The following is a 72,089-nucleotide window of genomic DNA, read 5'->3' as shown; positions in this document are numbered from 1 at the left end:
CCAACTTTGACATTAAAAGGTGTTCAAATAAGTACAAGATATTTACAATAAGCAGACCTCAGTGCAAGAAAGAGTCTTTCCAACACTGATGAGCACAGACGCCAACTTTGACATTAAAAGGTGTAAAATCAAGTACAAGATATTTACAATAAGCAGACCTCAGTGCAAGAAAGAGTCTTTCCAACACTGATAAGCACAGAGGCCAACTTTGACATGAAAAGGTGTTCAAACAAGTACAAGATATTTACAATAAGCAGACCTCAGTGCAAGAAAGAGTCTTTCCAACACTGATAAGCACAGAGGCCAACTTTGACATGAAAAGGTGTAAAAACAAGTACAAGATATTTACAATAAGCAGACCTCAGTGCAAGAAAGAGTCTTTCCAACACTGATAAGCACAGAGGCCAACTTTGACATGAAAAGGTGTTCAAACAAGTACAAGATATTTACAATAAGCAGACCTCAGTGCAAAAACGTGTCTTTCCAACACTGACAAGCACAGAGGCCAACTTTGACATGAAAAGGTGTTCAAACAAGTACAAGATATTTACAATAAGCAGACCTCAGTGCAAGAAAGAGTCTTTCCAACACGGAAAAAGCACAGAGGCCAACTTTGACATGAAAAGGTGTTCAAACAAGTACAAGATATTTACAATAAGCAGACCTCAGTGCAAGAAAGAGTCTTTCCAACACTGAAAAGCACAGAGGCCAACTTTGACATTAAAAGGTGTTCAAACAAGTACAAGATATTTACAATAAGCAGACCTCAGTGCAAGAAAGAGTCTTTCCAACACTGAAAAAGCACAGAGGCCAACTTTGACATGAAAAGGTGTAAAAACAAGTACAAGATATTTACAATAAGCAGACCTCAGTGCAAGAAAGAGTCTTTCTAACACTGATAAGCACAGAGGCCAACTTTGACATTAAAAGGTGTTCAAACAAGTACAAGATATTTACAATAAGCAGACCTCAGTGCAAGAAAGAGTCTTTCCATCACTGATAAGCTCAGAGGCCAACTTTGACATGAAAAGGTGTTCAAACAAGTACAAGATATTTACAATAAGCAGACCTCAGTGCAAGAAAGAGTCTTTCCAACACTGATAAGCACAGAGGCCAACTTTGACATGAAAAGGTGTAAAAACAAGTACAAGATATTTACAATAAGCAGACCTCAGTGCAAAAACGTGTCTTTCCAACACTGACAAGCACAGAGGCCAACTTTGACATGAAAAGGTGTTCAAACAAGTACAAGATATTTACAATAAGCAGACCTCAGTGCAAAAACGTGTCTTTCCAACACTGACAAGCACAGAGGCCAACTTTGACATGAAAAGGTGTTCAAACAAGTACAAGATATTTACAATAAGCAGACCTCAGTGCAAAAACGTGTCTTTCCAACACTGACAAGCACAGAGGCCAACTTTGACATGAAAAGGTGTTCAAACAAGTACAAGATATTTACAATAAGCAGACCTCAGTGCAAGAAAGAGTCTTTCCAACACTGAAAAAGCACAGAGGCCAACTTTGACATTAAAAGGTGTTCAAACAAGTACAAGATATTTACAATAAGCAGACCTCAGTGCAAGAAAGAGTCTTTCCAACACTGATAAGCTCAGAGGCCAACTTTGACATGAAAAGGTGTAAAAACAAGTACAAGATATTTACAATAAGCAGACCTCAGTGCAAGAAAGAGTCTTTCCAACACTGATAAGCACAGAGGCCAACTTTGACATTAAAAGGTATAAAAACAAGTACAATATATTAACAATAAGCAGACCTCAGTGCAAGAAAGAGTCTTTCCAACACTGATAAGCACAGAGGCCAACTTTGACATTAAAAGGTGTAAAAACAAGTACAAGATATTTACAATAAGCAGACCTCAGTGCAAGAAAGAGTCTTTCTAACACTGAAAAAGCACAGAGGCCAACTTTGACATGAAAAGGTGTTCAAACAAGTACAAGATATTTACAATAAGCAGACCTCAGTGCAAGAAAGAGTCTTTCCAACACGGAAAAAGCAAAGAGGCCAACTTTAACATTAAAAGGTCTTCAAACAAGTACAAGATATTTACAATAAGCAGCCCTCAGTGCAAGAAAGAGTCTTTCTAACACTGCAGAAGCACAGAGGCCAACTTTGACATGAAAAGGTGTTCAAACAAGTACAAGATATTTACAATAAGCAGACCTCAGTGCAAGAAAGAGTCTTTCCAACACTGATAAGCACAGAGGCCAACTTTGACATGAAAAGGTGTAAAAACAAGTACAAGATATTTACAATAAGCAGACCTCAGTGCAAGAAAGAGTCTTTCCAACACGGAAAAAGCACAGAGGCCAACTTTGACATGAAAAGGTGTTCAAACAAGTACAAGATATTTACAATAAGCAGACCTCAGTGCAAGAAAGAGTCTTTCCAACACTGATAAGCACAGAGGCCAACTTTGACATGAAAAGGTGTAAAAATCAAGTACAAGATATTTACAATAAGCAGACCTCAGTGCAAGAAAGAGTCTTTCCAACACGGAAAAAGCAAAGAGGCCAACTTTGACATTAAAAGGTGTTCAAACAAGTACAAGATATTTACAATAAGCAGCCCTCAGTGCAAGAAAGAGTCTTTCTAACACGGAAAAAGCACAGAGGCCAACTTTGACATGAAAAGGTGTTCAAACAAGTACAAGATATTTACAATAAGCAGACCTCAGTGCAAGAAAGAGTCTTTCCAACACGGAAAAAGCTCAGAGGCCAACTTTGACATGAAAAGGTGTAAAAACAAGTACAAGATATTTACAATAAGCAGACCTCGGTGCAAGAAAGAGTCTTTCCAACACTGATAAGCTCAGAGGCCAACTTTGACATGAAAAGGTGTAAAAACAAGTACAAGATATTTACAATAAGCAGACCTCGGTGCAAGAAAGAGTCTTTCCATCACTGATAAGCACAGAGGCCAACTTTGACATGAAAAGGTGTAAAAACAAGTACAAGATATTTACAATAAGCAGACCTCAGTGCAAGAAAGAGTCTTTCCATCACTGATAAGCTCAGAGGCCAACTTTGACATGAAAAGGTGTAAAAACAAGTACAAGATATTTACAATAAGCAGACCTCGGTGCAAGAAAGAGTCTTTCCATCACTGATAAGCACAGAGGCCAACTTTGACATGAAAAGGTGTAAAAACAAGTACAAGATATTTACAATAAGCAGACCTCAGTGCAAGAAAGAGTCTTTCCATCACTGATAAGCTCAGAGGCCAACTTTGACATGAAAAGGTGTTCAAACAAGTACAAGATATTTACAATAAGCAGACCTCAGTGCAAGAAAGAGTCTTTCCAACACTGATAAGCACAGAGGCCAACTTTGACATGAAAAGGTGTAAAAACAAGTACAAGATATTTACAATAAGCAGACCTCGGTGCAAGAAAGAGTCTTTCTAACACTGCAGAAGCACAGAGGCCAACTTTGACATGAAAAGGTGTTCAAACAAGTACAAGATATTTACAATAAGCAGACCTCAGTGCAAGAAAGAGTCTTTCCAACACTGATAAGCACAGAGGCCAACTTTGACATTAAAAGGTGTTCAAACAAGTACAAGATATTTACAATAAGCAGACCTCAGTGCAAGAAAGAGTCTTTCCAACACTGAAAAAGCACAGAGGCCAACTTTGACATTAAAAGGTGTTCAAATAAGTACAAGATATTCACAATAAGCAGACCTCAGTGCAAGAAAGAGTCTTTCCAACACTGATAAGCACAGAGGCCAACTTTGACATGAAAAGGTGTAAAAATCAAGTACAAGATATTTACAATAAGCAGACCTCATTGCAAGAAAGAGTCTTTCCAACACTGATAAGCACAGAGGCCAACTTTGACATTAAAAGGTGTTCAAACAAGTACAAGATATTTACAATAAGCAGCCCTCAGTGCAAGAAAGAGTCTTTCTAACACTGCAGAAGCACAGAGGCCAACTTTGACATGAAAAGGTGTTCAAACAAGTACAAGATATTTACAATAAGCAGACCTCATTGCAAGAAAGAGTCTTTCCAACACTGATAAGCACAGAGGCCAACTTTAACATTAAAAGGTGTTCAAACAAGTACAAGATATTTACAATAAGCAGACCTCAGTGCAAGAAAGAGTCTTTCCAACACTGATAAGCACAGAGGCCAACTTTGACATTAAAAGGTGTTCAAATAAGTACAAGATATTTACAATAAGCAGACCTCAGTGCAAGAAAGAGTCTTTCCAACACGGAAAAAGCACAGAGGCCAACTTTGACATGAAAAGGTGTAAAAATCAAGTACAAGATATTTACAATAAGCAGACCTCAGTGCAAGAAAGAGTCTTTCTAACACTGCAGAAGCACAGAGGCCAACTTTGACATTAAAAGGTGTTCAAACAAGTACAAGATATTTACAATAAGCAGACCTCAGTGCAAAAACGTGTCTTTCCAACACTGACAAGCACAGAGGCCAACTTTGACATGAAAAGGTGTTCAAACAAGTATAAGATATTTACAATAAGCAGACCTCAGTGCAAAAACGTGTCTTTCCAACACTGACAAGCACAGAGGCCAACTTTGACATTAAAAGGTATAAAAACAAGTACAATATATTCACAATAAGCAGACCTCAGTGCAAGAAAGAGTCTTTCTAACACTGATAAGCACAGAGGCCAACTTTGACATTAAAAGGTGTTCAAACAAGTACAAGATATTCACAATAAGCAGACCTCAGTGCAAGAAAGAGTCTTTCCAACACTGAAAAAGCACAGAGGCCAACTTTGACATGAAAAGGTGTTCAAACAAGTACAAGATATTTACAATAAGCAGACCTCAGTGCAAGAAAGAGTCTTTCCAACACGGAAAAAGCAAAGAGGCCAACTTTAACATTAAAAGGTCTTCAAACAAGTACAAGATATTTACAATAAGCAGCCCTCAGTGCAAGAAAGAGTCTTTCCAACACTGAAAAAGCACAGAGGCCAACTTTGACATGAAAAGGTGTAAAAATCAAGTACAAGATATTTACAATAAGCAGACCTCAGTGCAAGAAAGAGTCTTTCCAACACGGAAAAAGCAAAGAGGCCAACTTTAACATTAAAAGGTCTTCAAACAAGTACAAGATATTTACAATAAGCAGCCCTCAGTGCAAGAAAGAGTCTTTCTAACACTGCAGAAGCACAGAGGCCAACTTTGACATGAAAAGGTGTAAAAACAAGTACAAGATATTTACAATAAGCAGACCTCAGTGCAAGAAAGAGTCTTTCCATCACTGATAAGCACAGAGGCCAACTTTGACATGAAAAGGTGTTCAAACAAGTACAAGATATTTACAATAAGCAGACCTCAGTGCAAGAAAGAGTCTTTTCAACACTGAAAAAGCACAGAGGCCAACTTTGACATGAAAAGGTGTTCAAACAAGTACAAGATATTTACAATAAGCAGACCTCAGTGCAAGAAAGAGTCTTTCCAACACTGAAAAAGCACAGAGGCCAACTTTGACATGAAAAGGTGTTCAAACAAGTACAAGATATTTACAATAAGCAGACCTCAGTGCAAGAAAGAGTCTTTCCATCACTGATAAGCTCAGAGGCCAACTTTGACATGAAAAGGTGTTCAAACAAGTACAAGATATTTACAATAAGCAGACCTCAGTGCAAGAAAGAGTCTTTCCATCACTGATAAGCTCAGAGGCCAACTTTGACATGAAAAGGTGTAAAAACAAGTACAAGATATTTACAATAAGCAGACCTCAGTGCAAGAAAGAGTCTTTCCATCACTGATAAGCTCAGAGGCCAACTTTGACATGAAAAGGTGTAAAAACAAGTACAAGATATTTACAATAAGCAGACCTCAGTGCAAGAAAGAGTCTTTCCAACACTGAAAAGCACAGAGGCCAACTTTGACATTAAAAGGTGTAAAAACAAGTACAAGATATTTACAATAAGCAGACCTCAGTGCAAGAAAGAGTCTTTCCAACACTGAAAAAGCACAGAGGCCAACTTTGACATGAAAAGGTGTAAAAACAAGTACAAGATATTTACAATAAGCAGACCTCAGTGCAAGAAAGAGTCTTTCCAACACTGAAAAAGCACAGAGGCCAACTTTGACATTAAAAGGTGTTCAAACAAGTACAAGATATTTACAATAAGCAGACCTCAGTGCAAAAACGTGTCTTTCCAACACTGACAAGCACAGAGGCCAACTTTGACATTAAAAGGTGTAAAAACAAGTACAAGATATTTACAATAAGCAGACCTCAGTGCAAGAAAGAGTCTTTCCAACACTGAAAAAGCACAGAGGCCAACTTTGACATGAAAAGGTGTTCAAACAAGTACAAGATATTTACAATAAGCAGACCTCAGTGCAAAAACGTGTCTTTCCAACACTGACAAGCACAGAGGCCAACTTTGACATTAAAAGGTGTAAAAACAAGTACAAGATATTTACAATAAGCAGACCTCAGTGCAAGAAAGAGTCTTTCTAACACTGATAAGCACAGAGGCCAACTTTGACATTAAAAGGTGTTCAAACAAGTACAAGATATTCACAATAAGCAGACCTCAGTGCAAGAAAGAGTCTTTCCAACACTGAAAAAGCACAGAGGCCAACTTTGACATGAAAAGGTGTTCAAACAAGTACAAGATATTTACAATAAGCAGACCTCAGTGCAAGAAAGAGTCTTTCCATCACTGATAAGCTCAGAGGCCAACTTTGACATGAAAAGGTGTAAAAACAAGTACAAGATATTTACAATAAGCAGACCTCAGTGCAAGAAAGAGTCTTTCCATCACTGATAAGGTCAGAGGCCAACTTTGACATAAAAGGTGTAAAAACAAGTACAAGATATTTACAATAAGCAGACCTCAGTGCAAGAAAGAGTCTTTCCAACACTGAAAAGCACAGAGGCCAACTTTGACATTAAAAGGTGTAAAAACAAGTACAAGATATTTACAATAAGCAGACCTCAGTGCAAGAAAGAGTCTTTCCAACACTGATAAGGTCAGAGGCCAACTTTGACATAAAAGGTGTAAAAACAAGTACAAGATATTTACAATAAGCAGACCTCGGTGCAAGAAAGAGTCTTTCCAACACGGAAAAAGCACAGAGGCCAACTTTGACATTAAAAGGTGTTCAAACAAGTACAAGATATTTACAATAAGCAGACCTCAGTGCAAAAACGTGTCTTTCCAACACTGACAAGCACAGAGGCCAACTTTGACATGAAAAGGTGTTCAAACAAGTACAAGATATTTACAATAAGCAGGCCTCAGTGCAAAAACGTGTCTTTCCAACACTGACAAGCACAGAGGCCAACTTTGACATTAAAAGGTGTAAAAACAAGTACAAGATATTTACAATAAGCAGACCTCAGTGCAAGAAAGAGTCTTTCTAACACTGATAAGCACAGAGGCCAACTTTGACATTAAAAGGTGTTCAAACAAGTACAAGATATTCACAATAAGCAGACCTCAGTGCAAGAAAGAGTCTTTCCAACACGGAAAAAGCAAAGAGGCCAACTTTAACATTAAAAGGTCTTCAAACAAGTACAAGATATTTACAATAAGCAGACCTCAGTGCAAGAAAGAGTCTTTCCAACACGGAAAAAGCACAGAGGCCAACTTTGACATGAAAAGGTGTAAAAACAAGTACAAGATATTTACAATAAGCAGACCTCAGTGCAAGAAAGAGTCTTTCCAACACTGAAAAAGCACAGAGGCCAACTTTGACATTAAAAGGTCTTCAAACAAGTACAAGATATTTACAATAAGCAGACCTCAGTGCAAAAACGTGTCTTTCCAACACTGATAAGCACAGAGGCCAACTTTGACATGAAAAGGTGTAAAAACAAGTACAATATATTCACAATAAGCAGACCTCAGTGCAAGAAAGAGTCTTTCCAACACTGAAAAAGCAAAGAGGCCAACTTTAACATTAAAAGGTCTTCAAACAAGTACAAGATATTTACAATAAGCAGACCTCAGTGCGAGAAAGAGTCTTTCCAACACTGATAAGCACAGAGGCCAACTTTGACATTAAAAGGTGTAAAAACAAGTACAAGATATTTACAATAAGCAGACCTCAGTGCAAGAAAGAGTCTTTCTAACACTGATAAGCACAGAGGCCAACTTTGACATGAAAAGGTGTTCAAACAAGTACAAGATATTTACAATAAGCAGACCTCAGTGCAAGAAAGAGTCTTTCCATCACTGATAAGCTCAGAGGCCAACTTTGACATGAAAAGGTGTAAAAACAAGTACAAGGTATTTACAGTAAGCAGACCTCGGTGCAAGAAAGAGTCTTTCCAACACGGAAAAAGCACAGAGGCCAACTTTGACATTAAAAGGTGTAAAAACAAGTACAAGATATTTACAATAAGCAGACCTCAGTGCAAGAAAGAGTCTTTCTAACACTGCAGAAGCGCAGAGGCCAACTTTGACATGAAAAGGTGTTCAAACAAGTACAAGATATTTACAATAAGCAGACCTCAGTGCAAGAAAGAGTCTTTTCAACACTGAAAAAGCACAGAGGCCAACTTTGACATTAAAAGGTGTTCAAACAAGTACAAGATATTTACAATAAGCAGACCTCAGTGCAAGAAAGAGTCTTTTCAACACTGAAAAAGCACAGAGGCCAACTTTGACATTAAAAGGTGTTCAAACAAGTACAAGATATTTACAATAAGCAGACCTCAGTGCAAGAAAGAGTCTTTCCAACACTGAAAAAGCACAGAGGCCAACTTTGACATGAAAAGGTGTAAAAACAAGTACAAGATATTAACAATAAGCAGACCTCGGTGCAAGAAAGAGTCTTTCCAACACGGAAAAAGCACAGAGGCCAACTTTGACATGAAAAGGTGTAAAATAAAGTACAAGATATTTACAATAAGTAGACCTCAGTGCAAGAAAGAGTCTTTCCAACACGGAAAAAGCACAGAGGCCAACTTTGACATGAAAAGGTGTAAAATAAAGTACAAGATATTTACAATAAGCAGACCTCAGTGCAAGAAAGAGTCTTTTCAACACTGAAAAAGCACAGAGGCCAACTTTGACATGAAAAGGTGTTCAAACAAGTACAAGATATTTACAATAAGCAGACCTCAGTGCAAGAAAGAGTCTTTTCAACACTGAAAAAGCACAGAGGCCAACTTTGACATTAAAAGGTGTTCAAACAAGTACAAGATATTTACAATAAGCAGACCTCAGTGCAAGAAAGAGTCTTTTCAACACTGAAAAAGCACAGAGGCCAACTTTGACATTAAAAGGTGTTCAAACAAGTACAAGATATTTACAATAAGCAGACCTCAGTGCAAGAAAGAGTCTTTCCAACACTGACAAGCACAGAGGCCAACTTTGACATGAAAAGGTGTAAAAACAAGTACAAGATATTTACAATAAGCAGACCTCAGTGCAAGAAAGAGTCTTTCCAACACTGAAAAGCACAGAGGCCAACTTTGACATGAAAAGGTGTAAAAACAAGTACAAGATATTTACAATAAGCAGACCTCAGTGCAAGAAAGAGTCTTTCCAACACTGATAAGCACAGAGGCCAACTTTGACATTAAAAGGTGTTCAAACAAGTACAAGATATTTACAATAAGCAGGCCTCAGTGCAAGAAAGAGTCTTTCCAACACTGAAAAAGCACAGAGGCCAACTTTGACATGAAAAGGTGTTCAAACAAGTACAAGATATTTACAATAAGCAGACCTCAGTGCAAGAAAGAGTCTTTCCAACACTGAAAAAGCACAGAGGCCAACTTTGACATTAAAAGGTGTAAAAACAAGTACAAGATATTTACAATAAGCAGACCTCAGTGCAAGAAAGAGTCTTTCTAACACTGAAAAAGCACAGAGGCCAACTTTGACATTAAAAGGTGTAAAATCAAGTACAAGATATTTACAATAAGCAGACCTCAGTGCAAGAAAGAGTCTTTCCAACACTGAAAAGCACAGAGGCCAACTTTGACATGAAAAGGTGTAAAAACAAGTACAAGATATTTACAATAAGCAGACCTCAGTGCAAGAAAGAGTCTTTCCAACACTGATAAGCACAGAGGCCAACTTTGACATGAAAAGGTGTTCAAACAAGTACAAGATATTTACAATAAGCAGACCTCAGTGCAAGAAAGAGTCTTTTCAACACTGAAAAAGCACAGAGGCCAACTTTGACATGAAAAGGTGTTCAAACAAGTACAAGATATTTACAATAAGCAGACCTCAGTGCAAGAAAGAGTCTTTTCAACACTGAAAAAGCACAGAGGCCAACTTTGACATTAAAAGGTGTTCAAACAAGTACAAGATATTTACAATAAGCAGACCTCAGTGCAAGAAAGAGTCTTTTCAACACTGAAAAAGCACAGAGGCCAACTTTGACATTAAAAGGTGTTCAAACAAGTACAAGATATTTACAATAAGCAGACCTCAGTGCAAGAAAGAGTCTTTCCAACACTGACAAGCACAGAGGCCAACTTTGACATTAAAAGGTGTTCAAACAAGTACAAGATATTTACAATAAGCAGACCTCAGTGCAAGAAAGAGTCTTTCCAACACTGACAAGCACAGAGGCCAACTTTGACATTAAAAGGTGTTCAAACAAGTACAAGATATTTACAATAAGCAGACCTCAGTGCAAGAAAGAGTCTTTTCAACACTGAAAAAGCACAGAGGCCAACTTTGACATTAAAAGGTGTTCAAACAAGTACAAGATATTTACAATAAGCAGACCTCAGTGCAAGAAAGAGTCTTTCCAACACTGACAAGCACAGAGGCCAACTTTGACATTAAAAGGTGTTCAAACAAGTACAAGATATTTACAATAAGCAGACCTCAGTGCAAGAAAGAGTCTTTCCAACACTGACAAGCACAGAGGCCAACTTTGACATTAAAAGGTGTTCAAACAAGTACAAGATATTTACAATAAGCAGACCTCAGTGCAAAAACGTGTCTTTCCAACACTGACAAGCACAGAGGCCAACTTTGACATGAAAAGGTGTTCAAACAAGTACAAGATATTTACAATAAGCAGACCTCAGTGCAAGAAAGAGTCTTTCCAACACTGAAAAGCACAGAGGCCAACTTTGACATGAAAAGGTGTAAAAACAAGTACAAGATATTTACAATAAGCAGACCTCAGTGCAAGAAAGAGTCTTTCCAACACTGATAAGCACAGAGGCCAACTTTGACATTAAAAGGTGTTCAAACAAGTACAAGATATTTACAATAAGCAGGCCTCAGTGCAAGAAAGAGTCTTTCCAACACTGAAAAAGCACAGAGGCCAACTTTGACATGAAAAGGTGTTCAAACAAGTACAAGATATTTACAATAAGCAGACCTCAGTGCAAGAAAGAGTCTTTCCAACACTGAAAAAGCACAGAGGCCAACTTTGACATTAAAAGGTGTAAAAACAAGTACAAGATATTTACAATAAGCAGACCTCAGTGCAAGAAAGAGTCTTTCTAACACTGCAGAAGCGCAGAGGCCAACTTTGACATTAAAAGGTGTAAAATCAAGTACAAGATATTTACAATAAGCAGACCTCAGTGCAAGAAAGAGTCTTTCCATCACTGAAAAGCACAGAGGCCAACTTTGACATGAAAAGGTGTAAAAACAAGTACAAGATATTTACAATAAGCAGACCTCAGTGCAAGAAAGAGTCTTTCCAACACTGAAAAGCACAGAGGCCAACTTTGACATGAAAAGGTGTAAAAACAAGTACAAGATATTTACAATAAGCAGACCTCAGTGCAAGAAAGAGTCTTTTCAACACTGATAAGCACAGAGGCCAACTTTGACATTAAAAGGTGTTCAAACAAGTACAAGATATTTACAATAAGCAGGCCTCAGTGCAAGAAAGAGTCTTTCCAACACTGATAAGCACAGAGGCCAACTTTGACATTAAAAGGTGTTCAAACAAGTACAAGATATTTACAATAAGCAGACCTCAGTGCAAGAAAGAGTCTTTTCAACACTGAAAAAGCACAGAGGCCAACTTTGACATTAAAAGGTGTTCAAACAAGTACAAGATATTTACAATAAGCAGACCTCAGTGCAAGAAAGAGTCTTTTCAACACTGAAAAAGCACAGAGGCCAACTTTGACATGAAAAGGTGTTCAAACAAGTACAAGATATTTACAATAAGCAGACCTCAGTGCAAGAAAGAGTCTTTTCAACACTGAAAAACCACAGAGGCCAACTTTGACATTAAAAGGTGTTCAAACAAGTACAAGATATTTACAATAAGCAGACCTCAGTGCAAGAAAGAGTCTTTCCAACACTGATAAGCACAGAGGCCAACTTTGACATTAAAAGGTGTTCAAACAAGTACAAGATATTTACAATAAGCAGACCTCAGTGCAAGAAAGAGTCTTTTCAACACTGAAAAAGCACAGAGGCCAACTTTGACATTAAAAGGTGTTCAAACAAGTACAAGATATTTACAATAAGCAGACCTCAGTGCAAGAAAGAGTCTTTCCATCACTGATAAGCTCAGAGGCCAACTTTGACATGAAAAGGTGTTCAAACAAGTACAAGATATTTACAATAAGCAGACCTCAGTGCAAGAAAGAGTCTTTCCAACACTGATAAGGTCAGAGGCCAACTTTGACATAAAAGGTGTAAAAACAAGTACAAGATATTTACAATAAGCAGACCTCAGTGCAAGAAAGAGTCTTTCCAACACTGAAAAAGCACAGAGGCCAACTTTGACATGAAAAGGTGTAAAAACAAGTACAAGATATTAACAATAAGCAGACCTCGGTGCAAGAAAGAGTCTTTTCAACACTGAAAAAGCACAGAGGCCAACTTTGACATTAAAAGGTGTTCAAACAAGTACAAGATATTTACAATAAGCAGACCTCAGTGCAAGAAAGAGTCTTTTCAACACTGAAAAAGCACAGAGGCCAACTTTGACATTAAAAGGTGTTCAAACAAGTACAAGATATTTACAATAAGCAGACCTCAGTGCAAAAACGTGTCTTTCCAACACTGACAAGCACAGAGGCCAACTTTGACATGAAAAGGTGTAAAAACAAGTACAAGATATTTACAATAAGCAGACCTCAGTGCAAGAAAGAGTCTTTCCAACACTGATAAGCACAGAGGCCAACTTTGACATTAAAAGGTGTTCAAACAAGTACAAGATATTTACAATAAGCAGGCCTCAGTGCAAGAAAGAGTCTTTCCAACACTGATAAGCACAGAGGCCAACTTTGACATTAAAAGGTGTTCAAACAAGTACAAGATATTTACAATAAGCAGACCTCAGTGCAAGAAAGAGTCTTTTCAACACTGAAAAAGCACAGAGGCCAACTTTGACATTAAAAGGTGTTCAAACAAGTACAAGATATTTACAATAAGCAGACCTCAGTGCAAGAAAGAGTCTTTTCAACACTGAAAAAGCACAGAGGCCAACTTTGACATTAAAAGGTGTTCAAACAAGTACAAGATATTTACAATAAGCAGACCTCAGTGCAAGAAAGAGTCTTTCCAACACTGACAAGCACAGAGGCCAACTTTGACATTAAAAGGTGTAAAAACAAGTACAAGGTATTTACAATAAGCAGACCTCAGTGCAAAAACGTGTCTTTCCAACACTGACAAGCACAGAGGCCAACTTTGACATGAAAAGGTGTTCAAACAAGTACAAGATATTTACAATAAGCAGACCTCAGTGCAAGAAAGAGTCTTTCCAACACTGAAAAGCGCAGAGGCCAACTTTGACATGAAAAGGTGTAAAAACAAGTACAAGATATTTACAATAAGCAGACCTCAGTGCAAGAAAGAGTCTTTTCAACACTGAAAAAGCACAGAGGCCAACTTTGACATTAAAAGGTGTTCAAACAAGTACAAGATATTTACAATAAGCAGACCTCAGTGCAAGAAAGAGTCTTTCCATCACTGACAAGCACAGAGGCCAACTTTGACATTAAAAGGTGTTCAAACAAGTACAAGATATTTACAATAAGCAGACCTCAGTGCAAAAACGTGTCTTTCCAACACTGACAAGCACAGAGGCCAACTTTGACATGAAAAGGTGTTCAAACAAGTACAAGATATTTACAATAAGCAGACCTCAGTGCAAGAAAGAGTCTTTCCAACACTGAAAAGCACAGAGGCCAACTTTGACATGAAAAGGTGTAAAAACAAGTACAAGATATTTACAATAAGCAGACCTCAGTGCAAGAAAGAGTCTTTCCAACACGGAAAAAGCAAAGAGGCCAACTTTAACATTAAAAGGTCTTCAAACAAGTACAAGATATTTACAATAAGCAGACCTCAGTGCAAGAAAGAGTCTTTCCAACACTGAAAAAGCACAGAGGCCAACTTTGACATTAAAAGGTGTAAAATCAAGTACAAGATATTTACAATAAGCAGACCTCAGTGCAAGAAAGAGTCTTTCCAACACTGAAAAGCACAGAGGCCAACTTTGACATGAAAAGGTGTAAAAACAAGTACAAGATATTTACAATAAGCAGACCTCAGTGCAAGAAAGAGTCTTTCCAACACTGATAAGCACAGAGGCCAACTTTGACATTAAAAGGTGTTCAAACAAGTACAAGATATTTACAATAAGCAGACCTCAGTGCAAGAAAGAGTCTTTCCATCACTGATAAGCTCAGAGGCCAACTTTGACATGAAAAGGTGTTCAAACAAGTACAAGATATTTACAATAAGCAGACCTCAGTGCAAGAAAGAGTCTTTCCAACACTGAAAAGCACAGAGGCCAACTTTGACATTAAAAGGTGTTCAAACAAGTACAAGATATTTACAATAAGCAGACCTCAGTGCAAGAAAGAGTCTTTCCAACACTGAAAAAGCACAGAGGCCAACTTTGACATTAAAAGGTGTTCAAACAAGTACAAGATATTTACAATAAGCAGACCTCAGTGCAAAAACGTGTCTTTCCAACACTGACAAGCACAGAGGCCAACTTTGACATTAAAAGGTGTTCAAACAAGTACAAGATATTTACAATAAGCAGACCTCAGTGCGAGAAAGAGTCTGTCCAACACTGATAAGCACAGAGGCCAACTTTGACATTAAAAGGTCTTCAAACAAGTACAAGATATTTACAATAAGCAGACCTCAGTGCAAGAAAGAGTCTTTCTAACACTGATAAGCACAGAGGCCAACTTTGACATGAAAAGGTGTTCAAACAAGTACAAGATATTTACAATAAGCAGACCTCAGTGCAAGAAAGAGTCTTTCCATCACTGATAAGCTCAGAGGCCAACTTTGACATGAAAAGGTGTAAAAACAAGTACAAGATATTTACAATAAGCAGACCTCAGTGCAAGAAAGAGTCTTTCTAACACTGCAGAAGCGCAGAGGCCAACTTTGACATGAAAAGGTGTTCAAACAAGTACAAGATATTTACAATAAGCAGACCTCAGTGCAAGAAAGAGTCTTTTCAACACTGAAAAAGCACAGAGGCCAACTTTGACATTAAAAGGTGTTCAAACAAGTACAAGATATTTACAATAAGCAGACCTCAGTGCAAGAAAGAGTCTTTTCAACACTGAAAAAGCACAGAGGCCAACTTTGACATTAAAAGGTGTTCAAACAAGTACAAGATATTTACAATAAGCAGACCTCAGTGCAAGAAAGAGTCTTTCCAACACTGAAAAAGCACAGAGGCCAACTTTGACATGAAAAGGTGTAAAAACAAGTACAAGATATTAACAATAAGCAGACCTCGGTGCAAGAAAGAGTCTTTCCAACACTGATAAGCACAGAGGCCAACTTTGACATTAAAAGGTGTAAAAACAAGTACAAGATATTTACAATAAGCAGGCCTCAGTGCAAGAAAGAGTCTTTCCAACACTGATAAGCACAGAGGCCAACTTTGACATTAAAAGGTGTTCAAACAAGTACAAGATATTTACAATAAGCAGACCTCAGTGCAAGAAAGAGTCTTTTCAACACTGAAAAAGCACAGAGGCCAACTTTGACATTAAAAGGTGTTCAAACAAGTACAAGATATTTACAATAAGCAGACCTCAGTGCAAGAAAGAGTCTTTTCAACACTGAAAAAGCACAGAGGCCAACTTTGACATTAAAAGGTGTTCAAACAAGTACAAGATATTTACAATAAGCAGACCTCAGTGCAAGAAAGAGTCTTTCCAACACTGACAAGCACAGAGGCCAACTTTGACATTAAAAGGTGTAAAAACAAGTACAAGGTATTTACAATAAGCAGACCTCAGTGCAAAAACGTGTCTTTCCAACACTGACAAGCACAGAGGCCAACTTTGACATGAAAAGGTGTTCAAACAAGTACAAGATATTTACAATAAGCAGACCTCAGTGCAAGAAAGAGTCTTTCCAACACTGAAAAGCGCAGAGGCCAACTTTGACATGAAAAGGTGTAAAAACAAGTACAAGATATTTACAATAAGCAGACCTCAGTGCAAGAAAGAGTCTTTTCAACACTGAAAAAGCACAGAGGCCAACTTTGACATTAAAAGGTGTTCAAACAAGTACAAGATATTTACAATAAGCAGACCTCAGTGCAAGAAAGAGTCTTTCCATCACTGACAAGCACAGAGGCCAACTTTGACATTAAAAGGTGTTCAAACAAGTACAAGATATTTACAATAAGCAGACCTCAGTGCAAAAACGTGTCTTTCCAACACTGACAAGCACAGAGGCCAACTTTGACATGAAAAGGTGTTCAAACAAGTACAAGATATTTACAATAAGCAGACCTCAGTGCAAGAAAGAGTCTTTCCAACACTGAAAAGCACAGAGGCCAACTTTGACATGAAAAGGTGTAAAAACAAGTACAAGATATTTACAATAAGCAGACCTCAGTGCAAGAAAGAGTCTTTCCAACACGGAAAAAGCAAAGAGGCCAACTTTAACATTAAAAGGTCTTCAAACAAGTACAAGATATTTACAATAAGCAGACCTCAGTGCAAGAAAGAGTCTTTCCAACACTGAAAAAGCACAGAGGCCAACTTTGACATTAAAAGGTGTAAAATCAAGTACAAGATATTTACAATAAGCAGACCTCAGTGCAAGAAAGAGTCTTTCCAACACTGAAAAGCACAGAGGCCAACTTTGACATGAAAAGGTGTAAAAACAAGTACAAGATATTTACAATAAGCAGACCTCAGTGCAAGAAAGAGTCTTTCCAACACTGATAAGCACAGAGGCCAACTTTGACATTAAAAGGTGTTCAAACAAGTACAAGATATTTACAATAAGCAGACCTCAGTGCAAGAAAGAGTCTTTCCATCACTGATAAGCTCAGAGGCCAACTTTGACATGAAAAGGTGTTCAAACAAGTACAAGATATTTACAATAAGCAGACCTCAGTGCAAGAAAGAGTCTTTCCAACACTGAAAAGCACAGAGGCCAACTTTGACATTAAAAGGTGTTCAAACAAGTACAAGATATTTACAATAAGCAGACCTCAGTGCAAGAAAGAGTCTTTCCAACACTGAAAAAGCACAGAGGCCAACTTTGACATTAAAAGGTGTTCAAACAAGTACAAGATATTTACAATAAGCAGACCTCAGTGCAAAATCGTGTCTTTCCAACACTGACAAGCACAGAGGCCAACTTTGACATTAAAAGGTGTTCAAACAAGTACAAGATATTTACAATAAGCAGACCTCAGTGCGAGAAAGAGTCTGTCCAACACTGATAAGCACAGAGGCCAACTTTGACATTAAAAGGTCTTCAAACAAGTACAAGATATTTACAATAAGCAGACCTCAGTGCAAGAAAGAGTCTTTCTAACACTGATAAGCACAGAGGCCAACTTTGACATGAAAAGGTGTTCAAACAAGTACAAGATATTTACAATAAGCAGACCTCAGTGCAAGAAAGAGTCTTTCCATCACTGATAAGCTCAGAGGCCAACTTTGACATGAAAAGGTGTAAAAACAAGTACAAGATATTTACAATAAGCAGACCTCAGTGCAAGAAAGAGTCTTTCTAACACTGCAGAAGCGCAGAGGCCAACTTTGACATGAAAAGGTGTTCAAACAAGTACAAGATATTTACAATAAGCAGACCTCAGTGCAAGAAAGAGTCTTTTCAACACTGAAAAAGCACAGAGGCCAACTTTGACATTAAAAGGTGTTCAAACAAGTACAAGATATTTACAATAAGCAGACCTCAGTGCAAGAAAGAGTCTTTTCAACACTGAAAAAGCACAGAGGCCAACTTTGACATTAAAAGGTGTTCAAACAAGTACAAGATATTTACAATAAGCAGACCTCAGTGCAAGAAAGAGTCTTTCCAACACTGAAAAAGCACAGAGGCCAACTTTGACATGAAAAGGTGTAAAAACAAGTACAAGATATTAACAATAAGCAGACCTCGGTGCAAGAAAGAGTCTTTCCAACACGGAAAAAGCACAGAGGCCAACTTTGACATGAAAAGGTGTAAAATAAAGTACAAGATATTTACAATAAGCAGACCTCAGTGCAAGAAAGAGTCTTTTCAACACTGAAAAAGCACAGAGGCCAACTTTGACATGAAAAGGTGTTCAAACAAGTACAAGATATTTACAATAAGCAGACCTCAGTGCAAGAAAGAGTCTTTTCAACACTGAAAAAGCACAGAGGCCAACTTTGACATGAAAAGGTGTTCAAACAAGTACAAGATATTTACAATAAGCAGACCTCAGTGCAAGAAAGAGTCTTTCCAACACTGACAAGCACAGAGGCCAACTTTGACATTAAAAGGTGTTCAAACAAGTACAAGATATTTACAATAAGCAGACCTCAGTGCAAGAAAGAGTCTTTCCAACACTGACAAGCACAGAGGCCAACTTTGACATTAAAAGGTGTTCAAACAAGTACAAGATATTTACAATAAGCAGACCTCAGTGCAAAAACGTGTCTTTCCAACACTGACAAGCACAGAGGCCAACTTTGACATGAAAAGGTGTTCAAACAAGTACAAGATATTTACAATAAGCAGACCTCAGTGCGAGAAAGAGTCTGTCCAACACTGATAAGCACAGAGGCCAACTTTGACATTAAAAGGTCTTCAAACAAGTACAAGATATTTACAATAAGCAGACCTCAGTGCAAGAAAGAGTCTTTCTAACACTGATAAGCACAGAGGCCAACTTTGACATGAAAAGGTGTTCAAACAAGTACAAGATATTTACAATAAGCAGACCTCAGTGCAAGAAAGAGTCTTTCCATCACTGATAAGCTCAGAGGCCAACTTTGACATGAAAAGGTGTAAAAACAAGTACAAGATATTTACAATAAGCAGACCTCAGTGCAAGAAAGAGTCTTTCTAACACTGCAGAAGCGCAGAGGCCAACTTTGACATGAAAAGGTGTTCAAACAAGTACAAGATATTTACAATAAGCAGACCTCAGTGCAAGAAAGAGTCTTTTCAACACTGAAAAAGCACAGAGGCCAACTTTGACATTAAAAGGTGTTCAAACAAGTACAAGATATTTACAATAAGCAGACCTCAGTGCAAGAAAGAGTCTTTTCAACACTGAAAAAGCACAGAGGCCAACTTTGACATTAAAAGGTGTTCAAACAAGTACAAGATATTTACAATAAGCAGACCTCAGTGCAAGAAAGAGTCTTTCCAACACTGAAAAAGCACAGAGGCCAACTTTGACATGAAAAGGTGTAAAATAAAGTACAAGATATTTACAATAAGCAGACCTCAGTGCAAGAAAGAGTCTTTTCAACACTGAAAAAGCACAGAGGCCAACTTTGACATGAAAAGGTGTTCAAACAAGTACAAGATATTTACAATAAGCAGACCTCAGTGCAAGAAAGAGTCTTTTCAACACTGAAAAAGCACAGAGGCCAACTTTGACATGAAAAGGTGTTCAAACAAGTACAAGATATTTACAATAAGCAGACCTCAGTGCAAGAAAGAGTCTTTCCAACACTGACAAGCACAGAGGCCAACTTTGACATTAAAAGGTGTTCAAACAAGTACAAGATATTTACAATAAGCAGACCTCAGTGCAAGAAAGAGTCTTTCCAACACTGACAAGCACAGAGGCCAACTTTGACATTAAAAGGTGTTCAAACAAGTACAAGATATTTACAATAAGCAGACCTCAGTGCAAAAACGTGTCTTTCCAACACTGACAAGCACAGAGGCCAACTTTGACATGAAAAGGTGTTCAAACAAGTACAAGATATTTACAATAAGCAGACCTCAGTGCAAGAAAGAGTCTTTCCAACACTGAAAAGCACAGAGGCCAACTTTGACATGAAAAGGTGTAAAAACAAGTACAAGATATTTACAATAAGCAGACCTCAGTGCAAGAAAGAGTCTTTCCAACACTGATAAGCACAGAGGCCAACTTTGACATTAAAAGGTGTTCAAACAAGTACAAGATATTTACAATAAGCAGGCCTCAGTGCAAGAAAGAGTCTTTCCAACACTGAAAAAGCACAGAGGCCAACTTTGACATGAAAAGGTGTTCAAACAAGTACAAGATATTTACAATAAGCAGACCTCAGTGCAAGAAAGAGTCTTTCCAACACTGAAAAAGCACAGAGGCCAACTTTGACATTAAAAGGTGTAAAAACAAGTACAAGATATTTACAATAAGCAGACCTCAGTGCAAGAAAGAGTCTTTCTAACACTGCAGAAGCGCAGAGGCCAACTTTGACATTAAAAGGTGTTCAAACAAGTACAAGATATTTACAATAAGCAGGCCTCAGTGCAAGAAAGAGTCTTTCCAACACTGATAAGCACAGAGGCCAACTTTGACATTAAAAGGTGTTCAAACAAGTACAAGATATTTACAATAAGCAGACCTCAGTGCAAGAAAGAGTCTTTTCAACACTGAAAAAGCACAGAGGCCAACTTTGACATTAAAAGGTGTTCAAACAAGTACAAGATATTTACAATAAGCAGACCTCAGTGCAAGAAAGAGTCTTTTCAACACTGAAAAAGCACAGAGGCCAACTTTGACATTAAAAGGTGTTCAAACAAGTACAAGATATTTACAATAAGCAGACCTCAGTGCAAGAAAGAGTCTTTCCAACACTGACAAGCACAGAGGCCAACTTTGACATTAAAAGGTGTAAAAACAAGTACAAGGTATTTACAATAAGCAGACCTCAGTGCAAAAACGTGTCTTTCCAACACTGACAAGCACAGAGGCCAACTTTGACATGAAAAGGTGTTCAAACAAGTACAAGATATTTACAATAAGCAGACCTCAGTGCAAGAAAGAGTCTTTCCAACACTGAAAAGCACAGAGGCCAACTTTGACATGAAAAGGTGTAAAAACAAGTACAAGATATTTACAATAAGCAGACCTCAGTGCAAGAAAGAGTCTTTCCAACACTGATAAGCACAGAGGCCAACTTTGACATTAAAAGGTGTTCAAACAAGTACAAGATATTTACAATAAGCAGGCCTCAGTGCAAGAAAGAGTCTTTCCAACACTGAAAAAGCACAGAGGCCAACTTTGACATGAAAAGGTGTTCAAACAAGTACAAGATATTTACAATAAGCAGACCTCAGTGCAAGAAAGAGTCTTTCCAACACTGAAAAAGCACAGAGGCCAACTTTGACATTAAAAGGTGTTCAAACAAGTACAAGATATTTACAATAAGCAGACCTCAGTGCAAGAAAGAGTCTTTCCAACACTGAAAAGCGCAGAGGCCAACTTTGACATTAAAAGGTGTAAAAACAAGTACAAGATATTTACAATAAGCAGACCTCAGTGCAAGAAAGAGTCTTTCCATCACTGATAAGCACAGAGGCCAACTTTGACATTAAAAGGTGTTCAAACAAGTACAAGATATTTACAATAAGCAGACCTCAGTGCAAGAAAGAGTCTTTCCAACACTGAAAAGCACAGAGGCCAACTTTGACATGAAAAGGTGTAAAAACAAGTACAAGATATTTACAATAAGCAGACCTCAGTGCAAGAAAGAGTCTTTCCAACACTGAAAAGCACAGAGGCCAACTTTGACATGAAAAGGTGTAAAAACAAGTACAAGATATTTACAATAAGCAGACCTCAGTGCAAGAAAGAGTCTTTCCAACACTGATAAGCACAGAGGCCAACTTTGACATTAAAAGGTGTTCAAACAAGTACAAGATATTTACAATAAGCAGACCTCAGTGCAAGAAAGAGTCTTTCCATCACTGATAAGCTCAGAGGCCAACTTTGACATGAAAAGGTGTTCAAACAAGTACAAGATATTTACAATAAGCAGACCTCAGTGCAAGAAAGAGTCTTTTCAACACTGAAAAAGCACAGAGGCCAACTTTGACATTAAAAGGTGTTCAAACAAGTACAAGATATTTACAATAAGCAGACCTCAGTGCAAGAAAGAGTCTTTCCAACACTGATAAGCACAGAGGCCAACTTTGACATTAAAAGGTGTTCAAACAAGTACAAGATATTTACAATAAGCAGACCTCAGTGCAAGAAAGAGTCTTTTCAACACTGAAAAAGCACAGAGGCCAACTTTGACATTAAAAGGTGTTCAAACAAGTACAAGATATTTACAATAAGCAGACCTCAGTGCAAGAAAGAGTCTTTCCATCACTGATAAGCTCAGAGGCCAACTTTGACATGAAAAGGTGTTCAAACAAGTACAAGATATTTACAATAAGCAGAACTCAGTGCAAGAAAGAGTCTTTCCAACACTGATAAGGTCAGAGGCCAACTTTGACATAAAAGGTGTAAAAACAAGTACAAGATATTTACAATAAGCAGACCTCAGTGCAAGAAAGAGTCTTTCCAACACTGAAAAAGCACAGAGGCCAACTTTGACATTAAAAGGTGTTCAAACAAGTACAAGATATTTACAATAAGCAGACCTCAGTGCAAGAAAGAGTCTTTTCAACACTGAAAAAGCACAGAGGCCAACTTTGACATTAAAAGGTGTTCAAACAAGTACAAGATATTTACAATAAGCAGACCTCAGTGCAAAAACGTGTCTTTCCAACACTGACAAGCACAGAGGCCAACTTTGACATGAAAAGGTGTTCAAACAAGTACAAGATATTTACAATAAGCAGACCTCAGTGCAAGAAAGAGTCTTTCCAACACTGAAAAGCACAGAGGCCAACTTTGACATGAAAAGGTGTAAAAACAAGTACAAGATATTTACAATAAGCAGACCTCAGTGCAAGAAAGAGTCTTTCCAACACTGATAAGCACAGAGGCCAACTTTGACATTAAAAGGTGTTCAAACAAGTACAAGATATTTACAATAAGCAGGCCTCAGTGCAAGAAAGAGTCTTTCCAACACTGATAAGCACAGAGGCCAACTTTGACATTAAAAGGTGTTCAAACAAGTACAAGATATTTACAATAAGCAGACCTCAGTGCAAGAAAGAGTCTTTTCAACACTGAAAAAGCACAGAGGCCAACTTTGACATTAAAAGGTGTTCAAACAAGTACAAGATATTTACAATAAGCAGACCTCAGTGCAAGAAAGAGTCTTTTCAACACTGAAAAAGCACAGAGGCCAACTTTGACATTAAAAGGTGTAAAAACAAGTACAAGGTATTTACAATAAGCAGACCTCAGTGCAAAAACGTGTCTTTCCAACACTGACAAGCACAGAGGCCAACTTTGACATGAAAAGGTGTTCAAACAAGTACAAGATATTTACAATAAGCAGACCTCAGTGCAAGAAAGAGTCTTTCCAACACTGAAAAGCACAGAGGCCAACTTTGACATGAAAAGGTGTAAAAACAAGTACAAGATATTTACAATAAGCAGACCTCAGTGCAAGAAAGAGTCTTTCCAACACTGATAAGCACAGAGGCCAACTTTGACATTAAAAGGTGTTCAAACAAGTACAAGATATTTACAATAAGCAGGCCTCAGTGCAAGAAAGAGTCTTTCCAACACTGAAAAAGCACAGAGGCCAACTTTGACATGAAAAGGTGTTCAAACAAGTACAAGATATTTACAATAAGCAGACCTCAGTGCAAGAAAGAGTCTTTCCAACACTGAAAAAGCACAGAGGCCAACTTTGACATTAAAAGGTGTTCAAACAAGTACAAGATATTTACAATAAGCAGACCTCAGTGCAAGAAAGAGTCTTTCCAACACTGAAAAGCGCAGAGGCCAACTTTGACATTAAAAGGTGTAAAAACAAGTACAAGATATTTACAATAAGCAGACCTCAGTGCAAGAAAGAGTCTTTTCAACACTGAAAAAGCACAGAGGCCAACTTTGACATGAAAAGGTGTTCAAACAAGTACAAGATATTTACAATAAGCAGACCTCAGTGCAAGAAAGAGTCTTTCCATCACTGATAAGCTCAGAGGCCAACTTTGACATGAAAAGGTGTTCAAACAAGTACAAGATATTTACAATAAGCAGACCTCAGTGCAAGAAAGAGTCTTTCCAACACTGATAAGGTCAGAGGCCAACTTTGACATAAAAGGTGTAAAAACAAGTACAAGATATTTACAATAAGCAGACCTCAGTGCAAGAAAGAGTCTTTCCAACACTGAAAAAGCACAGAGGCCAACTTTGACATGAAAAGGTGTAAAAACAAGTACAAGATATTAACAATAAGCAGACCTCGGTGCAAGAAAGAGTCTTTCCAACACGGAAAAAGCACAGAGGCCAACTTTGACATGAAAAGGTGTAAAATCAAGTACAAGATATTTACAATAAGCAGACCTCAGTGCAAGAAAGAGTCTTTTCAACACTGAAAAAGCACAGAGGCCAACTTTGACATGAAAAGGTGTTCAAACAAGTACAAGATATTTACAATAAGCAGACCTCAGTGCAAGAAAGAGTCTTTTCAACACTGAAAAAGCACAGAGGCCAACTTTGACATTAAAAGGTGTTCAAACAAGTACAAGATATTTACAATAAGCAGACCTCAGTGCAAGAAAGAGTCTTTCCAACACTGACAAGCACAGAGGCCAACTTTGACATTAAAAGGTGTTCAAACAAGTACAAGATATTTACAATAAGCAGACCTCAGTGCAAAAACGTGTCTTTCCAACACTGACAAGCACAGAGGCCAACTTTGACATGAAAAGGTGTTCAAACAAGTACAAGATATTTACAATAAGCAGACCTCAGTGCAAGAAAGAGTCTTTCCAACACTGAAAAGCACAGAGGCCAACTTTGACATGAAAAGGTGTAAAAACAAGTACAAGATATTTACAATAAGCAGACCTCAGTGCAAGAAAGAGTCTTTCCAACACTGAAAAAGCACAGAGGCCAACTTTGACATTAAAAGGTGTTCAAACAAGTACAAGATATTTACAATAAGCAGACCTCAGTGCAAGAAAGAGTCTTTCCAACACTGATAAGCACAGAGGCCAACTTTGACATTAAAAGGTGTTCAAACAAGTACAAGATATTTACAATAAGCAGACCTCAGTGCAAGAAAGAGTCTTTTCAACACTGAAAAAGCACAGAGGCCAACTTTGACATTAAAAGGTGTTCAAACAAGTACAAGATATTTACAATAAGCAGACCTCAGTGCAAGAAAGAGTCTTTTCAACACTGAAAAAGCACAGAGGCCAACTTTGACATTAAAAGGTGTAAAAACAAGTACAAGATATTTACAATAAGCAGACCTCAGTGCAAGAAAGAGTCTTTCCAACACTGACAAGCACAGAGGCCAACTTTGACATTAAAAGGTGTAAAAACAAGTACAAGGTATTTACAATAAGCAGACCTCAGTGCAAAAACGTGTCTTTCCAACACTGACAAGCACAGAGGCCAACTTTGACATTAAAAGGTGTAAAAACAAGTACAAGATATTTACAATAAGCAGACCTCAGTGCAAGAAAGAGTCTTTCCAACACTGAAAAAGCACAGAGGCCAACTTTGACATTAAAAGGTGTAAAAACAAGTACAAGATATTTACAATAAGCAGACCTCAGTGCAAGAAAGAGTCTTTCCAACACTGAAAAAGCACAGAGGCCAACTTTGACATTAAAAGGTGTTCAAACAAGTACAAGATATTTACAATAAGCAGACCTCAGTGCAAGAAAGAGTCTTTCCAACACTGAAAAGCGCAGAGGCCAACTTTGACATTAAAAGGTGTAAAAACAAGTACAAGATATTTACAATAAGCAGACCTCAGTGCAAGAAAGAGTCTTTCTAACACTGCAGAAGCGCAGAGGCCAACTTTGACATTAAAAGGTGTAAAATCAAGTACAAGATATTTACAATAAGCAGACCTCAGTGCAAGAAAGAGTCTTTCCAACACTGAAAAAGCACAGAGGCCAACTTTGACATGAAAAGGTGTTCAAACAAGTACAAGATATTTACAATAAGCAGACCTCAGTGCAAGAAAGAGTCTTTCCAACACTGATAAGCACAGAGGCCAACTTTGACATTAAAAGGTGTAAAAACAAGTACAAGATATTTACAATAAGCAGACCTCAGTGCAAGAAAGAGTCTTTCCAACACTGAAAAAGCACAGAGGCCAACTTTGACATGAAAAGGTGTAAAAACAAGTACAAGATATTAACAATAAGCAGACCTCGGTGCAAGAAAGAGTCTTTCCAACACGGAAAAAGCACAGAGGCCAACTTTGACATGAAAAGGTGTAAAATCAAGTACAAGATATTAACAATAAGCAGACCTCAGTGCAAGAAAGAGTCTTTTCAACACTGAAAAAGCACAGAGGCCAACTTTGACATGAAAAGGTGTTCAAACAAGTACAAGATATTTACAATAAGCAGACCTCAGTGCAAGAAAGAGTCTTTTCAACACTGAAAAAGCACAGAGGCCAACTTTGACATTAAAAGGTGTTCAAACAAGTACAAGATATTTACAATAAGCAGACCTCAGTGCAAGAAAGAGTCTTTCCAACACTGACAAGCACAGAGGCCAACTTTGACATTAAAAGGTGTAAAAACAAGTACAAGGTATTTACAATAAGCAGACCTCAGTGCAAAAACGTGTCTTTCCAACACTGACAAGCACAGAGGCCAACTTTGACATGAAAAGGTGTTCAAACAAGTACAAGATATTTACAATAAGCAGACCTCAGTGCAAGAAAGAGTCTTTCCAACACTGACAAGCACAGAGGCCAACTTTGACATGAAAAGGTGTAAAAACAAGTACAAGATATTTACAATAAGCAGACCTCAGTGCAAGAAAGAGTCTTTCCAACACTGATAAGCACAGAGGCCAACTTTGACATTAAAAGGTGTTCAAACAAGTACAAGATATTTACAATAAGCAGACCTCAGTGCAAGAAAGAGTCTTTCCAACACTGATAAGCACAGAGGCCAACTTTGACATTAAAAGGTGTTCAAACAAGTACAAGATATTTACAATAAGCAGACCTCAGTGCAAGAAAGAGTCTTTTCAACACTGAAAAAGCACAGAGGCCAACTTTGACATTAAAAGGTGTTCAAACAAGAACAAGATATTTACAATAAGCAGACCTCAGTGCAAGAAAGAGTCTTTTCAACACTGAAAAAGCACAGAGGCCAACTTTGACATTAAAAGGTGTAAAAACAAGTACAAGATATTTACAATAAGCAGACCTCAGTGCAAGAAAGAGTCTTTCCAACACTGACAAGCACAGAGGCCAACTTTGACATTAAAAGGTGTAAAAACAAGTACAAGGTATTTACAATAAGCAGACCTCAGTGCAAAAACGTGTCTTTCCAACACTGACAAGCACAGAGGCCAACTTTGACATTAAAAGGTGTAAAAACAAGTACAAGATATTTACAATAAGCAGACCTCAGTGCAAGAAAGAGTCTTTCCAACACTGAAAAAGCACAGAGGCCAACTTTGACATTAAAAGGTGTAAAAACAAGTACAAGATATTTACAATAAGCAGACCTCAGTGCAAGAAAGAGTCTTTCCAACACTGAAAAGCGCAGAGGCCAACTTTGACATTAAAAGGTGTTCAAACAAGTACAAGATATTTACAATAAGCAGACCTCAGTGCAAGAAAGAGTCTTTCCAACACTGAAAAGCGCAGAGGCCAACTTTGACATTAAAAGGTGTAAAAACAAGTACAAGATATTTACAATAAGCAGACCTCAGTGCAAGAAAGAGTCTTTCTAACACTGCAGAAGCGCAGAGGCCAACTTTGACATTAAAAGGTGTAAAATCAAGTACAAGATATTTACAATAAGCAGACCTCAGTGCAAGAAAGAGTCTTTCCAACACTGAAAAAGCACAGAGGCCAACTTTGACATGAAAAGGTGTTCAAACAAGTACAAGATATTTACAATAAGCAGACCTCAGTGCAAGAAAGAGTCTTTCCAACACTGATAAGCACAGAGGCCAACTTTGACATTAAAAGGTGTTCAAACAAGTACAAGATATTTACAATAAGCAGACCTCAGTGCAAGAAAGAGTCTTTTCAACACTGAAAAAGCACAGAGGCCAACTTTGACATTAAAAGGTGTTCAAACAAGTACAAGATATTTACAATAAGCAGACCTCAGTGCAAGAAAGAGTCTTTCCAACACTGAAAAAGCACAGAGGCCAACTTTGACATGAAAAGGTGTAAAATCAAGTACAAGATATTTACAATAAGCAGACCTCAGTGCAAGAAAGAGTCTTTTCAACACTGAAAAAGCACAGAGGCCAACTTTGACATGAAAAGGTGTAAAATCAAGTACAAGATATTTACAATAAGCAGACCTCAGTGCAAAAACGTGTCTTTCCAACACTGACAATCACAGAGGCCAACTTTGACATGAAAAGGTGTTCAAACAAGTACAAGATATTTACAATAAGCAGACCTCAGTGCAAGAAAGAGTCTTTCCAACAATGAAAAGCACAGAGGCCAACTTTGACATGAAAAGGTGTAAAAACAAGTACAAGATATTTACAATAAGCAGACCTCAGTGCAAGAAAGAGTCTTTCCAACACTGATAAGCACAGAGGCCAACTTTGACATGAAAAGGTGTTCAAACAAGTACAAGATATTTACAATAAGCAGGCCTCAGTGCAAGAAAGAGTCTTTCCAACACTGATAAGCACAGAGGCCAACTTTGACATTAAAAGGTGTTCAAACAAGTACAAGATATTTACAATAAGCAGGCCTCAGTGCAAGAAAGAGTCTTTCCAACACTGAAAAAGCACAGAGGCCAACTTTGACATGAAAAGGTGTTCAAACAAGTACAAGATATTAACAATAAGCAAACCTCATTGCAAGAAAGAGTCTTTCCAACAATGAAAAAGCACAGAGGCCAACTTTGACATTAAAAGGTGTTCAAACAAGTACAAGATATTTACAATAAGCAGACCTCATTGCAAGAAAGAGTCTTTCCAACACTGAAAAATCACAGAGACCAACTTTGACATTAAAAGGTGTAAAAACAAGTACAAGATATTTGCAATAAGCAGACCTCAGTGCAAGAAAGAGTCTTTCTAACACTGATAAGCACAAAGGCCAACTTTGACATTAAAAGGTGTAAAAACAAGTACAAGATATTTACAATAAGCAGACCTCAGTGCAAGAAAGAGTCTTTCTAACACTGCAGAAGCGCAGAGGCCAACTTTGACATTAAAAGGTGTAAAATCAAGTACAAGATATTTACAATAAGCAGACCTCAGTGCAAGAAAGAGTCTTTCCAACACTGAAAAAGCACAGAGGCCAACTTTGACATGAAAAGGTGTTCAAACAAGTACAAGATATTTACAATAAGCAGACCTCAGTGCAAGAAAGAGTCTTTCCAACACTGATAAGCACAGAGGCCAACTTTGACATTAAAAGGTGTAAAAACAAGTACAAGATATTTACAATAAGCAGACCTCAGTGCAAGAAAGAGTCTTTCCAACACTGAAAAAGCACAGAGGCCAACTTTGACATGAAAAGGTGTAAAAACAAGTACAAGATATTAACAATAAGCAGACCTCGGTGCAAGAAAGAGTCTTTCCAACACGGAAAAAGCACAGAGGCCAACTTTGACATGAAAAGGTGTAAAATCAAGTACAAGATATTAACAATAAGCAGACCTCAGTGCAAGAAAGAGTCTTTTCAACACTGAAAAAGCACAGAGGCCAACTTTGACATGAAAAGGTGTTCAAACAAGTACAAGATATTTACAATAAGCAGACCTCAGTGCAAGAAAGAGTCTTTTCAACACTGAAAAAGCACAGAGGCCAACTTTGACATTAAAAGGTGTTCAAACAAGTACAAGATATTTACAATAAGCAGACCTCAGTGCAAGAAAGAGTCTTTCCAACACTGACAAGCACAGAGGCCAACTTTGACATTAAAAGGTGTAAAAACAAGTACAAGGTATTTACAATAAGCAGACCTCAGTGCAAAAACGTGTCTTTCCAACACTGACAAGCACAGAGGCCAACTTTGACATGAAAAGGTGTTCAAACAAGTACAAGATATTTACAATAAGCAGACCTCAGTGCAAGAAAGAGTCTTTCCAACACTGACAAGCACAGAGGCCAACTTTGACATGAAAAGGTGTAAAAACAAGTACAAGATATTTACAATAAGCAGACCTCAGTGCAAGAAAGAGTCTTTCCAACACTGATAAGCACAGAGGCCAACTTTGACATTAAAAGGTGTTCAAACAAGTACAAGATATTTACAATAAGCAGACCTCAGTGCAAGAAAGAGTCTTTTCAACACTGAAAAAGCACAGAGGCCAACTTTGACATTAAAAGGTGTTCAAACAAGTACAAGATATTTACAATAAGCAGACCTCAGTGCAAGAAAGAGTCTTTTCAACACTGAAAAAGCACAGAGGCCAACTTTGACATTAAAAGGTGTAAAAACAAGTACAAGATATTTACAATAAGCAGACCTCAGTGCAAGAAAGAGTCTTTCCAACACTGACAAGCACAGAGGCCAACTTTGACATTAAAAGGTGTAAAAACAAGTACAAGATATTTACAATAAGCAGACCTCAGTGCAAGAAAGAGTCTTTCCAACACTGAAAAAGCACAGAGGCCAACTTTGACATTAAAAGGTGTAAAAACAAGTACAAGATATTTACAATAAGCAGACCTCAGTGCAAGAAAGAGTCTTTCCAACACTGAAAAGCGCAGAGGCCAACTTTGACATTAAAAGGTGTTCAAACAAGTACAAGATATTTACAATAAGCAGACCTCAGTGCAAGAAAGAGTCTTTCCAACACTGAAAAGCGCAGAGGCCAACTTTGACATTAAAAGGTGTAAAAACAAGTACAAGATATTTACAATAAGCAGACCTCAGTGCAAGAAAGAGTCTTTCTAACACTGCAGAAGCGCAGAGGCCAACTTTGACATTAAAAGGTGTAAAATCAAGTACAAGATATTTACAATAAGCAGACCTCAGTGCAAGAAAGAGTCTTTCCAACACTGAAAAAGCACAGAGGCCAACTTTGACATGAAAAGGTGTTCAAACAAGTACAAGATATTTACAATAAGCAGACCTCAGTGCAAGAAAGAGTCTTTCCAACACTGATAAGCACAGAGGCCAACTTTGACATTAAAAGGTGTTCAAACAAGTACAAGATATTTACAATAAGCAGACCTCAGTGCAAGAAAGAGTCTTTTCAACACTGAAAAAGCACAGAGGCCAACTTTGACATTAAAAGGTGTTCAAACAAGTACAAGATATTTACAATAAGCAGACCTCAGTGCAAGAAAGAGTCTTTCCAACACTGAAAAAGCACAGAGGCCAACTTTGACATGAAAAGGTGTAAAATCAAGTACAAGATATTTACAATAAGCAGACCTCAGTGCAAGAAAGAGTCTTTTCAACACTGAAAAAGCACAGAGGCCAACTTTGACATGAAAAGGTGTAAAATCAAGTACAAGATATTTACAATAAGCAGACCTCAGTGCAAAAACGTGTCTTTCCAACACTGACAATCACAGAGGCCAACTTTGACATGAAAAGGTGTTCAAACAAGTACAAGATATTTACAATAAGCAGACCTCAGTGCAAGAAAGAGTCTTTCCAACAATGAAAAGCACAGAGGCCAACTTTGACATGAAAAGGTGTAAAAACAAGTACAAGATATTTACAATAAGCAGACCTCAGTGCAAGAAAGAGTCTTTCCAACACTGATAAGCACAGAGGCCAACTTTGACATGAAAAGGTGTTCAAACAAGTACAAGATATTTACAATAAGCAGGCCTCAGTGCAAGAAAGAGTCTTTCCAACACTGATAAGCACAGAGGCCAACTTTGACATTAAAAGGTGTTCAAACAAGTACAAGATATTTACAATAAGCAGGCCTCAGTGCAAGAAAGAGTCTTTCCAACACTGAAAAAGCACAGAGGCCAACTTTGACATGAAAAGGTGTTCAAACAAGTACAAGATATTAACAATAAGCAAACCTCATTGCAAGAAAGAGTCTTTCCAACAATGAAAAAGCACAGAGGCCAACTTTGACATTAAAAGGTGTTCAAACAAGTACAAGATATTTACAATAAGCAGACCTCATTGCAAGAAAGAGTCTTTCCAACACTGAAAAATCACAGAGACCAACTTTGACATTAAAAGGTGTAAAAACAAGTACAAGATATTTGCAATAAGCAGACCTCAGTGCAAGAAAGAGTCTTTCTAACACTGATAAGCACAAAGGCCAACTTTGAAATTAAAAGGTGTAAAAACAAGTACAAGATATTTGCAATAAGCAGACCTCAGTGCAAGAAAGAGTCTTTCCAAAACTGAAAAAGCACAAAGGCCAACTTTGACATGAAAAGGTGTTCAAACAAGTACAAGATATTTACAATAAGCAGACCTCAGTGCAAGAAAGAGTCTTTCCAAAACTGAAAAAGCACAAAGGCCAACTTTGACATGAAAAGGTGTTCAAACAAGTACAAGATATTTACAATAAGCAGACCTCAGTGCAAGAAAGAGTCTTTCAAACACTGATAAGCACAGAGGTGAACTTTGACATGAAAAGGTGTAAAAACAAGTACAAGATATTTACAATAAGCAGACCTCAGTGCAAGAAAGCAAGGTGGGGAGGGGGTACTCACCTTCCACTTCACTGACACGCATCAGCATCCAGTTCTTCATGAGAAGAGGGGGAGGATGAGAGGGCGATGTACTCACCTTTACTGACACGCACGGTATCAGTGTCCCACGCTTCATCAGAAGAGATGGCGCTCAGGAGACTGTCATCAAGGATCCTGATGACTTCAGAAAGGTCTCGTTCTTGGGACGTTCAACAATGTAGTCAAGACAGCCTGTAAGGAAACAAAGTTTAAAATAACAGTAGGAATGTAGTAAGCACCCAGTGCTAAAGCTACAGGCTACATTCATATCAGACTGAATGACACTTTACTTGTTCATGTGAGAAGAAAACAAGATTTCAACTATGTCCACAATCATTAAGTGAAGCATCCAAATCTCTGCCAAGGCAGCTCACTCTGTGCACACTACACTTTTAAGGTAACAGTATTGTATTTTGTATACATTCATTTTGTTTATTTGTTCTTTTTAAACCTTTATGCAAACACTACGTTGGACTAGGTCATGGATAATAGGTACTGATTTGTAAAGAACTGGACATGAATAGCATACTGCAGAAAATCCATAAATAATTTAGCAGCTCATTCTCATATTTTTTTTAATTCTTTCATTAACGATGTAAAATATAACGAAACATTTAATCTCCCCATGTACCAATTCCATGTCCTAAATATTGCTAATGCAAAAAAGGCAGTAGAACTCCACACACAATTTTAAAAATAAAACACATTTTTGTAACAGTTTGACTTTATGATTATTTTTGACTATGATTGATGTTTTAATATTCTTTTTTATATTATTTCATTTTATTTTATTTATCATCGCATATGTAGCTGGGAAAAAGTTATAGTTTATTCAAATGAAGCCTTTGAGAAGAAAATGATGTCAGGACCTACAGGGGACCTGGTGTGTTTACTCCTATATGTCCTAACATTGTGAGGAGATGCTGTTACCATAGAAACCGATATACACATATACATATGTATATTTGGGGAGGGGGGCATTTTACGAATTTTAAGCTAATTTTAACCATTTCATTGGAAAAAAGTGTCAAATTTGAAGGCTTCAAATCAAAGTAAAACCTTTTTTCACATTCATACACCAGTCGGTAATAAATTCTACACCTCTCCTGGAAAATTTAAAGCATAAAAGCGATTTGCCAGGAAAAGTCTTAGAACACACTTATTTTGATCACATTAAAACGTGATATTCACACTGGAACCTGTAAAATTACTATAGTCATCTAGTGATTCTTGAAATAATTGAAGAAATTTTGAAATGTACCTGGTGGCTGTCGACGAGTCGGGGTCCACGATCTTCAAGCTTTGCTGTTATGATGAAACACAAGTACAAAAGATCCAAAGATGCAGTAGTTGTTGTCGCTTTGTAGTAAAATCCGCTTTCTGTAGAAATATTCTCCAAAAGTTATCTTTCCACAAGCTGAGCTTGGAGCAGGTCAAGACAAATCCAAGAGCAAGTGTAAAGGAACAGCTGGAACCTTGCGCAGCATTCATATACCAACAGCCTGCATGGTTACGGTTGCTAACATGCGTGTGCACGTGATATAACTATATGAACTGAGCCCATCAGTGTAATTTACAGTAAAGTTATGGTCATTTATAGTTACTGCCTTTGTCACCCTTTATGTGGGATGTCTAATAACCATGTAGGTATATCCAGAAATAAACACAGATATTAGAAAGCAGTAAGTCAGTACCTGAGATGTTTGTTTCAGTGAATAACATTAGCATAGCTCATGCTAATATTATAGCTTCACATTTTTCTTTTCAAAGGTAACAAAAACTTTGCGTTCTCGCTACTTACCATGCTGTAATACAGGTATATGCTAGCAATGACAACATTTAACAGATGTTTTTTAAATGCTAGCCGTGCTAATTAGCCTTAGGATCGCTTGAGGTCTTGTTTCCAGCTCTAGTTGTCATAAGGGAACTTAGGCCTGTGCGAGCCTTTGGCACGAAAATGAGTCTCGTAAAGCTCACTATTAAACTGACAAAAAGCCTTAGAACCTAGAAACTATTATTCTTACAACTGTGCTGTGTTTATGTTATAACATATAGCAAGAACCTATAACGATAATTGACATTTGACCTCACTGTATGATTATAGCAGCTGTGTGTTATGTCATGGCATGTTTTTAAAATGCCACCTGAAATTTAGGAGGGGGGTTCTTGAGAGTTTTGTACTTTCATCTGATAACACATACTGTTTATGTATATTTAACACAACAGGCAAGGGATTGTGGTATAATTAGAATTAACACAGATTGTGTAGTCTTTAAATAGACGAGCATTTTTAAAAGCACACATATTATTTGAACACTTCCGTAACTTATTTTTAGTTTTGCTGCACATAAGTTGAATGCAATTAAATCTCATTACCTTTTATTATCCTTGAACTTATTTCATTACACGTAATATAAACACTGCTTATTTAGAAAATAATAATTAAAACACTCCTTGTAATGCGTTAAAATCAGCCCAACTTTTATTTTCAAATTTAAAGCATTTCAGCCAACATACTGGACACTGTTCTGCTGAACAACACACATATTTCCAATATTGTAGCTGGTGTTACTTAATAATTTATTATTTTATTTGTCACACACTTTAAAACTTTAATAACTTTTCAATGAAACAAAGTCTCAGATTTAATTATTCTGAAACTAAGTTTAAGCTTCCCATAACTTTTTATTGCAAGTTACATTACTAATATAATAAATATAAAATGTTTTTATTGTTCATCCACAAGTGCAGTCTCTGGCTCAAACAACACAGAAGCTTGGTATGTTCGTTTGTCAGTCGAGGCATTACTGCTTGAGTGCCTGTCATGAATTTAGCTCATCCAAATGCAATTGTCTGAAGAAAGTCTTTAACATTGTCCCAACTTCCCTTAAGTACAGTGGCAGTAGATGTGGGCTGGAGATGCAATGACCTTGAACCTGCAGGTGACCACACCATCTGTGATGGAGGGCTCATCTCTCCTGGTGTCCTGCAAGGAAACAACAATATTCTTTAGAACACCAAGTTATATTTGATCTACTTATTTCACTTATCTGTGGCCGGGTTGTGGGGGCAGCAGCCTAAGCAGAGAACTCCAGACCTCCTTTTCCACACCCACCTCCTCCAGCTTATCTAGGGGAACTCCATCATGTCTTGGGTCTGATTCAGGGCCTCCTCCTGGTGGGAGCTCGTCCAGTACACCTCACCTGGGAGACGTCCAGGAGGAATCCTTGTCAGATGCCAGAACCACTTTAACCTGCTCCTTTTGATGTGGATCTTTGAAAAATACAGAAAAAACCCAATAATCATATGATTTCTGATGAGCATGCGCTTTGACAACAGTGGGAAGGAAAAACTCCATTTTAAAAGAAAGAATCCTCCAGTAGCACCAGGCTGAGGAAGGGACAGCCATCTGCCACAACCTGTTGGGATGAGCAGAGGAAGACAGGACAAAAGATAAAACTGAAGGCTCTGCCTCCCATTCTACTTTTAACAGGGAGCCATAGTCTGTCCCCCAGTGCATGTAGCAGGCATGGAGGAAATCCAGGCCCCAGACACCCAGAGGCCCCCAGAATGTGAGAGCCCAAGGAGGACCATCGGAGTTGCAGCCATGCCACCCTCCTGGGAAGCGCTGAGGAGAGCCCCAGATTAGAGGTCACCCAGCAGCCACGGAGCAGAAGCCACAGGGGGCCCGTGATGTGGCTTTGGGCTCTGCCGGCAGACAGCTGTGGCAGAGTGACCTGAGCCACAGGCCCAGAGGCCAGAGGACTGAGAGCCCCCCACCCCCCGGAAGTGGCCTGACGGAGCCACGGGTGCCAGACCTCGCCAAGCAGTCACTGGGAGTGAGCCGGTACATACCTGAGCGCCCAGCCCCGGACACCAGAACCACCAACACACCGACGCCTGAGGGCATCAACTAACGGCAAGGAGTGTGGTGAATCGAGATAGGCCTCCATACCTTGGAGGGCCTGAGATGTTCCCAGAGACGTGGAGTGTAACCGACCTGACATACAGACACAGTCGAACAGGCGCACGCAGCCACCAACGGGCATTCCCACCCTCATGCACACATATTCAAATACTCCACAATCACCCAACGTGGAGACAGACACAAATGGACACTGTACACAGTCCTCTTTTAAGGAAGAAAAATCATTGCAGATTCATGCATTACTCACTTTGAAACAGTTACAACAACATATCTAATAAAATGGACATTCTCAGTCACCCACACATGAAGTCCTACCCCACCACCCTCGGGAAAAAACATACGTTACTTATGTTGTTTCTTTTTATGTGTTTTACAACTGTGAAAGATTCACTGACTCTTACTAAATGACCTCACACAGTGCCTAATTTCTAAAAAGGATTTCACACTAATAGAAACACATCGACGTCTCTTTTTCTCAGAGAGAAACATGTAAACCTGCACTCACACTGTATTCTTTTTGGTAAACCGTCACTGGCTCCTTCACTGGCCTCCTCATGTTTGGGTGACACTTAACAGCTAATTACTGAAATGTTCTCATTGCATGTTTGTATATCAACTAACGCACGGTTGGATCACCCAGAGAACTTTCTACTCACACGAAACATTTTTGCAAATGCATCCTGACGCTAATTTGACCTGCAGGCTTTCAATTGCTCCTCTGTTGTAAACCCCACAGTAGCTTTTTCAGGCCAAAAGAAGGTTTTGCACTAGCACAGAATCTGACCCTGAATATCACCATGATAGCTCTGACCACTTGATTTCTCGTTATTAACTTTATCAAATGAAACACTCTGAAGATGACAGCTGAATTCCAATCAATTAAACTAACTCTGCATATTGTATTCCTGTCTTGGGATCAAAGTGCTGGAGAGGTGATCCGGTGAGTTCCTGCAGGACAACATGATGTGAAAAATTCTTGTTTGGTTTGAACAACAAAACTGATGAGTTGCTGACTGTGAGCTGCAGCTAGTGTAAATCATGCTTTTGATGGATATTTCTCACTGACACACTTTTTGACCTCCTCTAATAACAAATGTTACCTGAGTTCAGTGTGCACTGCTTTCGTGTCAAGTAGATATGTGTCATATGTCATATGTGTTCTTGATTGAACCTCCTGCTCTGGTTGTTTCATGCAGGCTATACTTATGTTCTTGATCAAAACCGACCTCAAAAATAAATGATGTTTATCTTAAGATAGACACTCAGTGATGCTGCAATAGCAGGAACTGACCTTCAAACCCTCATCCTGCCCTGCACCAGTGGTCACAGTGGGAGATTGAAGTAGTTTAAGCAGTTTTGTCCTGTTGAAATCATCTTTAGTGAGCCCCTCTGATAAATATTTAGACTTTCACACATTTCAGGTTGTAGGAGTGGGCTGATTAAAGTGTCTACTTTCTTCACTTTACAAGCAGCTTAAATATTGTACAAGGACATTGCTCAAAATTTTATAACACATCTGTTCTGCTATCCCTCCTGTCAGCTAAGCACAGAAAGCTGAGGCTACAGTTCATATGGGTTTGGAAAATTGGGAAACAATGCTGAGTTTCAATTTCAATCTTGTTGTAACACAGATTATATTTTTCATGAATAGAGTCAGCCAGGACACAGCCTTCCCCTGCACCCGTACCTACTCCTAATACCTAATACACAGAAGAGTAAACACAGTCAGTAAGCTTGTCACTTACGGAACTCATCAGGAATCAGAAGACTGCAAATCCTGTAAAAGAGTTAAAGATGCAGCGTTAAGAGCATATGAGCTGGCATTATGGTTAGTTTATTGAAATTTAATTTTACACTTTTTTATTTAACAAGCAGACCTCAGTGCAAGAAAGAGTCTTTCCAACACTGAAAAATCACAGAGACCAACTTTGACATTAAAAGGTGTAAAAACAAGTACAAGATAAAAATGTAGGAGACTCTCACCCACGCTTGACTGCAAAAGGTAGAGATAACTTAAACAACCAGAGGAGAAGTAGGGCAAGGTCGTAGCCTTGCTGGAGCTGAGTAAAGACGTTTAGCAGCTAATAGACAACAACCTATGAGTACGCTATGCAACGTGCCTACCGAATGCTTGTGTAACACTGTTGTTTAGACTAGAGTGGGAAAACTGTTAAGCACACACCGTCATTTCGAGATTGGCAGCAGAGTGCCATGCAGGACACATCTCCCTTTTGTAAGAAATAAAAGTGTAAAATAAAAGTGTAAAATGGTCTACTGAGTGGCTCAGTAGACCATGTGCTGTCTTCCATCAGATGCCTATGAGGAATTAAACGAAACACAAAGTGTTGATACTTAACAATATTTATGGCTGAATCTTATAGAATTCAACATCCCCATGTTGTGCAAATGTTTTTTGCAGCTGTTTGATTTAAGATTTTCAAGTTACTCACAAAATAAAAAACTATAATTTGTTTTGTTTGAGAATGCCAAATGCATGTAACAGTAAGCATTACATGCAATAAAGCGTTTTTCTACAACTTCATATAAATAGCTGTAACTTTTGATAGAAGACTCAGACACACATATTTATGGCTTTATCTTAAATAATTCAAAATCCACGTGTTGGGAAAACAGGTTTTGCAGCTGTTTGAGCTAAGATTTTCAAGTTATTCACAAGATGAAAACCTATACTTTGTTTCGGTCGAGAACTCCATTCAAATGCATGTAATAGTCAGAAACGCACTGTCTTGGCGAAATAAAGCCTTTTTGTACAACTTCATGAAGTTAACTGTACCTTTTGATCAAAAGACTCAGATATACGCATTCATGGTTTTATCTTATAGACTTCAATATTGGTGACCTGGTGCAGCCACAACAACCTGGTGCTGAATGCCCAGAAGACAGTGGAGATTATTGTGGACTTCAGGAAGCACACAGCCCCACTCCCCCCCATCATCCTGACTGACACCCCCATCACCTCTGTGGACTCATTCCGCTTCCTGGGTACCACCATCACCCAGGACCTGAAGTGGGAGCCCACCATCACCTCCGTCATCAAGAAAGCCCAGCAGAGGATGTACTTCCTGAGGCAGCTGAAGAAATTCAACCTGCCAACACGGACGATGATGCAATTCTACACTGCAATCATCGAGTCCATCCTCACCTCCTCCATCACCGTGTGGTACGCTGGAGCCACTATCAGGGACAAACAGAGACTGCAGCGTGTTGTGCGCTCTGCTGAGAAGGTGATTGGCTGCAGACTCCCATCTCTGCAGGACCTGTACACCTCCAGGACACTGCGGCGTGCAGCCCGGATCTCAGCTGACCCTTCTCACCCTGGACACAGTCTGTTTGACCTGCTCCCCTCAGGCAGGAGGCTCCGGTCCATTCGCACCAGAACCTCTCGCCACAAGAACAGTTTCTTCCCCTCTGCTGTTGGACACATGAACAATAACCACATGACTGCCCCCGCCACTCACACATGACCCTACGCTGTGTCACTGCATCATTTCATGTCTGGCACTGATCACCACCTGCACTCATGTATATATCCTTCTACGTAGCACTCTTAATTCTTATTCTCATGTATATATCTCATGTATATCTCATGCACATATCTTTCTTTCTACATAGCACTTTAACTCTTATTGTTTGCACTGAAGCACCGCAGCAAATTCCTAATGTTGTAAACCTCAACATCTGGCAATAAACCCATTCTGATTCTGATTCTGATTCTGATTCTGATTCTGATATCCCCGTGCTGAGCAAACAGGTTTTGCAGCTGTTTGAGCTAAGATGTTAAAGTTATTCACATAATGAAAAACTTTTTTTTGTGCGAGAAAAGCACTGGCCACGGTGTAATGTTGATGGAATCAGCCAGCAACACAGGCCCTGGTGAAATGTGAATGGTATCAGCGAGCAGCACAGGCCCTGGTGTGGTGAATATGGCCTCACAGAGACCAGTGGCCCTGGTGCAATGTGAATGTCCTCAGCCAGCAACACTGGCCCTTGTGTATTGTGGATGGCAACAGCCACCAACACAGGCCCTTGTGAAATGTAGTTGGCCTCAGCCAGTAGCACAGGCCCTGTTGTAATGTCTCATCTAACAACACTGGCCCTGGTGAAATATGGATGGTATTGGTCAGCACCACGCACCCTGGTGTAATGTGGATGGCCTTAGCTAACACCACTGGCCCTGGTGAAATGTGCATGATATCGGTCAGCACCACAGGCCCTAATTTGGATGGCATCAACAAGCAGCAGAGGCCCCGGTGGGGTGAAGATGGCCTCACAGGAAGCACTGTCCCTGGTGTAGTGCGGATGGTAGAAGCCGGCATCACAGGCCCTGTTGTAATGTGGATGGTATTAGCCAGAACCATAGAACCTGGTGTAATGCGGATGGCCTCAGCCAACAGCACAGGCCCTGGTGTGGTGAAGATGGCCTCACAGGAATCACAGGCCCTGGTGTAATGTGAATGTCCTCAGCCAACAACACTGGCCCCAAGATGAAAACCTATACTTTGTGTCTGGCGAGAACTCCATTCAAATGCATGTAACAGTGAGAAACGCACTATCTTGGCGAAATAAAGCGTTTTTCATCAATTTCATAGAGATAGCTGTAACTTTTGATAGAAGACACATATTTATGGCTTTATCTTATAGAATTCAGCATCATGGTGTTGGGCAAACAGGTTTTGCAGCTGTTTGAGCTAAGATTTTCAAGTTATTCACAAGATGAAAACCTACACTTTGTGTCTGGCGAGAAGTCCATTCAAATGCATGTTACAGTGAGAAACGCACTGTCGTTGCCTGTTACCCACCAGCTTACCGCATTTTTATGTTTGTTTGTTTTTGTAATGGTATAAACAATGAAAGGAGGTGGATTAGCCAATTTGTCATGATCAACTCTGGGCTGGACCAATTACAATACACAGTAGCGGTTATAGATACGGGCGACACTGGCGGTTGCCCGGGGCGGCATCGTGGTGGGGGGCGGCATCACGGGCATCGGCAAAAAAATTTTTTAAAAAAATGCTCGTACTCGTGCTGCCCTGACGTCAGCCAGCGCATATTGGGAATGGCATAGGCACCGATCGGTTTTCTATCGCCCATTTCCTGGGAGTATAGGGCGCCCTTCGTTTGCGAGGTGCGCCTGCTGCTTGCGGCGCAGAGAGGAGAGGGCGGGGCGGCGGGGGATTCTCTGACCGGCTGGAGCAGCATCTAATAACCAACTCGCAAAATAAAACAAAATAAAAACAAAACAACAAACACGAAAACACCAGACATTATAATACAGACTTATAATTTGCACCGGTGTTTTTTCGAAATTCTATACATGAAAAGTGAGCGCGAGAGCCCTCGGTGCACCTGCTTGCTGCTGAAGTCAAAGTAAACTTTATTGTCATCTCCGCTACAGTCCAGTATATAGAGAGACGAGACGACGAGGCTCCAGTTACAGCAGTGCAAGTAAACAAACAATATATATAAGAAGAGTAAGAAAATAAAAATACACTTTAGGACTAGGGATAAAGGGATCAATAACAATTTAAAATTTACAGTTTGATGATTTAAAGTCTCACACACAAGCCGTCGAAAGGGGAGGGGGGTTTCCAAATAGAGCGCATTTCATTTATAATGTTGTAAATCCAAGCCTCACAGGGAGAAAATCTCAAATCTCAGAAATGCACCCTAGACAAAGTGAATCTGTGAACTAAGATGTAGGTGTGTTAGATCATGTTGGGTTGAGGGATGGGTGTTCATACTGGAGTGCAAAATTAAAACCAATGGAAGATGGACAAGAAAAGTTCAAAGCCATCAGGTCCTCAGTTTAGAAAAAAGAGAAAAGAAGAGGAAGAGAAACGAGCAAAAGATACAGGGAGGGAGTGTTCGCCCAGGGCGCCAAACAGGCTAGGACCGCCACTGAGAAGAACAGTACCAAAAAAGATGTGTCACAGTTTATGGATGATCCCTACATAAAATGCTGTTAGTATTTATGTCTCTTTTAATCATGTTACTCACGAAGCCGTGCTAAGTTTGCCCGTCACTATGGCAGTGGGTGGGCCTGGACTCCGCAGTGGATCTGCCCATTATCCCATTTCTTATTAAATAAACACTCTTTTCTACAGTCATGGGCGCTTCATTACTCCCCATAATTCTTTAGAATGTAACTGTGTTGATTTGACACATGGATGCAATGAACAAGAGGAGAGGTGATTAGAGATCTGTAAAGTTTAGGGCCAGGGAAGAACAGAAGGAGACTCTTTTCGAGAATAATTAATTAGCATAGAGTTGAACCGATTGTAATTAACTAGTGAACCTGAAGGAGGCAGTAATGCAACACTTAGGATGCTGATTGTCGTTAAACTGGAGAGAAGAAGAGAAGCTCACGCTGCAGCCAGCTGATGTGCGCTGTGAGCGGAAGTAGAAAGTGACAGGCTGACTGGGCTTTAGGTTTGGTAAGCCTAGCTGCTCATCCGTGTCTCCAAAGCAGAAACACAGAACTCAGCTTGCAATGATGCTTTGGTTTCAGGGTTCAATTCCCGATGCCATTAAATCGGCTAAACAACGGAGTTTGGTCTTTGTCGTTGTCATCACAGGTAACAGTGGAAAACATGCGAAAACTCTACATGGTGCTAGCCAGTTAGCGTTGGAAGCCATTGTAGCCATTAGCTAATTAGCATAGTCAGTGTGGTATGAAAGAAGTCGTCATATGTATTTGATGAATACCCATCGACAGCAAGAATACAGAAGTCTAGTAACGTATCTATGGTGTACACGGTGTGTCGGTGTAACGTCCTGTGCAACAGCACCTGCTGTCCTCACAGCTGAACCGGGCTGACGTAACGCTAGCGTTAGTTGTTTGCATTCCGCAGGCCAGTCCGAGGATTTCATAAATGACGGACCGTCCGTCCACTTCCAGAACAGTAGCCGAGTACACTCGTGTGGCCAGCCGCGGCGCCTTCGTCGTTACATCACAGTATGACAGGGCACTCTGGAGCAAAAGGAGCTCCACATAGTCAGCATGGTTCACGATATGCCGCATATATCTCTGTGTTTTGTAATTAATCAGAAAGCGAAATGTAAAAAGAAACACATTTATGGAAAGGCCTACGATCATATGTATAATAAATAACGAATTATAAAGAACTAGACCCATGGCATGGTCTCCTTTAAACAGCTCTCTACAATAAGTCTCAGCATCACACTGGACCAGGTATATAAACAGCCTGTGTTAGTAGTATACAACAGTTTATTGATTTTAATGTGACTTTTGATCTGAACAGATGTTGTCAAGCACAAAGCTGACACAAAGTGAAAAGCAGCTTCTGTTTTCTGTGGGGTAAAAAAAGGTTTTGTGTCTCCGTCCTGGCACAGTTGTGTTTCTGTAATACATCAGTGCATCACAGAAACACTGAGAACAGAAGAGAGAAAAGTGGATCCCAGATTACGCAGAGGGACGTTACTGTAAGAGTTGGAAAAGATGAGACTTGCACTCTTCTGCAGTTCCATCTGTGAAGCTGGACCCATAGTTTTGACCACATGTCTCATCAGTTTTCTGTCACTCTGTCCTTAGGAGAAGATGAACAGTCAGCACAGCTGATGTCCAGCTGGGAGGATGACAGGGTCTCAGAGGCAGCCCAGAAATGTTGCGTGGCCATCAAAGTGGAGGCCAAGAGGTAAAGAGTCATTTTAGTTGAAAGTAAACTGCTAAATGATGAACCAGGATTTAAAGTTACCTGTGTGGAATTAACTGTACATAAAATCAACAATAGATTGAGGTGTACTAGCAAAACTTGCTGTGGCGACTTTAAAATCATATGACAGGGTGCTTCATGGATGTTTGTAGATATGATCTGTTACACATCATTTTGTTTCAGCTTCTCAATATTGAATCAGTTGAACATGACCTAAGTCTGTGTGTACCCTGTCTCCTACTCACCGTGTCGGCCAATCTGAATGAAACTCTGCATAAACATTGTCATAGGTACGGCGATTATGAATATTGATTGACATCGCATGTCACAGCATGATTTATTGACATAAAAAAGTTATTGTATTTGGCGATTAGACCCCGATGATCCATCATAGCAGGATGAATCACAGCAGTGATGGGATTTGAGACAGGACGCCCTGGAGTCTAGACTCTGGTGGCGATGAAGATGAAGACTGAGGCTTGGATGGAGCTATGACTGAGGTGTCTGAGGTGGAGATGGGGAGGAGGTTGGTTGCATGGACGAGAGTCTTTTTAAACCAGAGGCTAATTGGCTCAAAGAAGGTGGACAGGAAGATGATTGGACTAGAGTAATGATGCAAGTATTGAGCTTGACAGTGTGAGAAAGTAGAAGAACAGAAAACCAGACCTTATTAAACTTATGCATAAACTTATTGTTTTTAAAAAGATGTGTTATAAAGTCTTCTGTTACCTGTTCGTAGCTTAACAGTCACCAAAAATTGTATGTGCTGTGGAATTTTGTGTGAGTCACCACTAAATGGAGAATGAAGAATTTAGAAAAGTATTGATCATTGTGGGTTTTTGCCTTTTGATGTAGATCTCGATCACTCTGTCAGTCTAACAAGCATTTGATGTAATACCTCTAAACAGATGTTAATGTACATGGAGTTAAACCATGAAATGTTTCAATTTTTTCTTCTTTCCCCACAGTGACACGTGTGCACAGTTCTCCCAGATTTGTATCCTTCTGTTGTGCGAGGTTTGAACTTATTAACTAAACTTATTACTGACTTGTCTTTGGGAACTGGGTGTCTTGCCGGAGCCTCACAGTAAGAAAGTTCTGACTTGATCTGATTTTAGAGCTTTCTGTGAGCACGTTTTGCTTGTGTGGCTTTTCTCCAGGCTGCTGTGGCTTATCCTCACAGTTCAACAAAGGAGTTTTTAGAATTGTTGCTCAAGACAACTTAAAAACTTTACACAGAAGTCTGCCTTCATAGAAGCAAAATCCAAGGAAATGAAGGCAGGCTTGAGATGCTTGCAAAGTACTGTAAATTGAGACAACAGATGCTGATGTTAGCCCATATTTCTTAGCTTGAAACTGAGGTCACAGTACATGTTGCCTCTGTTTAGATATTTTTCTTAACTTTTAACTCTTAGCATTGTTATATTTATACTATTATTTCTAAGTTCTCGTCTCTTTTTAATTTCTCAGCCTCTGCTGATGATAATGTTGGGCACCTAGTAAACTCTTTTAATGAACATTGCCTTGCCATTATGATCAGGTTGCTCCTTACAAATATATAAAGTAATTGCTTTAATTTTACCTAATAGGCTGAAGGCTTTGGCTGGTGTTTCTGTCTCAGCACTTGACTGATTTTCCCCCTGTTTATCTGGAAGGACGTTCTCCTTTAGGGCAGCTTCTCCTTCTACACTGCTTGTTTGACCTGCGGTGTCTCTCAGGGTTCCATCCTGGGTCTGTTGTTATTCTCCTTTTACATGCTTGCTTTAGCCGGTATCATTCAATCTTTCTCTGGTGTTTTGTTTTTTACCATTTTTAAGCCAATGACATTCGATTGTAAGTAGAGCAGGGCGATATGATCAAAAATATTTATCACGATATACATTTGAAAATTTGGGATAACGATATAACTGACGATATAATTGACACTAGACAAAATACTTTACAACTCCACAACTTTATTAGTGCAAAAAACCCCATTAATGTATTTTCACTTAAACAAGCAGCTGTCTTTTAAGTGCATTAAAGTTATATAAAAATGTAACAGTGCAAAGGCAAATTCCTTGCTGACAGTTTAACCAAAAGGCATTTCCAGTGGAAATTGGCCGACATATCCTCAGCATAACCATGTATAATATCCACAAAACTTAAAAAGAGCTTATACACACACAAGATGTTGAAGCACATTACGTATCACTCCGCGAGGCTCCTGCCTACGATAGCCTTAATGCTCCGACAATCCATCAAGCGGTGCGGGTTCGTAGCTTAGCAAAGTCGTACTGAAACATTTGAGAGATTTTCGAGCGCCGTGTACATAAACTCGTTTCGAGGTCAGTAAACACAACCAGAGTTCATACATAAGGCACACGGGATTATAAGAGGCACTGTCGACTTTCAGAAAAATCAAAGGATTGATTTTAAGTGTGCCGTATTTTCCAAGCAACACGGTAATAACGACGGCCCGCTAGCATGCGCTACCAAAAATAGTGCTTTGTTGTGTATCTGAGGGACGAAAGCTAAACCACTTCCACACCACTGAAGCTGCAGCATTTTTACAAACCAGTTCTGGTTCATCCGTTTCATTTAACGATCTGCTTTCGCTCTTCTCATTCTGCGTCGCCGCCATGTGCGTATGTAAATATAGGCACTGCGCATGCGCGTTTTACCCATATTTTATCGCGATATTTCATTTTCCTATCGTTGCCCAAAATTACACCGGTATTACCGTGAACGGTATGATATGGCCCAGCCCTAATTGTAAGTGTCTTTTAAGCCTCACCAGCTGGATTGGCTGTCCACCCTAGTTGACTGTTAATCCCGCATTAGTGACCGGCTCACCGATAATTCCCTCATTTTAAACTCCAACAAGACTGAAGCCGTGATTATCCTCCTCCTCAGATACACTCAAGAATCAGTCAGACAATTGAAGTGTTAATGACGTGTGTGATATGAACTGAGATGGTAAGGTTTAAAGCCTTCAAAGAAAATAATGAGAGTAATGATGAGAACCTGCTACCAAGATCCATCTGCTTGTAACTAATGACTGGAATAAGTAACGTCGGGCTTGAATGAATGAGCACATTTTTTTTGCAGTTCTTAATGTCAGTTATCGTATTGTCATTTTTAGAAGGAAATGCAGTAAAGATTGTGCACATTCATGCTACCCTCACAAAGTCTCGTAGGTCAGCAGGCGTACTCAAATGTTTGGTGTTGTTTTGGTGTATTGTGTTTATTGGCAACCCTTTCTGCTCTGTATGCCTGTGGACTAGAATCCACTAGAAACCCTTTTAATGTAAATGATGTGTGCTATTTAAAGACTCAGTCAGTTCACATCACTCATGTGAGTTGCTTGAAACTTGGGCCTTAACAAAACCACCCTTAAGATCCAGTGGTGTGCGTACCATCGAGCTTCTTCATTGGAGAGAACGGGATTCCTTTGGAGGTCATCGCTGGAAGTGTGTCTGCTGAAGAACTGATAAAGAGAATCAACAGAGTTGATCAGGTACTGATGCAATGTGTGAATTATGTACAGTTACTTTTACAGCTACGGGCAACCCTACTGTTAATTATTTTTTTGAAATAACTGTTCCTGGAGTCGTGATTCTATTTTGCAGCTCAGCAATGTGATGTTTGTGTGTGTCTGTGTGCACATGACAAATTCTTTTAAATGAAGATGGCAGCAGAAATCAACCATACTTTGTCAGTACTTGGTATCCCGTTGGTAGAGAGATTGTGCCAGAGACCCTTTAAAGACTCACACTCTGGCCTTTGTAATGAGGTGACAGGTCATTTTTGTTTGCACAGTCATGCTGCACACTGTATCAGTGCAACATTATATTGATGTTAGTTAAAACTTGCTGCTTTTGCAGTGGAATTGAGGTTCTTTTATCTGCTCATGACGTTAAAGTTCCATATGTTGTGAGGTTGAGCACGTATGATTTTATAGCCCTTCCAGTAGTGAGTTTCATAATATACAGTGCTCATCAAATGTATTAGACCACCACCCAATGTTACACATGAATTATACTTCTGTGTCAGATCTACGTCGTAATTTACACCACAAGGAGAGCCCCACCAAACGCAGCAGCCTTGTACATAACCTGGTGTGTACCTCCTGAGAAATGTAACTACACGTAGCGTTGACAGATAGCACAACGACTTGGAAGGTTGTGCTGTAAGGATACCAGTTACTATGTAAGCTGGGACATGAATTTCCTGAAGAATGCCACAGCTGCTCTAAATTATCAGTATTGGTAATAACCAAATACATGTAATGTTTCTTGGTTAACACGAGATATTTAATTCAAATTATTTTTTTGTGTTATGATTTTTCTCCCTGCTTTCTGGTAGATGCACACTCAGGAGAGTGGAAGTGGGACAGTGTCATCAGAGGCAGATGATCCTGTAGCGACCAGCTCAGCCACAGAACCTGCCTCAGCTTCAGCAGTGCCTCTATCATCTACAGAAACCACAGAGCCTGTAGCAGAAGCAGCAGGAGGTGATTGAGCCTGCGCCACATACTTAAAAAAAAAAAAAAAAAAAAACATGTCAGAAAAAAAAGTCCACCCTAGATTTGGGGATCATGTGTGATCGCTGTTCAGATAGCAATACCTGCTGTTAATGAAGCTATACAGCAAACAATCGTTGTTAACTGAAGATCTGAAACGGTCACTTGTTCAGACCACTAGCTGTGGAGATTTTGATCCATTTCCATTTTTTGATGGATCAGGAATTTAACGAGGTTGTGTGGATGTAGGGAAAAGATTATGCTCAGACTGTGTTCATGCTGACAAGGTCTTAACTCTGTGCTTTTCTTCTGCGTCCCTGTTCTACATAGTGTCTCCCTCAAGTCCAGAGAATGCATCTTTAGATCATCCGACTCAGGGTGAAGAAAACTTGGATGCTAAGGTGGAACGGTGGGTACACAAATGCATGTCAGGCTGAGTGTGATCTAAACAGAGGATGTTCTTTGTGTTAAATTGCAAAAAATGGCAACTTTTACAGCAGAATAACAATCAAGTCTAATGTTTCACTGCAGTATTAATAAAAATGTGAGAGTAGCTTTGTGAAGCTGTGCTTTGATCTTTGTGTTTGTAAGCTTAACGTCTGAGACGCTGCTTTTTTGACCCCTCAGCTATAAAAGGCTGATATTGCCAAAACCCTACTGGGCGGGTGGGCAACGTGGACAGTTTGGAAATACGATAACTCGTGAACAAGGCAACATGTGATTTTTTTTTTTATTTTTTTATTTTTTTTTTTTTATTAAATTGATAGCAAAGGTGGAGCTACTAAAAATCTCTGATGAGTTTGCCTTCCAGTGACCTTAACCTCAAAGTCAGGTCGACTTTTCTGTAAATGTTCACATTTTCATCATAGATGGGTCTATTGGGAGGCCCAGGGGTAGCACTGGTGGCTGCCAGTATTCTCCAGGGTTCTAAGACACAAGCTTAGAACCCTGGAGAAATATTGGCAGCGTATTAAGGTGTGGCGTGATGGATGTCAACCAAACCTTCTGTGCCATAGCTCGATTAAAACATTACACGTAACCAGCAAAGAACAACAAAGACTCAGACTGCCAAGTTTAATCATAATTAATTTTGGCATTTCGGGACTGGGTTACGATTGACATGAGACTGGAAAGATAAAATACCAGCTCGATGTGTGATTGGATCATTTTCTTACTTTGTCAGATTGACCAAGAAGCTGGAGGAGAGACGAGAGCAAAGAAAGAAAGGAGAAGAAGAGGTAAGACATTTTGAACACTGAAAACTGTTTAACCAGAAAGAGCACAGTGTTTGTAGGCCCTGGTTTTTTGCAATGATGCTTACATAAAGTGAAAAGTGTAATATCAGAGAAACATAACAAATCCGATGCCTGGCCATAGCATAGCCCATTTATCTTTGTTTACGCTAAGGGAACAGTCAGACCACACTTGAAGGATTTTCACCATGTGATTCACTGGGGCATCTACAACAGCAATGTGTTGTTTCAACAGATATGAGTTAATTACTTTTGAGCTGAGGTCACACGAGGGCAAAGTGGGCTCTTCTGTGAAGGTGGCGTGGTGTTTTGATGCGCTCTGTTTATTCGTAAACTCTGCTTTGCATTCAACCAGAACTTCTTACACCAGAGATAAGCTGATAAACATAAGGGCTGCAACCCATTAAGACTTATTTCTATCATTCATCACCTCAACTGCCAACATTTGGACCGTTCTTATTCACAACGTGAGACACCGTAGGAGAGGAAAGCCAGACAGTGTGCTCGTGTGTCTCTTTCCTCTCCAGTGTGTCCTCACCAGTGTTGGTCAAGTTACTTGAAAAAAGTAATCAGTAACTAATTACTGATTACTTCCCCCAAAAAGTAATCCCATTACTTTACTGATTACTTATTTTCAAAAGTAATTAATTACTTAGTTACTTTTTTAAAACACGATTTACAACCTGAATAGGTGATAAAGTGATAGATCTTTCAGCCCAATTCTACTTTTTCTACATAATCCATCATACAAAATGTAATCAAATGGAAAAGTCCCTTTTTAAAACTTGTTTTATTAGTTTTAATCTTTTAACTTTATGCATCAAGCAAAAATTTAATTACATGCAACATTCTCTGACTGGAAGAAATTTGTTTAATATTTAAACCTATTTTCTGCACATTCCAGCACATAAAATAAAAATTTTTTTGGTGTGTTTACACTCACTAGATGCAAGTAAAACACAGCAGAAAATAAATAAAATCAAAGACTAGCGGTCCTTTTGCTCTATTTTCACCTGTAAAGCAGGAGTAGGGAAGGCGGAGGTTTACCCTGGTGCAGGTGTGCCGCAGCGGGCAGTGGAAGAATCCGCGAGTTTCTCTGTGAATTTCCCATTACGTCGTAGCGCACTCGGTGCTTGCTTGGAAGTTTAGGGGTTTTTTTCGCTGTAAAAAGAAGTTTTCTTCCCACGCGCAATGGACGCTAATGTTTTTGTCACTTTTTATGTAATCAAACTCAAAGTAAGATCAGTACTTCCACACTTTAAACGCTGCACGCTCATACTCTCTCCCGCACTCGATATATGATCCATTGTTGATCTGCACACAGCTGTTGTCACGAACCTCGCACTCACTTACGTCACTGTCATGAGACAGTCTCGCCAAAAAATCACGGTTTTAGTAGCGCAGTAACGCAGCGTTCCTACGGGAAAGTAACGGTAATCTTATTACCGTTTTTGCAATAGTAATCCCTTACTTTACTCGTTACTTGAAAAAAGTAATCGGATTACAGTAACGCGTTACTGCCCATCTCTGGTCCTCACAATAAAACAGATGAACTCCAGCGATTGAGAGGGAAAAACAGAGACCCCTCTTCATCGGCTGTTTTGTGGAAATGTAGCTGTGCGGATCAATATTGGGCTCTGCGATGCAGCTGGCAGGATTCCACTTCTTCAGAGCAGATTGGCACACGGAGATCTGCAGCAAGACAAAAGCTGGAGGAATCTGTGTTTATATAGGCAGTGGTTGGTTTAACCATGTGACTGTTATTTAATAACATCGCTATCCTTACCTAGAAACTTGTTTCATCCACTGCAAACCTTTTTCCCCGTTTTGAGTATACTTCAATTATTTTGCTCAGCGTGATTATTCTTCCAAAGGCCAGCGTACAGGAGGCCCAGTGTGTGGAGTGAACAAACCCAGAATCCTCAGGTATTGTTCTTGGTGATTTTAACAAAGCAAACCTCAGACAGGAACTCCCCAAATACAGACAAGTTATTAAATGTCTGACCAGAGAAGACAACATTTTGTTACGTCATAGTAAACAATGCCTACAGCTGTATACCATCATGCACCAGGGTGAGTTATAATGATAAGTCCTGGTTCCCAGCTAAGGAGGCCAAAGCAAGAAAAGAGGAAGTGTTTCAGAGTTGAGACAGCGACTGTTTCAAGTCATCAAAGTAAAGGTTTAGCAAGGCAGTATGAGAGGCTAAACAGACAGAAGAAAATACAGTGGCCGTCAGCTTATGACTCTCCTTCTGTCTGGAAAGGGCTCGAGAAGTTAACCAATTACAAACCTAATGCCACCCAGTCCACCAACAGATCACCAACAACCTGAACAGCTTTTTCTGTCACTGACAAACAGTGAAAGAGTTACCTGCCCACCCCCCGACTCCAATACAGGAAATGGATTACTTATTACTAGGGGCAAGAATCTGGCGATGTGATATATATCACAGTACAGGGGAGACGATACGATATATTGTGATACTAAAAACCAGACTATATTTGTGATATTTTAAGACTGAATTTAATTGTAGGAACTAACAGTAAACAGTCCAAACTGTTAAATGCTTAACATCTCAACCAAAATAAATTTCACTAGAGGAAACAAAAACACTTGCTCTTTAAGTTCAAAAGAAATGGAGAAATTAACATCTTTATCAAAGTCATTTCAAATAAATAAAAAAGGCAGTCACTGTAGTGTTACGTTCCCCTAAAAGGGTCCAGGCGATGAGAGAAAGTAACAAAAAAAGGAGACAGAGAAGCAAAATGGTTAAATTAAAGAGTTTTATTAAAGGTTCTATTAATAACTCAACTAACAGAGACTGACAAGCCGCTATCACCATTTAAAGAAACAAAACAAAACTGAAGCGTCGGTCAGTAAACTGAAAAGTAAGTCAGAAAAGGGTTAGTAACTAAGCCAAGCCACCAAGCAGGACCAAACAACCAGCTGCAGCCACTCACATGGCACTCTGGCACTGGAGCTCACCTTTCTCTTGGCTGAAATACTTTTACTTGCTGATGGAAGGCAGCTGTACAAAAGAAAAAGGTGGCACCTAAGGCAGGAGAGCTGGTAGGACCACACAGGCAACTTCAGGAGGAGGCCCCGATAGGGCCGTAACAGTAGCAACACAAACACAACTACTTTCATCAAATATCAACTCTTTTGAATAACATGAAAAAATATGTGAACAAGGTAACATTGAGGTCTTTCTTATTAAGTACTTTGATTTTAAAATACTAACCCAAAAAATGCTCTCAGCAACATCAAAACAAAGCACTTTTATGTTACTTTAAGATACACGAATATAAACTGCCTGAAAAATTAACCAAGTAAATACTGACAAACAATATGTGCTATTACAATAAAGTACAGCCCTGCAATGTCCATCAGTAGAACACTTTTTGTGCAACCTGAAAAAGGAAATTTACTCGTCTTCCAATGTAAATAAGTGCCTATGAGACGGATGAGACCAAAATATCAAACTCAAACCTGACATTTTACATGTTCTAACTGATGCTCACGAGCGTTTGGTACCACAGTGTGTTCAAACACTGCAGACAGAGGGGGCTGTAAGTGACCCGGAAAAGTTTGAACACCTGTAGGAATTAGTAACACAAGCTTTCAAAGCTCGATCAACCCCCATTGGTGCAGAACAGCTTTAAACTGTGTTTAATCCTTGTTTTTATAGACAGCGGCACTTTTCATATCATGGGTATTGTCAGTAGTGCTTTGTTTTCATTTGGTGACTAATTTGTTTTGTAGTGTTCCTCTTAAACATGTTGTTACAGCTCTGACCTGTTAGTAGTGTGTTGGATGATGTCTTTTTAGAATATGAGCCACTCCACGCTTAACCTACCTGTGTTTTGTCTCTGATTCAGAATGAAATCAGAAAGGAAATGGAGAGACGGAAAGTGGGGAAAGACATGCAGGACTTCAAGAGGAAACAAGAAGAGGAGAAAACCAAGCGACTCTTAGAGGAAAGGAATAGAGAGAAGGCAGAGGAGAAGGCTGCCAGGGAACGGGTCAAACAGCAAATTGCTATGGTAACCTTATCTGCTCTGTTTGGAAGGAATACCAAAAACAATCATGTCCCCCTCAGAGAAATCTGTCCTTTGTGTTTTACATCATCAGACCTTTAGATAGTTGTTAAGTTATATATTAACTTATGCTCTATTTAGCATGTGTTGAGCTACTGTTGCGAAATCAGTTTTACCCCGGTTCTTTTATTCGTCGAGGCATCCAGAGACAGCACCGGAACTCAGTAGTTATTTCACAAAACCTTTATTCATCTTTATTCATCTTCATTTAAGCATGCATCTTCTAGAAGGGAAGCCTTGCCAGGCCGGTGCCCCCCTGCAAAATCTTCCCCCCTTTGTCTGTGAAACACAGTTTTGTAGGGGCGACCCTATCATAAAACCCCCACGGTGGGCTGTCTGTGTGTCTATGTGCACGAGCACATGAATGCCTACATGTGCGCGTTCCCGCATGTCTATGTGAGTGCTTGTGAGTGAGTGTGCGTGTGGATGTGTGTGCGTGACAGTTAAAACACTGTGGGTGTAGGTGACTCCCTAGAGGTCATAAAACCCATCTCCCTTCCAGACCACAGTTATCCAGTTACAAATGTTGAGACCCCCACCCAAACATTCTCTGGGGAATTTCCACTCAGCATTAACTCCTCTCTGTTTTACTTTCACAGTTCAACTGGGGAGGGTCTCCTATACTATACTCCTAAGTTCATGACACAGTCAGGCCTTTATTACATTGAGGGCAGTGTCAGTGTCTCTACAATAATTCTAGATTCTATGTTTACACATTTCTAAACTCTAAATCAGCTAAACATTTCTACACTACTTGCAGTATATATCTGTTTATCCCATTGTGGTCCCAGCTGTAATGGAGCGAGAGGTCAGTACACACTTGTACAGGCTGGAAGTCTGTGGAAGGGCTAACACAGAAAGTCCTGAAACACCCCTGCTGTGTCAGCTCTGTGACAGGAAAGAAAATGGATGGATGTGTTTTCATTTTGTTTTGGGTGAAACTTGAAAGAAAGGCATCAGAGCTCAAATGTGACATATTTAAAGTCTTTATACAGTATTTTCAACATGTTGACTACACACAAAGCACACTTGTAGGAATCCTAGTCTCTTCAGTTATAGCAGTTTGTGTCACTGCTGAAAAAAATGTATCAGTAAGTTGAGCGTGAAGACTTCGGTGGATGTAAGGCACATTTTAATGGATCGTTTACATGACCCCATTGTTCACCCCTACAGAATTTTTTTCAAATTCATTCAAAACTTTTTCAGCTGTCTTGTTTACAGACAGAATGACACAAGCGTAGATGCAACCAAAAACATAACCTGGTAGAGGTGATTAAGTGTAGTCATGTGTTAGATTACTGGATTACAGACATCTTAACAGATTTTCTAACGTCTGTTTGAATTCCCATGCTAAGGACAGTTGTAGAGTTTACTGTGAAAGACCAAAGGTTTTGACAGTAAATTTTATTTCAGTTGTTGTAAACATCTTATAATCTGATATTTGAAATTTGCCCCACTCACATCCTGGGTGTAAAGGCGTCTGGGAAAGGATCTAAAAACTGGATTATAGATGGCAGACAGTTGGTGTCGTAAGCCCCGCCCTCCGTTCAAAGATGGTCGTTCACAGTGGACATAGATGGCTTCTTTCACTCCTCTTTCCATCTTCTCTGTCCAAAATGTGAACACTGGCATCCTCGAAAGAGTGACCTTTGTCCTTTAGATGCAGATGGACCGCCAGGTCCATGACCCTCTTGGGACGCTCCCATAGGGCTTAAAATCTGGGACTCTCCACCAGTTGCTCTTAGAACCAAAGAAGCTTCTCGAATGTGAGGTGAATCGTCTTCAAGGAAACTTAAAGAAATTCCAGACGCTTTTCTTTCCAAGCTTCTTAGACTACGATGACCTGGATCACTGAGGACATTCACAGACATTCTGTTTTGCGTTCTTCACTTTCTACCCCTCAGCTGTAAAAACCTGGTGGGGTGTTGTTGTCACCCTGCTGAGTGAGCAATGTAGACACCCAAGTTTTTAGATGCAGTAAGTCGAGAATGATGCGATCTAGGAACTTCAAATGAATACAATAGGTACATCTACTAAAAATCTTGGACGAGTTTGAATTTTGACCTCAACGTCAGAGTAAGTTTTCCAAAGATCTTGTGAATTTGATAACTTGAGAACAAGGTTACATAGGATTTTGAAATTAATACCATAGGTGTGTGTACTAGGGGCTGAGGGGTAGGACTGGTGACTGCCTGTATTTTTGTACTATTGGTTTTATTTAATTGGTGGCTGTAACAGAGTGATTTCCCAGTTTGGAGAGAAAATAGCATTTTTATTTTATCCTGTTTTTTATTTATTGCAAAAAGTAATTGTTACTACAGTATTGCATTACTTTGGAATGTGTTGTGCCCAACTCTGGCTGTATCTGCTTCCTGTCTTTGTGTTTTGCAGGACCGAGCTGACAGAGCAGCGCGCTACACCAAAACACGAGAGGACGAAAAGGCTGCTAAGCTGGCGCTGCTGCAGGCCAGGCAGGCAGAAGAGGAGGCCAGGAAGGAGGCATTAGTTAGGGAGAGGAGGTGAGTGGACCATTTAAATTTAAGAAGTAATGTACAGCAATCACATGCATTATTGAGTCAACTGATAGGTGAAGCGAACAATCTCTTCACATTTAGAGTCCGACTGATTTTTAAGACTGATGTAGATATTTGGTTAGTTAAAATTTGATATGTGAGCCAATATTTTTCCTTTCAAACTAATAAAACCTAAATATCTCCTCAACATTTGTTGTGTAGTTACATATGAGTCCTTAATAAGATGACAATGGTATTTAAAAATACGTTTCTTTTATTGTCACAAGTTACTTGACTGACTGTGCTTGGATCAGCTGCTTTTTGCGATTGTGGCGTTCAAAACCAACATGGAAGTTGCAAAGTGCCCTCTGGTTGACAAACTATACAGTATAATATGGTTGAAGGGTGTTTATCCAGTCCTTTTTTTACTTTAATTTTCTCATACCAATATATTTTCAAATAGCCAATATTGGCCTTGAGCTCTAATCACAATCTGAATGAGCATCCACAAAACCCACACAGAACCCAAAAGATCCACTGCCAGTTTGAGAATTGCAGGTTAAGTTAGGGCACTGAGAGGAGATCCAGCATTATATGGTAAATTGACTTCTTATATAGCACTTTTTCTGCTCTACCTGAGCACTCAAAGCGCCTTGTTCACCCATTCAAATAAGCACTTTTTTTCTATACTTTTCTGTGTAAGTGTTCTCTAACAGTCACACACATTCATAGTGGTTTATACTCTAATGGATGCATCAGAGAGCAACTTGGGATTAGGCATGCAGACTGGAGTACCAGCCTTCTGATTGGTGGATGACCTGCTCATCTTCCTGAGCGACAGCCACCCCACATTTACATTTGATTTCCTGTTTGTTTCAAACTGGACTTATGACAAAAGGGACCCGAGGCATCATCATCGATTTTGGTAAGTTTAATGTGTAATTTGTTATCTGTTCAGTAATGAGTCTCAGCTAGCTAGCGCACAGTCAGCTATCAGAGGAAAGCCAGGGTAGATAATGCATGCACAAAAATGAAGTTCCTTACCCCAACTAAGGAAATCACTCTGTTGTGCTTAAATGTTAATTAAATGTCAGTGCTGTTGTTTAGCTATTAGCTTTGCTGGTCATACTGTAGTCGACTGAAGGATGTGAAGATCTGCAGCAGGTGTTGAAACTGTTGACATGAAAAACTGAGAAGTTATTAAGCTTGCCCCAGTCAGTAACCATTACTGTGCGTTTATTGTAAGTGATAGCAAGCGGAACTTGCTATTAAATGTAATTATGAATTTGCTACTAATGACAGGGAAAACACAGTATTAACCAAAGATAAATTACTGAGAAATCTGAACACTTTCCCACAGTATTTTGGGCTGAATTCACACACTGTTGGTGATATTAATTGAAATATGGATTAAATACTGAAAACACAGCTGATAACCATAAAATAAAAGAAACAGGGTTTAACTAAAGCTGTCTATGTGTGGCTGAGCTGTTACAGCTCAGTTTGTAATTCACATTAAAACTAGTTAGAGCCTGGTAAACTCAATCTGTGACTACTGGCGTTACATCAAGGCCTTATCACATCTAAAACTATATACAAAATTAAACTTTAACAAAGCAAATTGACCTCTCCTTTCATTTCATAGAGCACTATCATAAAGCTCCTCATCCGTTTGCATTGATCATTTACATTACTTACCGCAGTGAGGCTATTTTCACCACAAGCTGCGCTTGTTTCGCACTTATAGGAGATTGATGCTGTCTCCGTTTTACAGGTGTTTCTGTCTCCCATTTATAATAACTTGAGATAGGCAAGCTGAGAAGCCAGCAGCTATTTTCTCATGGTTTACACATTGTGGATACATTTTTGGCCTTTGACAGTAAACTGATCAGAGACTTTTGCTGGTCTGAGATCATTTCTGTGGAAAGCTGTGTTCTGTGGAAGCACAGCAAGCATTACCGTGTAACCAAGTTCAGTAATTTGTCATTGTATTAGATCAGAGTATAAGAGATTGTGTCCTGGGGATCTCCTCCTAATTCTGGACCAGGGCATCACTGAGCTCCTGGACAGGGCATCACTGAGCTCCTGGACAGTCAGGTGCAACCTGGCAGTGTCAGCAAAGCATCATTTCCCAGAGCTCTTCAATTAGATTTAAATCAAGCGAGCTTGGTGGCCACTCAATGGCATCAATTCCTTAATTCTTCAGGAACTGCCTGTATACTCTCACCACACGAGGCACCAGGAGGAACCCAGGACCCACTGTAGCAGTGCAGGGGTCTGACGATGGGTCTAAGAATTTCATTCTGGTACCTAATGGCAGTCAGGGTGCCATTGTGTAGGCTGCATGATTTAGGATGTTAGTGAGGCACTTTGAACTCTTCTTAGCAGAGTTCGAACCACATATGAGGAGGTAGAGAAATCATTTCAGAGAGCCAAGTGAGCTGGAGTATTGTTCAGCTGTGTGTCTGAGGTAAAACTGTATTTATTTTATTATTTTTATATCATTGCATATTCAGTACAATTGCGCAATTTGAGCCATGAGTGCAATTGTTGCCAAATGCAGTGATCTGATTGTCGGATCCGTTTATTCGGATCCCAAAATATTTTTACCCTTGAAATATTCACATGAATTTTACACATCCGGTGTGAAAGGGTCTTTACTCTGCTCAAAAAAAGTTAATCGGTACAGTGCTTAATCAGTCTTTTAAAAGGACAAAATTTTGAGAAATTTTTCAGCACCACATTTTAATATTTTTATTACAAAAATGTAGATACATACTGAACACATCAAATATATGAAGCAAGATATATGGAATTATGTATTAAAGAAGAAATTGATTTAAAAAAAAAAAGTCTGATATTTTAGATTCCTGAAAGTAACCACCCTTTACTTTCCAAAAGTTGATTCTGTTCATCTGGACGTTTTCAGTGGGAGAAACGTTTCGTCACTCATCCAAGTGACTTCTTCAGTCTCAGATGACTGCAGGTTTCCAACTTTATAAACAGAACATTACCACAATGACTGAAACTAGCACCACTTAATGAACAACGGGCTGTGAGGTCAGTTCCTTCATCATAAATATGCAAATTGTCATGACCATTGATTAACAACTACTGATCACAGACCACTGATCAATGGCCATGAGTACCATTCACAGAGAGTTGGGGAATGGCTGCAATCACAGCATTGTAAGATGGTTAAAGATGTACCCTTAGGCCCCCTAATTGATTCAGAGAGGGTATTTCCCTTTTCACGTAAATGGCTCCTTGACTCCCCGCACAAACCAGTATTCTCTCCTGTCCAGGATGTGTACTTCCTCATCGTTGAAAGAGTGTCCACTGGCCTGAGCTGGGACTGAAGAAGTGACTTGGATGAGTGACCAAACGTTTCTCCCCCTGAAAACACTACGTCCCGAAGAACAGAATCAACCTTTTGTGACCAAGCTGTGTAAGGGCTATTTGACAAAAAAGAAGAGTGATGGAGTGCTGTGCCATACAGCCTGGCCTCCACAGTGACGTAAACCCAATCGAGATGGTTTTTTGATGAGGCGGACTGCACAGTGTAGGCAAGAAGGCCAACAAGTGCTTAGCATCGAGCAGGGATAGCTCAGTAGGTAGAGTGGTCGCCCCATGATTGGAAGGTCGTGGGTTCTAATGCACTGAATGCAAGGCTACCCTGAGGCATCCTTGTGCAAGGTTTTGTCTCTACACATTGCTCCCCCTGGCGCTGGACTGGTAGCTGCCCACTGCTTTGCTGAGTGAATGGGTTAATGTAGAGGAGGGGTTTGAAATTAAAAATCTCTGGGAACTCCTTCAAGACTGTTGGAAAACCATTTCAGGTAACTACTTTATAAAGCTCATTGAGAGAATGCCAAGAGTGTGCAAAGCAGAGGGTGGCTGTTTGAAGAGTCTAAAATATAAAACGTTTTGAGGTATTTCTTACTTTTTTTGTTTACTACTGTGTCCATTCATAGTTTTAATGTCTTCAGTGAGAATCTACAATGTAAATAGTCACGAAAATAAAGAAAAATGGATAAATGAGAAAGTATGTCCAAACTTCTGACTGGTAGTGCATGTTGTCAACTTCTAGGGCAGCAGATTAATATAATTGTGTTAATACCTCTGTATGTTTTGCTCTGTTTTTTTTATTTTTTTTTAATGTTGACAATGCTTGACTGGCCTGATCTTTGCTCAAAATAGGTAAAATAGTCTGCATTAGTAAAAATCTAAGAGCTGAGAAAATCAGGACCTGTTTCAGGACAGGGATGGACTTTATTTCAGCTTTGAGGGACAAACTGAACAGTTAACTATTTGTGATCATTGTTTTCTCTTTGTGATTTCAGGAGCTGCCCTCCGATTCAGAGCCCAGCAGCACACAGAGACGACATGGGCAAATCATTCTACGTGTCTAGTTCTTATACTGAACACACTTGTTTTTATATTGTAAATAAATCTAATTACCAAATACATCAAATGTATGTAATGTATGTATATATTAAAATTAAGTGATACCTTAAATATAAGTCATGACAAAAGCACGTTATGAGCTGTCAGTAGAAACTGTAGTTTCACCAACAAAATAAAAGAGAAAAAATTCAATAGGGATTAAATATGTTAATATCATCATTATATATCCACACGTACTCTGCTTCTCCTACTTTTGTATTTTAGGAGTATAAACTGTGATTTGGTGTTTAACAAAAAAAAATCCACTGTTACAAGCCGAAAAGTTGCTAATCTAAATGGGCTTGTGTCTGATACAAGTATGTTTTGAGAAAAATTAAAGCTGCAGAATAGCTGACACATAAATGTTAAAATAATGATGAAAGCTCTTTTCTTATAGCCTTCTGTAGGAAATTAGTTGAAAAGGAAATTTTCCACTAATAAGTGTGATGGCTGAAACCCAGTGGTGTTTCCCACTTGAGTTGTCATTCTTTTAATATTTTATCTAATTCTTTTCTGTTGATGCCGCTTTCTCCTGTAAAATGCACTGTGAAACAGCACAAATGTCATGCAGTAGTGTGCAGTGAAACAAAATCTAAAATATCCACTGATTCTTTAGATGACTTGGTTTGGAAATCTTTGACTTGGCTAAGTTTGGCCACAATGAAAGCGAGGATGATCACCCTCTTCATGTAAAACAGAGTTTGGTGCTCATGACATTTGTATCCTGTTGGGACTAAATGATGTGAATTTGAAACTGTAAACATTACCTGATTGTGTTAGGAATAATTGCTGCTTTTTAATCACTGTGAGGGAGGGAGAGTGTACTTTATGTGTCTGAAAATGTGAGGAGTAGTTAGATAACAACTCACGCATTTCAGTTTGTGTAAATGTGAAGGTCTCGCCTCGTCACACCACCGCCACCGCTGAAAGCCTTCTATAAGTGATGTCACCAATGGATGGATGTTGCACGTATTACACAACAAAAGTGAATGAGACACGAGGCAATTACAGAAGATTTAAAAAAAATGTTAAGACTGAATCCAAAAAACTAATGTGAAAGTGGAGAAATTATGTGTTTTTGTTTTTAGTGCAACTATAAATTAGTATGAAAATGTATCAAGTTGAGTTTACTTTAGGTAACCACGTGGAGTTTCCACAGCTTGCATTATTTCAATAGATAAACTACTATTATAGCAATTTGCTAACTTGAATTGTTAAAAGTCAATATAATGCATATCGAAAACATGACTAATTTATACGTGTACAATACAAAGTTCCCAGGCTCTGGCCCTAAAAAGTGGTTTCCCCTTCAGCAGGACTAACCTTTGCTTGACTGTAGCTTCCAGCAGTTCTGTGAACAGTCTGATGTGCATGTGTATATGCATATGCTGCTCAAATTTTATCCTCTCCTCGCTCTTCTTCAGTACCATAGCAAGGATCCAGTTCCGCCTCCCAGACGGCTCCTCCTTCACCAACCAGTTCCCCTCACAGAGTAGACTGCAGGAGGCTCGAAACTTCGCTGCTCAGGTCTGTCTTGATTCTTGAATTTCACATCCTCTCTGCTCTTGTTGAGCAGTCCAGATATCCTAATATATAGATATTGGGATCAGGTTATCTTTGTCACAATTGGCTCAAAGGATATGACAACTGGGAGACCACACACAGGCTTTTAAAGGCTGTAAGATATATTAATGAAATAAAGTAAAGAAACTCAAACACAGTTTAAATGTTACAAAGGCCATAACAGAACATAACCAAGGGAGCATAATGAGCCACAGACGGGGAGAGACAGAGGTTCAGTCAAAGTGGCTTTATAATGCACCATGACTGGATTTCTCTGGTGTGCTGCATCTGTAATTGGGTCAGCTCCTGAGACTTAAAACATGCGGTTGAACTACTAAAAGCAGAAGACAAATCAATAGGTCTGGCAGGACACCTCTCTCTTTCCAAGTGTTTAAGGAGCAAGTTAAGATATGTAGCATCTTCCACTCCTCTGTGGGGCTTGTAAGCAAACCGTAGAGGATCCAACATAAAGTCTCTTGCCTGGATGACTGTGGGACAATTACAGCATCCTCCCAGACACTAAGGAGATGTTGTCATTTTAAGGACTGATTAAAGATGTTGTGAAACACTGGACTCGGCTCCTTCGCACACTGTTTAAGGAGCTGTCCACTTATATTGTCTGGTCCACGGCACTTTTTACCTGAATGTGAAGAAATTTCTCACAACTGTTATAAAAGCAGTTTAGAGCATTGACAAATTCTGTGTGAATTAATACCCTCTAAAATATCCTGAGCACTGGTCTTTGCATCCTGGATTCCTACAGTGTTTTTTTTTTTCTTTTCTTTTGCAATACCAAGCCAAGTCCAGGTTATTGCAGACATTTTATTTTCGAAGAGGAAAAAAAAAGTCTTTGTTCACAGCCAGCTGGATTTCTCCTCCTCAAATTTCTGCGGATCGATGAAAGGCTTGTCGGCTTGTTTAGCCTTTAGGATTTCTCCTTTCAGCTCTTTGGTAGCTGTCTGCAGCTCTGATGCCTCATTCTTTAAATTGTGGACAAAACTGCCCAGATTGCTTGAAGACATCCCATTCAGTGCATTGGAAACAGCCCCACAGGCAGAGCACTGCTTCCTCATTCCAGTTCTTAATGTACATGATTTGGACTTTTTCCCTCCTGACAACAGTTTTATAGCTAGGCAGATGTACACAGTTATGATGTGTCGATCCCAGAGGTGGGAATCTGAGGGATTTAAGAAAGACATGCTGATAAAGGTTAATGTTTTTGGGTGTTTTTTAAGACATACATGATTATAATCATCCAAAATAAAAATTCGGGGCACCAGGGATAGTGTTTGCACAGTGTTAACAACTAGAGACAGAGGCAGGCCTTCTGGTGAATGTACACTGTGGTACTAAATGTATCGCTTTCAGCTGTAGTGTGTAATGTATGTGTGGGTGCGCTGCATTTTTGCTAATTCAAGCATCAGGATGATTTTCTGCTTGCTGATTTTTGTAGCCTGTGTGTTAAACAAAGCTCTTCATTATTCAGAGTATGTTAAAGCATGTCACCCAGCACTGTATCACTTCATGCTAAGTCACTGTAAAATGTTTGTCCTGGTGTCCTCAGGAAGTTGGCAACCGCTATGGAAACTTTTCCCTCGCAACCATGTTCCCTCGGCGCGAGTTCACCAGTGAAGACCTAAACAAGACTCTGCTAGAACTGGACCTGGCTCCAAGTGCTTCTGTTGTTCTTTTGCCAGTGAGTAGTCTACTTTTTAGTAGTTAGTTACTAAGTTACTCAGAGAGTTTCATATTCAGCCCAGGCCTTGGCCTTAACAGGTTTCCTTGGCAACAATTGAAGTTTCACCTCAGCGGGTTTAGCAGAACGTGGAAATCCCTGCGAAACCTAAAAAAAAAAGTTTCTTTCTACAAACCTTGACTAAATTAAAAACTGCAGATTTCTTTTATGGTTGGCAAACATTTACGATACTCAAATGTCTTAAGTCACTTGTCATTGCTTTTCTGAAGGAATGTACTGTATTACCTTGTAACTTTTTACCCCTCAGCCATAAAAGGCTTGTATTGTCATCCTGGATGGACACAAACTTGGACGTCCAAGTTTGTGAATGTGATAACTAAGAACAAAGTGATTTAGTAGTTTCGAATTGATACTATAGGTGAAAAATCTCAGATAAGTTTAAATCTCAGGCCAAGGTTAGAGCTCAAATTTTCTGAAAGTCTTGTAAATGTCATAACTTGAGAACAATGGGACCATTGCCAGTATTTTTAAAGTGGTCTTGAACAGTAGTTCTCCAGGCTTAAGAAATTACTTTCAAGTCAAGTCATCTTTATTTATATAGCACATTTAAAAGACATCAAGTGTCGGCCAAAGTGCTGAACAGAGGGATAATATAATAAAATAATTAAAATAGAAAGAAAACATTTTAAAAAAATAATTGTAAGACATGTAAGAGTATATAGCATATAATGTACATGCATATATGCACATACATATACAAAACTGTACACATTCACACACAAGCACACATATGTGAACATAACGTATATACACATACAACACCATCCAATAAGATAAGAGACCAAATAGACAGAATCAAAAAGATATCAAAGTCCCGTTTTTTCAGGGTTTGCTGTGGTGGTATTTTTATGTTAAGTATTCTATTATACGGGGGGCTTTCCAGTACAGTGAGTGGATCTGGGCAGGTAAGCTGACCCTGAACCACTCTCGCCTCAAGGCACTTTATGTTGCAAGGTAGACCCTAAATAATACGCACAGAGAAAAAGCAAACAATCATGACCCCCTATGAGCAAGCACTTTGGCATCAGTGGGAAGGAAAAACTCGCTTCTAACAGAAAATAACCTCCAGCAGAACCAGGCTCAGGGAGGGGCGGGGCCATCTGCTGTGACGGTTGGGATGAGAGAAGAAAGACAGGATAAAGACATGCTGGTGAAGAGAAACGCAGATTAACATGTAGAGGGAGCCATGAAATTCTCTGAAATTTTCTTTGACTTATGCACAAACTCAGTTTAACATAGAAAAGTGTGGACACACACACACACACACACACACACACACACACACACACACACACACACACACACACACACACACACGTGTGCATGTTTGAAAAGGTGAATCCTTTTTAAATGCGCCTCCTGTGACAGTGTATGAACTCTTCTTCTCAGCAATCAGGCAGGCCTGCAAACACAGTGGTCCAGTCCTCTGGTGGTGGCATTTGGGCAGTTCTGGGTACACTCCTCTACCCTCTGCTGGCTGTATGGAGATTTCTCAGTTCCTTTGTGTTTGCAACACCACCCCCCTCTGCAGCATCTGTCCAGCCCAGGGGTCCCGCTCAACAGTCCAGCTCTTACAACAGCTCATCAGCCTCAAACAAGGCAAAGAGGTGAGGGCCATTTTGCAGTCTCCACACATGTAGAAGCACACATCATTAATGCGCATATAATGCGACTTTAATGAGGTTCTTCTTAGGGCTAACATTGAATCCCTGATTTTCTGTATTTTTTTCTTGCAGAAATTCACATTAAAGGCCTTTACACCTGTGTGTAACATTTGTGCAGATATTTCCTATTTTTAAAAATATTTTTTGTACTTAATTGTTCTTAACGCAGTCTTTCATATCCAGCGCTTAGTGTCATTAGACATATTTGCAGCATTTCTTTTTTTTGACCCAAGCTTTTTTCCACAGTATTTCTGATCTGACCAATCAGACCACTGCATTTGACAACAAGTGTGCAGGTAGCACAAAACATGCGCTGCCACTGAATATACAAATAGTTTTAAGTCAGACACACAGTTACATGCTGCTCCGGGTCACTCAGCTTCGTGAAATTACTTCTCTGCCTCCTCAGATGTGCACTGAAATATGTACAAAAGCTTCCATGATGTTCCTGCTGAAGCCTCCTGTTGGGAATCGGATGACCCAGAATCTCAGTTTTTTCTTTTCTTGTCTAAAAACATCAAGACCAACTCATTATCGCTTGATGTCGACTTCCTTTTTCTTTCTTCATTTTCAAGTTTGGATCGGGAAAATTCTAAATGTTGTTGTTTTTTCACAACGTGTGATGGCCTTAATATAATGACATTTTTAGAAATCAGATGTATTGTTTCTTTTTCTTGATTTGGAGAGTTTATGTTCTGAATGTGGTAACTGGCTTACTGTCCTGTTATTTTCCATTTCAGGGGAAATCTCTCCAAACACACGTTGGAGAACCGTCCCAAGGAATTCAAGAAAGATGGTAAAGTCTGTAGGCTCAGGACTCAGGAGGACAGTGAGGATGACAACAACACTTGGAATGGAAACTCCACCCAGCAGATGTAGTACATTCAGTAACAGCAGCTTCTCCTTCCTCTCACTCTGTTGCTGTGAATTAGTTCAGTCTGACCAGTTCCAGATTTCTGCTGCACGTAGACCTGATCTATTTTTCGTTTTCTCTTACTGTGTTCCAGCCCTATGCTCTGCAACATGGGTAGCTCGGTTATAATAATCCACAGAGCCTCCTTTGGGCTTAATCTCAGTGCTTTGTGTTAATTTTGACATGATTCTGACACTTAATTAGGCTCCGATTTTAGCAGGTTGAAACCCCTGCGACCATAAAAGACTACACCAGCACCACCTCTTTCACTTACAGCTCCTATGTGATTACTGTTAAGTACATGAGACTGTTAAACCAAACTGACTTTGTGGAGAAAATGACAGAAAAGAGTTGACCTACAGGTCTTGTAATCTGAGTCCAGCTTTATGTTTTGGAGTCACTGCGTTTTGAAAAGCGCGCACTGGTATGTCTGCTGCTGCAGTCAGAGTTCTACCAAGTGAGACGCAGCACACCTTCACAGGACTGTTGGGATTAGTTGGCAGTGGGTGACTGTTGTAGTTCTTCTAATTCAACATTAAAAATCAAAGCAGCTTGGTTTTGTTTTGTTTTGGGTTTTTTTTTTTTAATAAAATCACTTAAACTGTGTCTGACTGCTTTAGTGATGTCATCTGAATTCAGACAAACTGGTTCAACAGACTCACTGTACTGTGGTTGCTTTTAAAACTGGAAGCGACCTGGTGACCAGAGACCACAGAATGAATATTTGCCTGTACGTAGTTTAGCATTTGTCGGCAATTTACCCAATTTAAGTGGATAAATTTTGGGACCCTTGCAAACTTAACTTTGCAGGAGCTGCAGTCTTTGAAGCTGACTTCTTGTGCCCCTCTTTGTTTAAAATTCAGTCATTTTCAAGTTTCACTCTTCCATTCACATTAAAATATGAAGAAGGGCATGAGAGAGTTAAAAAGTCAGCTTAATATGTATATAAAAACATATCAGAGAGGGGAAACAAATTGGCCCAGCCACTGCTACAGATATGCGGACGACACCTGGGTCAAAATCAAAACTCAAGAAGTATCCTTCACTGCAAACATAAACGCTGTGGATAAAAACAAAGTTCACCAGGGAAGACATAAAGAATAACTGTTTGCCAATCCTGGACTGTGCCGTGCACATTGAAGGGAATGGAAACCTCAACATTAAAGTTTACTAGAAGCCCACACATACGGACTAGTACCTCCTCTTTTACTCCCACCACCCTCTGGAACACAAACGTGGAGTAATCCGGACCCTACAACACCAGGCAAAAATATTCCCTCTAAGCCTGAAGGGGAAAAGAGGTAACGCACACCTGTAAAGAAAGCTCTTAAAACGTGGTTATCTTAACTGGGCTTTTATCAAGTCAGCAAAGATGCACAGAAAAGAAGATCAGACACCAACTAAGGATAAGAAGAACAATTGGAACAAAATTGTCATCCCCTATGTAGCAGGTTTATCAGAGAAACTCAGGAGTTTTCTCCAAGCACGACATCCCAGCTTACTTCAGACCCATCCACAAACTCAGACAAAAACTGGTTCATCCCAAAGACAAAACTCCTAAACACAAACTTAACAACGTAGTGTATGATGTACAGTGCAGCGAGGAATGCCCAGACCCAGGGCTGGACTGGGACAAAAAATCAGCCTGGGCATTTTGACTAGAGACTGGTCCACCAGGTATTATAAGAAAAACCATAAAGCCTTTGAATGAAAACAAACGTCGTTGTGACAGTGATGTACACTGTCTTGTACACTGTCTCTAATATTAGGGGACTTTAATCATGTCTCGCTGGACTCCACACTGCCCACCTTCACCCAGTATGTGACCTGCCCCACCGTAGGCAATAAAACATTGTACTTAATGTATGCCAATGAAAAAGTGGCATACAGTTCATCACCTCCCCCTGCCCAGGGAAGATCCGATCGTAACCGAGTGCGTCTTGTCCCTGTGTGCAGCCCTTACTGTGCAGGGAGCCACTAATCACCCACGCAGTGCAGAGATGGTCCGCGGAGGGCATATAAATAAATAATAAAAGCAAGTAAATGACAGTATGCTCTTTCTGAAACAAACAAAAGGAGACCTTAACTTTTATGAAAATACCGCTTTACTCAGTTTAAAGTAATACCACTGTATAATAGCCTTCAAATTTAATAATGTTAACAGTATCTCAGGAATATTTTTCAAATCTCACCTTTTCCCCTTATTTTTCAGAGATTACAAGTTCATGTGTGACATTTATTTAAACCACCATGTAGCTAAAAGTAAAAACAAACACTGTAGAAGCACTTGTGGCTGTGTCCTTTGTGAACACACATTAGGGAAAATGAAAAACATTCATTTATAGAGTGTTTGATCTATAAACATGTACCACTGTGTAATCCTGTTTTTGGATGAACTGAGGCTTAAAAATATAGGCTAGAAAGCGACTGTTCATTTCAGGGATTTTGGTTCCTTATCAGCGGAGTCAGACAGCATGAATATGATGAGGCTTGTAGAGATGACAGTAGGCAAGCAGACAAGTTTCCTGAGGTTGGGCTGAATGAACCTAGAACACAGGAAGAAACCTAAACAAGCATAAGGAACTTTAGCTAAATATATTGTCACGTACAGCCAAATGACAGTAATAAAGAAGGTAAGCCGTGACCATAGAAAAAGCAAAGCAATCACTGGATTGACTGTCCAAATTGCTACACACTTTTTAAGCATCGTTCACCAACAAACTGAGTCTAACAAATCATTTTCTTTACTTTGGTAATTACAGTTATTGCCTTATGTATAAAATATAATTTTAATACCAGTGTTCATTATCTTGACATTATTTTTTTACAAAAAACACTAGCTTTACAGCCATCATCTCTTACATAATTCTACCACAATACTACCAAATTCTACCACATTTACATAATTGATTTTTAACCAGGTTATAGTAAAAGGCCAGGTGCCAATCTCAGAGTTAACGCCGGAGTTTAAAGTCAGTTTGTTAAAACTGCTTTGTTCTCGAAAGCAGTAAAATTAATTCATAACTTTTAATTCTGAGTTGAGATGGATTCTTCAGTTCTTGGTTTGAGAACAGATGAGGGTAAATTCATTTAACCTTTTACCTTGACTTAAGCACATAATTGTACTTCATAGCCCTCGTCAATGGAACCCAATACCAGTATTTGACAGTAACAGGTAAGCCTCAAATTTAATTTTTAAATAGACAAGACACCATGAGAACTGACATTACAATATTTTATTTTACAAAAGTCAGTGTCTTTTAGTTCAAAGTTTGTCTGGCATCTCTTGTACATCTTGAAAATAAATAAATAAATAAATAAATAAATAAATAAAAAAACCCACACTCTATGCAGTGTACTATAATTGAACATAAACAACAATTTTCCAAAAGAATATTTCTAGATGAATTGTCATTTGAACTATTTCCTGGAAACTTTCTGAACACCACTTATTTTGCATGGCTTGATGCATGCATACCCTAGTTGTCTTAACTGGACTATAAATATAACTATATACACAATGAACAGTCATTTGTAAAAACACTTTTAAAATGTAAAATCTTTAAGAAGCCTGAGTGCCAGGAGCAATCCCCTTTAAGAACACTTACAATAACAACTTCATCCCAAAAGGCCACAGGTTTTAACCACAGCTTCCCAGCATCAGTTCATGTATGCAGCTACACCTTTCCAAATCCCAGGGATCCTTTTAATGCATCGTTCATAAGATCTTTGAATTGATCTTCATCTGCAACACCTCTTGGGAGATACAGGGATAAGCTGCACATTGATTTGTATGGGAAGCGCCGCATCCCTGACTCCTGATCGTAAAAGTCTATGTTGCAGGACTGTGGGAACCCCAGTGGTGGAAGTAAGTCAGCCCCAGTTATAAAGACCAGCAGCTCTTCAAATGTGTGGTCCACCTCTTGCTCTGTTAAAATACATACAAGTGTTAAATAAGGTGCAATGTGTAGATTTATAATCAGTTACACTGACTGCATAGTAGAGCAGTTGCGTTAATGACTATTTTGGAGTCAAAAACAGGTTTTTAGGCAAAACCATTATTGCAAAGCATTGTATTAAAAAAAAAAAAATACTCAAAGCAATCCTGCCCTCCTAAGACAGGAAATTAATTTTGGTCCTCCAAGTCAGACCTATATGTCAAGGACTGTTTATGCAATGTGTATTTTTTTTTTAAAGTTATTCATTCTGTCCTTGCAAGAGTACATTGGCTTTCTAGTGATGTCACATTTGCGCGGGTGTTGTCATTGCACCACTCGATTACCCTAGGACACTAATATACAGGAGGTTTCGTTATAGTCAATGGAATACCTGAAGGTTCTTCTAGTTAGGCAGTGCATCTAATTAACAAATGACACAAATAACACAATTTGAAACCTGTCTTAAACACTGCAAAAATACTGGGGGCGATCGTGGCTCAAGAGTTGGGAGTTCGTCTTGTATTCGGAAGGTTGCCGGTTCGAACCCCGGCTCGGACAGTCCCGGTTGTTGTGTCCTTAGGCAAGACACTTCACCCGTTGCCTACTGGTGGTGGTCAGAGGGCCCGGTGGCGCCAGTGTCCGGCAGCCTCGCCTCTGTCAGTGCGCCCCAGGGTGTCTGTGGCTACAATGTAGCTGCCATCACCATTGTGTGAATGGGAGAACGACTGACTCTAGTCCTTAGGGACTAGTAAAGCGCTATACAAATACAGGCCATTTACCATTTACTTAATTCTCAGATGTGCTAATACAATTGAATCTTAAATTTTACCATATTTTAAATACAAGTATGTAATATAACTATTTAATATTTTAGTGTTAGGAGATGTTTTCGGTCATGTAATAAAAATAATGTTTTACCAGAAATCACAATGAAAA

The 72,089-nt window shown here is 39.3% G+C and overlaps 1 protein-coding gene across 1 annotated transcript; it reads left to right on the top strand.

Annotated features, from left to right (window-relative positions):
- Positions 1-43,219: 43,219 nt before the first annotated feature.
- On the top strand, positions 43,220-67,816 carry ubxn4 (UBX domain protein 4). Its single transcript, XM_080902049.1, has 13 exons — positions 43,220-43,407; positions 44,385-44,487; positions 45,474-45,502; positions 47,886-48,004; positions 48,853-49,000; positions 49,340-49,418; positions 50,193-50,247; positions 54,142-54,306; positions 56,752-56,879; positions 62,744-62,846; positions 64,447-64,578; positions 66,028-66,245; positions 67,043-67,816. Exons 1-13 carry the CDS (start codon positions 43,323-43,325, stop codon positions 67,179-67,181), a joined length of 1,503 nt encoding a protein of 500 aa, XP_080758175.1. The 5' UTR covers positions 43,220-43,322; the 3' UTR covers positions 67,182-67,816.
- Positions 67,817-72,089: the final 4,273 nt, after the last annotated feature.

The sequence above is a fragment of the Rhamphochromis sp. 'chilingali' genome (genome assembly GCF_963969265.1).
Source record: "Rhamphochromis sp. 'chilingali' genome assembly, chromosome: 14".
NCBI classification, from domain to species: domain Eukaryota; kingdom Metazoa; phylum Chordata; class Actinopteri; order Cichliformes; family Cichlidae; genus Rhamphochromis; species Rhamphochromis sp. 'chilingali'.
The sequence above is the reverse complement of the archived record's forward strand: the minus strand, read 5'-3'. Positions and strand labels throughout refer to the sequence as shown.

Bases quoted from the DNA above. Each gene is read 5' to 3' on its own strand.
- ubxn4 (XM_080902049.1), top strand. From the start codon at position 43,323: ATGATGCTTTGGTTTCAGGGTTCAATTCCCGATGCCATTAAATCGGCT. The intron at 54,307-56,751 runs GTAACCTTATCT...TGTGTTTTGCAG, and splicing joins TCAAACAGCAAATTGCTATG to GACCGAGCTGACAGAGCAGC. The intron at 66,246-67,042 runs GTGAGGGCCATT...TTTCCATTTCAG, and splicing joins GCCTCAAACAAGGCAAAGAG to GGGAAATCTCTCCAAACACA.